We start from the raw sequence: 72,089 nt of genomic DNA on the forward strand, positions 1-72,089 counted from the left end.
ATTTTAACTAACTCCTCAAAATGACCGTTAACAACCTCAAAATGAAAATATTTAAGAATTAAGGGTAAATTACACCCATGGCTACTGAACTTTACCCATTTTCACATTATGGCCACTGAACTTCATTTTTTCCCGGTACGGTCACTGAACTTTACACTTTTTAACACCGGTGGCCATTCAATTTTAACTAACTTCTCAAAATGACCGTTAACGATTGTTAAAGACCTTAAAATGAAAATATTCAAGAATTAAAGTTGTTCATAACGAAATTTACCATGAAACCACATTTTTTATTTTCAAAAATCACATTTTTGGGAGCTTTCTCTCTCTAAAAATTCACTTTGTCTCTCCTAACCAAACAACACCTAAATGACTTCAAAACAAAATTTTTCAAGAATTAAAGTTCCTTAGAATATCATTAACGCTTTGAAATTTTTATTTTTAGCCGTCAATGGTCGTTTTGAGGCGTTTAGTGGCCACCGGTGTTAAAAAATGTAAAGTTCAGTGGTCATACCAGGAAGAAATGAAGTTCAGTGGCCATAATGTGAAAATTGGTAAAGTTCAGTGGTCATGGGTGCAATTTACCCAAGAATTAAAGTTGTTCCAAACGACCTTTACTATAAAACCACATTTTGTATTTTCCAAAATCACAAGTTTTTAAGCTTTTTTTTCTAAAAATTCATTATCTCTCCTAACAAAACAACATCTAAATGACCTAAAAACGAATTTTTTTTAATATACATATAAAATTGAAGAATGTGAATAGTAGAAATTGAGAATTTGCGCCACAAGTTTTACAATCTTACCCTTCTAATATATATTATAATATTAGCCCTCTAAATCCTCCAAATTAGTCAAAAAAATCTTTTCCTATCCTTTTAAATGACTTTAAACTTTTGTTCCTCCAATTACCTCAAATCAAATGCCTCATCTACCTAACACCAAAACGGCACCGTATACCTTTTCAATACCAACTATACTTTTTGTCCCATTTTTCCTAACTATCCTAGACATGAAAAGTTTTAGTATTTTGAAAAAAATAGAGATCAACACTTTCACAGCGTAGCTGCTAAAAATATATATATTTGTGAAAATTAATTTTATATAATTTTAAAAAATATTTTTTATTAGAATGTTTTAAAATTCACATAATATATCCCTAGCTCCCTTAAGTTGTTTAAAGTTGTAATTAACCCATCAACTTATTTACTTGAAATAAAAAACCTCTTAAATGTCACGTGATGGCAGTGTGTGATTGGCAACACGTGATATTAGAAGGTTAGTTGTAATTTTCTGAAATTCCAATCACGTGTTGCCATGTGATATTTGATAGGTTATTTGTTCTAAGTAAGCAACTTGAACATATTAGTTTTAAGATTTTAAAATTCAGAGGGTCAGTGAAGCTACATGACTCCTTAAATATATGAGGTCATCCTCAGCCTCTAAGGTATCTTTTTGGTGAATAAGCCATTTGTTTACATAGTATTAGAGTCATGGTTCAATGTTCGGCCCCAATGACATTAGCGTCACGCACCAAATGGATTGGACGCGATGAGGCATGTTAAATATCCCACATTACTAAATTGAAAAATTATATGACTCCTTATAATATGTGAAGCAGTCTTAACCATCTGATGTACCTTTTAGAGTGAATTAGACATTTTTTTTATAGTTAATTGCAATTTTTACCTCGAGTTCTATGATCTTATTAGAATTTTTCTACTCTAACAACCAAGAAAAAAAGTATTTACAAAATTTTATTTTTGAGTTGGCTGCTTATAATTTTTGGATTGTCATATTTTTAAGTTCGGCTATTGATTTCGTTAAGTAGGTATTTAGTGGAGAAAATCTTTATATTTTTAGTTTTTTTAAAGATATTTTAAGTTATTATATATATATTGTAAGTAGAAAATTAACTACCACCAATCACATGGTTAAAGTATAAATCAATTTAATAAAAATTATCAAGTCATTTTTTTTTCCCGAAGCGAAGCAAGGGTATCTTTCTAGTTGATATATAAACTTTAATATTTGGTTTAATGAATATTAATGTTAAAAGGAGCCATAATGTTAGTGGGCTCGGACCGGGATATGTCAAGGTAAGAAAACAGACTCCTAAACCCCGTCCGTCCAACTAATATATATATATATATATATATATATATATATATATATAATTAATTAAGAATTATATTAAACTATAAATATGAATAATAAAATATAAAAAATTAAAATTTTAGTTTTTTTTTTTGAAATTTTTAGTTAATTAATTCAATAGAACTCAAGAAAGATAATTTCATGTAACAAAAAAATATTTAACAAAGTAACAATAATAAAACAGATGTAATTCTTTGAGTCGGTTCGGTCTGAGCCGAATCAATTCTTAAATATACATGTTCAATCGAGACGGGTTTAGGCAGACTAGATTTGCTAGTTGGAAAGGGGATTCATGAACAAGTCTAGTGAAAATTGACTATAAAAATTATAGTAAGCACTCTCATGTTATATAATTTTTGCATATAACAATAAAAATGAGCATGAATTGAATATATTCAATTCATTAAGTTAACTAATATAAGATGTTTTTATATAGTATCCAATTTCACCGATATATTTTTTTTATTAACCTTTTTCATGTATTAGTTTGGAATGCATTCTCAATTCAAAATAATATTATTTAAAGTAAAAAAATGTTGGTTTTAAAAAAAAAGTAAAAAAATACAAAGTCATTTTCCTGAATCTTTTAATTTTTTTTTTTTTGATGGGGAATCTTTTAATTTCTTTAATCATTTTGGACATATGTATTCAAATTTTCTCAAAAAAAAAAAAAAAAAAACTGAACTTTTATTTATTTATTATCTTTGAAACATAATGATGAAGCATTTGGGCCCTAGCCCATTAAACCCTTTCATTTAGGTTCTCCTTGTAAGTACTTTATATAGACATGGTGGACTAAAATTTTTGTTGTCATTTTTCTTTTCTATTTTTAATAATCATTCTATTTAAATTTATTTTTATTTTCAAAATAAGGATTAATATTGCCGAATCTTACAGATAAAAATAGAGGAGCGACTGAATTATATTACTAAAGTGTATTTTTCTAAGAAAAGTAATTTGTGTTTTTTTTGTTTTTTAAAAGTTTAGGTAAGGGTAAGTCTACCCCGTAATTTATGTTTTTAACGGGTTGGTTAAGTGCGTTGGTTAAGTGCGTTAGGGGTGCCAACCTAGTTGGGATGTCTAACCTCTTAATCGCGTCCCAATCTTTCATTAAAAAATAAAAAAAGTAATTTATGTTTTTAATACATGTAAGCGGCGTATTAAGACCTTAATAAAAATAGACAATATCATAGCTAGATTATTACAACAAATAAGCCCAGCAATTACTACCATAAGGGTTTTTTTTTTTTTAAAGAAAAAGTATAATACATGTAAACATGATTTAAAACCATGAAACCTAAAAAAGAGGCTTTAACCAAAATAGACGATCTATATTATATTGAGCCAGATTATTACAACAAGTAAACCAAGCAGACTTGTTTAGAACACGAGAGATCATTACAAGCACTAGAACTACTTGTTTTTAGAATGCAAGAGATCATTGCAAGCACTAGATCTACTAGATTTAATCAACCTAAATCTGTGAATGATCAAATTCACGTGGTCATCAAGATCCATGTGAACATTACTGTTGTCATGGATAGGTGTGAGGGGACAATTTTTGTAATTGAGCGTTGCAATGGATAAAAGCATGAGCGTTGGACTCATTTCAATTGGATGATTTGGAAACGCACTGATGTTCAACTCGTAGGAGTCGCAGTTTCAAACGTAGTAAACTTCATTTAAACATAAACATATGAAAATGTCACATTTTATGGGAAAGAAGAAAATGCAAAAAAGGGTCCAATTACATTAGTAATACAACAGGTAGAGATGTAAGAAAAAGAAATCTTACAGTGAGCAAAAGAAACACCCAAAATTCTCATCTACAAGTAAGTAATTTAACACCATTTTTCTCATCTACTGCTTGCTATTTACAGACACAACACAACAGAATTGGACCACATCTTCCATCACTTGCTTTCTCCATTTTCATGACCTCTGCAAAACACACTTTCATTATGCTCCAATATATAACAAAACCTATATTCTTAGGATTAGGGCTGTAAATCGAGCTGAGCCGAGCTTTGGCCTGTTCAGGCTCGGGTCGTCAGAAAATTGACTAGCTCGAACTCAATATTTTGTTCATGAGCTCGTTAATTCAGTTTATGAACTTCGGTAGCGAACAACTCATTAATTATATTGATTTAAAATTTCTTTAACGCAAAAAAACTATATAGTTTTGAAACCTATAAAACTAAATTTTACACAAAACTATGATTGTTTTACATTTCCCCCTTTATAGAAATATTATTATTAAAAAAATAATCGAACCAAACGTGTTCATGAACAATATAATCGACATTGCTCATGAGCTTGTTCATAAACCTATAATCGAGCTTTCAGGCCAAGCTTCGCCGTGCTCAAGCTCGGCTCGTTTATAAATCGAGCTGAACACGACTGAGCTTTTATCGAGACGAACACTGAGCGGCTCGGCTCATTTACAGCCCTACTTAGGATCGTCACACTTAAAACAGTTGTAAACATGATACACGTGTTAACACCTCATGCTCGAATCGAACCATCCTCTATTCTAACAACGATTATTAGGTTCTGGAAAAAAAAAATCCATCAATAGCTCTCTAGTTCACGTCTTACGGTTTTTTTAGAAAATTGAGCTTTCATATGAACACTGAGCATAAATTTACACATAAACTGGAAATTAGGAGTTTGACTAGTAAAGAACTTATCTTTGATTCTCTGCAGAAAAACAAATTGAGGTTTGACATGAATTTTTTTACAACAAAACTGCTAAAAAAATTGAGTTTTGACATGAATACTGAGCTTAAATGTACGACTCTAATGGTGTCGTTCACGGATATATCTAAATTTGTTTCTAGATGTATGTTTTATGTCTAAAATCGAAGTTTTTATGAATTGGTTAATGTAAATTTCTCTACTTTTATGGTATTTTTCTCTACAATCATGTTTAAGTTTTCATTACTCTGTTTTCTTCCGTAATTTACGCTCAACGTTCATATCAAAGCTCGATCTTCTAACAGTTTCGACTTGAAAACTACGTCTATAAGTTCTTTAGTAGTCAAAGCTCCTAATTATCAACCTCCCAATAGCTCAAATTGACTCCTCTACTTCAATTCTGAGACATTTGGTCCATATACTTTTGGCACATTTGATCTGTACTATAACTTTTTGCAAAATTTTGCCGATTCCGTTACATGAATTGGTAAAGGAACTATCCGTCAATGGTATAATTTTGAAGAAATTAAAGCAAACAGGTCAAATGTGCCAAAATGAAAGTATAAGGGGTCAAAATAATAAATCTATCAAGTACAAGAGCAAATTTTAGCTTTTTCCCTACTTTATCTATCGTTACCCCGAAAAAATATAATGTCTAGATCAAAATAATGCAAATCCTAAAGAAAAAGAAAAAAGTGAAGAAAAATTTTGTCTTACTCAAGTCCGGAAGTCAGATTCTTTGCTGCACTTACAGCATTCCTTACGGAATATAGTGCCATCTTCTTCACCTAATAAAACGAACAAATTTGAGTTTAAAATACAAACACGTAATTTCAGAAACGACACGTAAACCATGCTGAATATTTATTACAAGATAATAAAACTGGAAAGCCGGGAAGCAAAAGGAACCTGAACATCCCGAATATGAGTTTAATGCACAATATGCATTTTTTTTCCCATGCATTTCACATGATTTAGCCGGTTTTGATTTTAAATTTGATACATAAAGCCTTCATCATATGAATTTGATTATTAAGAATGGGATTTATCAGCATCTTCCTTGCATATTTATGAATTTTGGCGTATTACATCCCTAGCCCTTATACTTGTTCAGAAAAGCCAACTGCCCCCTACACTTTGAAAAAGACCTATTTACCCTCCTGAATTTTAACCTATTGACCCCCTAAAATCCGCGTGGTGGAGCAAGGGGATATTTTGGACAGGTTGAAGTGCGTACAATTTAAGCAAGCTTAGGGGGCCAATAGATCACTGTAAACAAGTTCAGGGAGCAAATAGGTCATTTTCAGAAAGCCAAAGCAAGTTCATGGAGCTAGAGATATATTAAGCCATTATTTTTTCTTTATACGCTCATAGAATCAGATATCAATTCAATTTTGCGCAAGAAAAAGGTTCCGAATTGAAACTATTTTTAGTTAGGACAGAAACTTGTACATATTGCAGAATCTAAACTTTGGCCCCCTATACTTAACACAAAGTCACTTTGGCCCCCCTACTTCAAGTTTTGTAAATTTGGCCTCTATAACTTCAATATTTTACAAATTTTGACCTTTGACAAATGGTTTTGTTAGTCAAATTATCTTCTATAATTATATAACAGGGCACGTAATATATTGACAATCTGTCAAGTACTTTAAAAAAAAAAACGAAAGGAAAGAAAAACGAAAAACGAGTATAGTGGCTAGATGTGCCAAAACCAAATTACACCAAAGTGGCAAATTTTGTGCGAAGTACACGATTAATTTTTTAACTTTAAACCAGGAAATACTCTTCCAAATGAAAACTTCGAAACGAGAAAAAGATAAAATTTACACAACCTTGCTGCTAATTAAGCATACACAGTCATCAAAGATAAATAGAGCACCCAACCATCGAAAAATCTTATAAGCTCTTGAAATCACTAGTGCATTTAGATTAGCAACATAATGATATCAAATTCATGATAATTAGGGGGTTGTAGAAAATTAGATAGCACATACCTCTAATTTATCTTCTTTAGCTCTATGGGTTTTGGGAAGTATACGGAACTCTTCAGTCAACCGAATGCATTCTTGAACATTGTCCGGGGATACAAAATCAAGGGCCACTTTTATGCATGACTGAAAGGGAGAAAAAAGCAAAAAGGGTTCTCAGTTTCCACTCATAAAGAAATTAAATGAATTATAAATTTATAATCACTCAGACTACATGATAAAGGGCGGCCCGCTGCGCTACGCATCCCCGCTAAGCGAGGGTCCGGGGAGGGGTCCCACCAATAGGGTGTATTGGGTGCAAGCCTTCCCCTGCCAATTTTTTGGCAAGAGGCTGCTCCTAAGACTCGAACCCGTGACCTCTCGGCCACACGACAACAACGTTTACCGTTGCGCCAAGGCTCGCCCTCTACTAAATGACATTCCTACTAAATTGTCTGGAAATTGTCAAGAATAGAGAGCAAACGGTAAATCTTAAATAGAAAATTTACCTGTCTGTTTCTCACTTGATGTGGACAACCAGCAGGGATGAAGACTGCCTCACCGAGATGTTGGTCAAAAGTCCATGGTTCAACATCTAAAAAAGCGAATTTGATTAGAAAAATCTTATGAAAACGCATATTATTGGACTGATCAATTCAGAGAAAAGTACATACTGAACTCCTCCTTCAGCTGCCGTTTATGTCTCTCGTTTAGATAAAAGGTCTGATCATGAATAGGATGCATAACCTGAAGCAAATGCAGCATATGAGCATAAAATGATGGAACTTAAAAGTAATGCTATAATAATTTTTACGCCTACTACGCACAGAATTCACAGGAAGACTACTGATATGGCGAAATTCATTCTGATGCTTCTTCAAATATTCAATTAACTTGGGTACATCCTGCCTACGGAAAATGTCCCAAACTGCACCACCATACTGAAGTTTTGCAGCATCATTGTCTTGAGATTTCCTCGTCGAGCTATTTTTTAAATCAGCATCATTATGTTGATGATAGAGAGAACATGAGTTATCTTTTTCCACTGTCAAACCCGTATTATTTTCATCTATCCCATTATTACATATATCCGAGTCAAGCATATCTGAGTCAGAATATTGTGCTCTTGCATCTGTGTTTCCAACATGGGATTTATTTTGATCTTCGTCCGATTTCATTTCACCGATATATAGCCGTTCTAGTGAAGAGTCACTCTCAACAGCATCTACATTTTGAGATAATTCAGTATCCAAGTTCTCGGTTTTACGAGGTCTTTTCCGTGCCCTCCATCCAGATTTACTTGATTCTTTCTGCACCTCACCACCACAAATCAGTTCCAAATCTTCATTTTCATGCTTCTTCTGTAATTTGCTTATGACTTTACTTTGCCATTTCGGGATCTTTACTGCACTCATGTGAGTTAGTACATTAACCTGATTGGAAATTTAAAGAAAAGGAAAGAAGAATTAGTTTTTCATTATAACCTTTCGAGATTAACTTCAACTTACAAGAAGCAACTTCCTCTAGAGCTGTCATCAAGGCTATTTATGCATGCGTTCGTCTCATATTCGTGGTCCTTAACTACTAATTGGACTTGGACAATGTATTTCTCAGCAAGGAAAAGTATAAATAAAAACCGAAAAACCTTCATTTTTTCCGCAATTCAAGTAATAAGAAAAAACACTAACAAAATGCTGAACTTGTAGGCACCTAGAAGAGCTCCCGGAAAGAATTCTGATAGAGCATTCTAAAAAATGATACAAGTTTAATTGCATTTAACCCGTTGTGCTACTTGAGTTGTTACATGTGACCCTGATCAAAATCATGAACTTATATGATGAACTTTATTTTTAAGTAAATGTTTTATGAAGTGTTATTATGTTTTAACCAAAAAAAGCGCAACGGGTGATGAAGAATCAGAGAGAGTAGACAAAAGCAGTAAGAACTTAACATAAATAGAGTATAAGTTTATGTACGAAGTATGGCATACCGCATCAGAAATGTCACAATGCAGTTTCGTCACTGAATCCCCTCTACCAAGTTCTTCAATTGATCCATAAGCAATGTAGGTTTTGGGTCCCAAATCCGGCTTCAATGCATCAGGAAGCGACGTGGCAAGATTCAGAAGTCCGGACTTTGGATGGGTATACTCACTAAAAGGAAGCATAGCTACAAATTCAGCACCATGCCTAGGCAAACATTCTTCAAATGTATTTGATGGTGGCCAATCCTTCAGCTTCAGCATCTCGGGCCACCCGCTTCTATACCTACGACCCTGTAAGTAGCCTTTGAAGAACTTGAAAATAGTAATTTCAACCTGTAGCACCAAGAACAATTCTTAAGGTTGAACTTTTCCGGCATAAAGTTTGAAATTTAGTAGAGAAAGAAAGCACATTTACATGTGGGTATTATATATGAATTTCAATTGAGAAAACCAAATAAACCAAACTGAATAATCTAAATTAGGAATGGTGTGTATGCGGTTTTGAAAACAATTTTAGCTCATTTACTCAATCCCTTCAGAATTTGTTAACCGAACTGAAAAAACGAAATTTCCGATGGACTTTTATAGCTAAGCCCTAGAAGGAAACGTGAAAAGAGCGTGATTAAGAAAAGTTGTCTGCATTACCAGGCACAATCATAAAAAATATACCTGGAAATTCTCATTTGTGCTTGATAATTGAAATTATAGGAATGAGAGACAAAATTTATCTACGGAAAGATATGCAGTCCCCCAAGATCTGATCAAGCATGGTTCGATCAATCCCCCTACTAAAGCCATGACTATTTTAGTTGTTTAACTCATTCCTTTTTCACAACCATAGCTGTTAAAGGCACAAGGTGCACTAAGGCGCTAAGGGGTCCTGGAGCCTAGGCTCAAGGCGCAATGCAAGGGGCGCGCGTGAGGAACATGAGGCGGAGAGCCTTGATTCAGGCTCCGAGGCCCAGGCGAGAGCCTTTTAAAAAGGGCCTCAGCTTTCTGCAATCAAGGCTCACTACCTTGAGCCTTGAGGCGCGCCTTCAACAACTATGTTCACAACAATTGACAGATGCAGAACCTTCAAGGACAACAAAGCAACCAATTTTTCGACTAAGACGCTACAGGGTTTGTATTTAAAGATCCGGCATATGTTGCAAAATATTTCGTACAAGATTTGAATTTCGAAAGGCTGGAAGGGGCACCATGCCTAAAGAAGCAATTTCATTGATTGCCAATGCACAAAATGCAACAAGTAAACAGTGTACCGTACCTCACACCAATCGAGGCAATCAATTGCTTTCACCCTTTGTGCTTCCTCTTTTAACACCTTCTGTGCGCCTATGAGAGCCCTCCACATGACCATAGGTTCCCAGCTTAGACCAGAAGTCTTTTCGAGTACATTTCTAACTATAATAGGTTCACCCCTCATCCAATGCATTTGAAAATGCTGAATTTCATTTTCTCCCAGCCATCGAGAATCGGGACAGTACAGGAAGTTATCATCCTTTTTGTCTCTATGGGCTGCCTTCCTGACTTCAAAATCTTTCAATCTGCAATCAGTAGAACTGAAAGGATGACACAGATGACATCCTTGAAGAGAATCGATACCGGGGGGCTTATAATTGATTGTAAGTTCCTCTGCATTCTTGACAAGTTCTTCAACCATATTAGCTTCAAAGACACGTCTAAGTACAAGCGTTCCAGAACCACAACCTCCGCGTTCCTTAGGAGGGCAAGGAATCCTTCCATCAGCCATGGCATTCCAATCTGGAAAATCATGTGGTAAATCAAGCACATGATTATTTTCTGGACCAGATACTTGGGTCTCCCAACAAAATCTTTTTCTATTTGCACTTCTCTGGTCATCCATGTCATGTCCCCTTTCAACAAATTGACGGAGTGAAGATTCAGATGCACTGCCTCCAGGCTGAATTCCTTCTCTAATTTCCCGACAGCAAGTAAGACAAAGATCATAACCACAATCAGGATTGGAGCAGCTCCGGTGAAAATTGACAATGGATGTACTGCAATTGTCACTGTTGAAAACCAACATTTAAGTCATAAACTGTGCCATGTAGAATTTACAGGCTATTGATGCAGAATTGCATATGCTATAGTAAAAACACGTATACGCCATTCTGGAACATAGATAACATAGAATGCCAGAGAGAGAAGGAAAATGAACAACTTCTAGCCTCCAATATCTAATCACAAAGAAAGAACTATTAATGGATGACCTTCTCAACTTTCAAAACAGATAAGGAATCGCATGAGCTAAAACAGAAGTAACCAATTGTGTCCGCCTAGAAAGCAAAGACGTCTACTCCCCTAATTCCGAAAGAAGGCAGAGAAGATAATAAATGGGCCATCTAAAAACTTCCAATTGCTTGTTCATACTTCATACAACAAACTGTAATGTATACCCCAACAGAAATTTTCTAGATTTAGCTTGATATTACAAAAAAAATAAAAAATAAAGGCGGCCTAGTGCACTACGCATCCCCGCTAAGCGAGGGTCCGGGGAGGGGTCCCACCACAAGGGTGTATTGGTGGCAAGCCTTCCCCTGCCAATTTTTTGGCAAGAGGCTGCTCCTAAGACTCGAACCCGTGACCTCTCGGTCACACGATAACAACGTTTACCGTTGCGCCAAGGCTCACCCTCATAGCTTGATATTACAAAATTTGCATAAAAAAGAATAAGATATTTGGGTATGTAATTCAGACAAACTATTGAAATGTAATATGCACGCAAACACAGTGTTTGAAAGGGAGAAAAAAAAGGCACAGTTTTTTGCCAAAGAATTGGGAGAGACAATATACCAATAGAGCCGATCATCGTCATCAAGTATGGATTGAGTAACATTTTCTTCGGTCAGTTGAACACCTATTGGAGAACATGAACACATTTTCGGTTAAGCATTCATGTATTCTTAGATAATAAAAAAGAAAATAATAGAGATTTGCTAACTACATCAAATTATAATACCATGAACCCTTGACTCCGCATGCAACTCGGAGCTCTGCTCCTGATGAATATGTCTCATGAGAGGCAAAGTCTTATCAAGCAAGTAAAGAAGCTTTAGCAGTTTGCTATTCCTATCTGCTTCATTATTGTCAGCCTGTCAAAAACACTTAAGTACCTAGTATGGTATCATAGAACATACAAGCAGCCACACGAAAAAGAGAGAGAAGACGACATAAGAAAAGGTACACACCTTTGCAACTACGTCTTCCTTGAGACAAACTCTGCAATTACAATTACCACGACAATACGGACATGCAATCTCTAATTGCTCCAATGTTTTGTCAGGGTACCTAATGTTCGTATGAAAATGAAATTCAAATCAATAATTAGCAGAGTTTAACACAACTTAAGTCACATAAAAAATTTAGTGATTAAATTTTAGTACTAAGTCTTTCTAAACCAAGTCGCATCAAGAATCTACTCTTGACCAATGAACTATCCTTATAACTAGGGCTGTAAATGAGCCGAGCCGCTCATGAGCAACTCGATCGTGTTCGGCTCGATTTGTAAACGAGCCGAGTTTGAGCACGGCGAAACTTGGCTCGAAAGCTCGCGAGCAGGCTCGATTATAGGTTCATGAACAAGCTCATGAGCAAACTCGATATAATGTTCATGAACATGCTCGTGAGTATGCTTGGTTCGCTTATTTTTTCAATAATAATATTTCTATAAAGGGGAAAATGTAAAACAAGATAGTTTAAACTTTAGTTCTGTAGATTTCAAAACTATGTAGTTTTGTGTTAACTAAATTTCAAATCAATATAATTAATGAGTTGTTCGCGAGCATAATGAGTTGCTCGCGAGCAAAGCTCGTGAACAGGCTCGTTAACAAGCTCGCGAACAGCTCGTGAGCTGCTCACGAACACAATATTTAGCTTGGCTCAGCTTGATTACAGCCCTACTTATAACACCTGATTTCAAAAATTAATTTTTTCAACTTGAAATAGAGAGAAAAGTTTTTGAAGAATCTCATTACCACTTTGAAATGCAGTCGTAGCAATAACGTTTTTTAGTGCAGTTGGAACAGGTAACAACGCCGGTTCTGTTGCTCTTCAAACACTGGTGACACATTGAGCCTCTTGCCTTGTTGCTTTCGGTATCCTTGTAAATAAACACAGTTAAAATGAATAATTATTTCCCAATAGTAAGATAGAAAATCAACGAAAAACAATCTGCTAAAAGACTGACTGGGACAACAAGATCATAATAATCTATCTGATTTAGCAAAGTTTTATTAGTCATACTTTTTGTAGCTTTATTAAAGATTCACTCAACCTCGTTAGGAATTTCGAAGGAACTTACTGTTAATGTTGAAGTTTCAAATTGGTCGGTGTACTTCTTCGGCCTTCCTCTACTCCTCTTGCTTGCAGCTCCAGAATTATCTATTAATTCATTACTTTCTGTTTCTCTGGGAAGCAATAACTGCCCCTGTTCTTCAGAAACAGTAGTCGGCACCTTTCGCTTCCAACCTTTAGGTCGGCCTCGCTTACGCTTTGGTTGATCATTCATGTGACTTGCTTCATTACTACCAGCAGCAGCTTCAACAGGCATGACCTTTACTTCCTCAGCGACAACAGTACACTGCCCATTCTCAAAATCAGCCACGGCCATTCCGTTGCTGCAGCTGCCAAGTTTTCTGTTCAGTCCCTCGTCTTCACCACCGGGAATATTGTTCTGCTTAGTCTCCGGAGTAGTATCACCAGCCATTGATTTATCTTCCTGAAGTAAAATCGTTGGCACCCCGTTCTCTAAATTACTCACTTTGTTCATACAATGCACGATCTCACTAGGCGATTTTAGAGTATCAGCTGCAAGCTCTTTCTTCTTGTTCGTTGAACCCTTCGGTCGGCCAAACCTACCCTTAGGCTTCATGATATCGTTTCTCTCTCCGCTAACACCGATAGACTCTCCAAGCACTAATTTATCTTCCTCACCTGAAAGGGTAACATTCCCATTCTCTAGACCAGTTGCCAATATAGTATTCTCACTAGCATCATTTCTATGCGCAATTTCACCCGGAAAATCTTGACTATGACCTGTAAGGTGTATCATCTTGTCCATCAAAACCTTGGGTCTCCTTTGCTTCTTAGGCTTTATGGTTTCGTTTCCCCCTTCAATAGACACCGAATTCTGCCGTCCACGTCTGTGCTTCGTCTTTCCAATTTGACTTCCCTCTCCATCACCAAGCATTCTCCTGGCTGCACTTGAAAAAACAGCCATTCCATTCTCTGGACCCCTAAGCTCCACTTGATTATCAAAAGCATTCTTGCTATCCGTATATTTGCCGATCAATTCAACATTATCACCTCCAAGATTATTTTGCTCATTCTTCGTGCCATCTGGTTGGCTATGACTCTCCTGCGGTTTTAAGCTTTCGTTCCACTCTCCTCCAGTGCCGCCAGTGAGCTCGCCAGACATGGCCTTCATACCTGCACTAGAAAGAGCTGTTCCCCTAATCACAGCACCTATGGATAAATCCCTGTTGCTACCGTTATCATTGCCTCCCCAAACATCACCAGGCAGCTCCGGCCTATTTTCGAAACTTGTGTCCTTGTTATCTGTCTGCTTAGCAATCTCAGTTGCCTCTCCAATTACCGCAGTGGTTTCCCGTTGAATTGCTCCGTCTTGTTCAGTTAGATTAGCTATCTTCTCATCAGCCAACCCCGTAGCATTCGCGTCACAAGCAATTTCTGCATCACCACTTGCAAGACACTTCTTCATCTTATTCTTCGAACCTTTCGGTCTGCCACGCCTACCCTTTGACGTGACAACATCCTTTCTACTTCCATCCTCAGTAGGAGTTTCTTCGCTCAGCATACTCTCAACCACAGTCCTTCCATTATTCAATCCCGAAGAATTCGGAGTCTTAAGATCAGTATCAACGCTGGCCCCAACTCGTAATTCCGCCTTTTCTTCGCCTATAACACCTTTTCCCTTATCCTTTGAGCTCTTTAACAAGCTCTGCATATCCTTTTCCGGCACAAATTCATATACATCTGACCTTTCAACAAATTCAACCCCACAACCGTATTTGCTCTCGTTCTTCGCACTAGCCTCATCCTTTACGTAAACATCATTGTTTCCTTCTCTACTACCAACATTTTCATTTGGGCCGACTACAACAATCTTCTCATCCTCCAAACTCCTCGGCGAAACAGTCCCCAAATCAGAATCAGTTTTGACAGAAAAATCCTGATTAACTTCACAAGGAGGAGTTTTCTTCTTGTTCGTCGAACCCTTAGGTCGGCCTCGCTTCGGTTTAAAAAGAAGCGTATCATCTCCTTCTTTCTTATCAACATCAACTTGTTTCGAACCTTGATCTAAAACCAAGGATTCCACATCCTGATTTTTCTTCTTATTCTTAGATCCCTTAGGCCTGCCCATCTTTCTAGTAATCTGTTTCTTCTCCTCCTCATCTTGAACACAAGTTCCTGACCCTCCTCCTACCTTCTCAACATGCCTATTTTCGACCCCGTCCGCCCCATTAACAAACGCAATCTCACCAAACAAACCCTGAATTCCTTTACCATCAATACTTGCACAACCAGCTTCACCACACCAACATTGAACCCCTTCACCACCACCACCAAAACTCAAACCCTCATTTCCACCATATAAACCCGGAACCACCATGCCTCCGTTGCTAGAACTCGTTGGGGCATTTTCACAGTCACCAAATAGGCCTTTTAAAGCTTCACCATCAAGGCTCATATCACCAGGTCTCACACTAACCTCACCAAGTAGACTTTGCATTATTCCACCACTATTATCTAAACCCACATTTCTACCCCCAAAACCATGAACTTGTTGTTGACCACCAGAACATAAATTGACATTACTGGTACTAACTTCCCCAAATAGACCCATAACACCAGAATCTAAACCAGACTTATTACCCAATTTAATTGCTGAATTACTACTAGACTCTTTATTATCCCAAATTTTCAAATCTTTACCTTGAAGACCACCCAGGACTCCATTTGTAGCACATTCTCCACCATTTCCGCATGCAGCTTCACCAGGCCATAGCTGTAAACTTTCACCCCCATTTCCTCCCCCAACTTCGTCAAACCACCTGAAAACATCCGAATTGCCTTCACTAAACCATACTTGAACTCTTTCACTGTCCGAATTTCTCGGCACCATTGTTTCTGAATTTCTATTACCTTCTTGTTGTCTCTTCATTTGAGTACCCAAGTGGGTCCCACCTCCACTCTTCTCCATTTAATTTCCTCTCAGCTACCTTACTGACTCATCACCAAACCCCCACTCTGTAATCCACGACGATGAAGATGAAGAAGAAGAAGAAGCATAAGATCAAGAACCCTTCTTTTTAGTTAAAATCAGAAAATGAAAAGATAAAAGACAGATTCCTTCGGTTAAATATGAAAAGGGCATGAATTGGTAGTGAAAAATTTAATGGAGAAACTGAAAAAGCCAGTGGTTTTAATGAAATTGGTATCGCAATTATCTAGGTAGTAAGGAAATAAACTTCAGTTTGGGTTTTCTTTCCGAGTCAGTCAATAGACAAGGGTACTGTTTATTTGGGCTGAAACCAAAACCGTAGGAACTCCATTTCTCACTTTCTTTCCGTTTTTCTTTTAAAGATAATTTTGATTTGACTGAGATAATTATGTTCGGGATTTACTTTCGTTCGGTTTTATTATTATTATTCACTATTTGTTGTTGCTGATTACCATCGTTGTTACTGATAACTGCTACACAGTAGCTTATATACCTTCCAAAATGTTTTACTGTTTGATGTTGCTAATTACTGTTATGCTGATATTACTGTTGTTGTTGTTGATAACTGCTACAGAGTAGCTTATATACCTTCCAAAATGTTAGTTATGAGCTTAGACTTTGTTTGGGAGTTTGGAGAGGTGAGAGTTAAAGCAGGTTATGGAAATGTAATGGAAGTGATGAAAATGAAAGTTAAAAATTAACCTTGAGAGTTTGAGAGTTTAAATATCGAAGGGAATGAAAGTTAAATTTACTCGGCAGAGATAAGAAATTTAAAAAAACTTTACGTACTCTCATTAACCCCCAATTTGGAGGTTGGAATTTGGAGGTTAGAGGAAGTAAACATTTAACCCCATTAACCCCAATCTACTCTAAAAAAACAACTCCCAAACAAAATTAACTTAATATTTAACCTTTTATTATTCTCATTTACTTCCATTAACCTCCTCTCAAACCATGGCTTAGAGTAAATCAACTAAAGTAACTATAATAAGGAAAAACTAATAGTTGGATCATATCTCGAGTAAATTAAATCCATGGCCACTAAACTTTACTCATTTTAACATTGTGGCTACTGAACTTCAATTCTTAATGGCATGGTCACTAAACTTTATTATTTTTAACACCGATGATCATTGAATTTTAACTAATTCCTCACAAGGACCGGTAACGACCTCAAAATGATAATATTTAAGAATTAAAGTTGTTCAGAACGACATTTACTATGAAACCATACTTTTTTATTTTCCAAAATCATATTTTTTGGAGTTTTCTCTCTCTACAAATTCACTCTCTCTCCTAACTAAAAAACATCAAAATGACCTCAAAACTAAAATTTTCAAGAATTAAAGCTCCTTATAATATCATTAACTCTTCGATTTTTTTATTTTGAGGCCGTTAACGGTTGTTTTGATACGTTGAGTGGTCACCAGCGTTAAAAAGTGTAATGTTCAATAATCATACTGTTAAAAATTGAAATTCAGTAACTATAATATTAAATGGATAAAGTTCAGTGGCCATAAGTGTAATTTTCCCATCATATTTTTGTAAATTCTAACTCTAACTTTCCTATTGTTGTGAGTGCTACTCAATTTGTTTTTGGAAACATATCTATAATCTCGTTTCCTTTCCAAATAATACTTATAAATAATCTTGTCTTTCTTTCCAAAGTTTTTATTGCTTGTTTGATGGTGTATTAATTATTAATAAACTCTATTTTAAGGAGTTTTTATTATATTGTTGATAACAAACCAAATTATTCTTGAATAAAGAATAAGGGAAAATTAATATAAATAATGGCAAACCATTATTCCTTCTAAAAGAGATATTTATACATGATTAATGTGGCATTAATGATAATTAATGCAGGGGAGAATATGCAAATAATGAGGAAAAAGAAGGAGTTTCTAGCACTATGCCACGCCACGTGGACCATGGCGAGATACACCATAACGAGATACGTCCAATGAGAGCAAGTAGCAGAGACCCGCCATATCTCTCAAGGAGAGCGTACATATGCCTTGACGGATCAAAGAATATTATCCCAAGGACCAAAAGGGATATTCACCTTGAGAACGCCGCAAGAAGAACCAGATGGTGGATCTCCACGGTTCAGCTCAGTGAGATCCGCTGGCGAACCTATGAGGCGAATCTCCTCTTTCACCTGATTCATCACAGTAACGGCTAACCGCCAACTCAGTCATAAAGATCATTAAATGAATCATTAATAGTCTTAAACCACTAGGTTAAGAGTAACTTGTAACCGCCATTAAATGAGCATTAATGGAGACTTTCTAGTTACCTAGAGGTTACGAATTCCCTAACTATATATAGCCTACATCCCTAGGCTATAAGGTACACACATTCACTTATTCTTTGTCAATTCAGTTTGCTCTCTTGATCTTTCTTACTGATTTTGGCATCGGAGTGTCCCCGGCCGATCCCAACGGCGCTTCACAGGGACGTGCTCTGATCAAGGATTTTTCCCCGTGTTATCAATTGTCTATTTTTTTTACTTGTTGTTTACTGTTTGTTGTTTTTGTATTAACTATAGGTAAAAAAAATTAAAGCTATTAATAATAAGTAATTAATGTTAATTAAATTTTTTTTCCATAAAAGCCGTTGTTTCAAAATTTTATTAGATACTTTTTTAAATCTTATTTAAAATAAAAATAAAAAATAACTCTGGAAAATTGGAATCAATATTTACCTTTTTCCAAAAAAGTTTTATAATTGATCCTGTTTTCATCTCCATAGTAAAGGTATAAAAATCACATTTTTAACAGATTTGTTCATGAGCTCGTTAATTCACCTAAGCTCGCCTTTTTTAGATTGGGCTCAGACAACTATATAATCGACTCGGCCGACTTGAACCTGCTCAAGTTTGCACATAAAGTGGGTTGGAGCTTGATATTTGCTTCAAAAGTCTGAGCTCAACTCGATCCAATCTGCCCTTATTTTATAGGTGTATTTATTACGGATCATATAGATATTATTTCAACACAGCATAGGTCACTGAAAGGATCTTGGAGACCACCAAAGCACGGAAGTCTGGATCTTTCAAAAAATGGATTCATATTCAAAAAACCGCATGGATAAGTTCATATTAACTCGTCAATTTGCGATCCAATTCAGGATTTCCCGTATGAAGTGTTAGAAAGGAATTAAAATGTAATAATATCGACTCATACAATTATACTTTTTATTATTATTATTTTGTTAAATATTTTTTTTAGTAATGTAGAATCATCTTTGTTGAACTTTATTGAATTATTAACTAAGTTTTTAATTTGTTGCAAATATTTATAGTTTAATTAATTTTTTAATATAAATATATATACAAGTTGTGCAGTGTGGGTTGGGCTGGGTTTGAGAATCAGTTTTCTTATTTTGACTCTGCCCTGCACGAACCTAATATAAATATAATACGAGTTGAACTAAATTTGGTTCGAGACCGCCCAACCTAACCCATGGAGATATCTACTTTTTAATACCATTTATTTATTTGTTTATTTTGATAAACAACCACTTGCATTAAAAAGAAAAAACACAAGAATCAATCTTAATACAAGCCAAAATAAAAGGAACGAAATCTTCTATCAAAATTTCCATTTGTAAAAGAGAAACAACCCAAGCGGTTAAATTATATGCAACCGAATTCGCAACACATCGTCCGTGCACAAATTGAATATATGCAAATCATTGCTTTTGCTAAAATATCACAAACAAATGTTCCTAGCAAATTCGAACCCCTCAGATCACCACGACATAGACGAACCGTATAAATAGAATCTGACGCTACTAGAACCGAATGAAAACCACAACTCGAACGACATAGAAGATCTTCTGCAACTATATATGTAAATCAGACAATGCTGAACATAGTAGTCCATCACCCGAAAGCGCAACCAAACTATTACAATCCCGAACAACTAGTCCAAAAGCACTTTTATGTGTCCTTTAGAATCATTATATTTAAAACAATTAAATCAATTCATAAAATAAGCGTGTATTACAATAAATATGAGGCAAAGTACGAAACAAATGCTTGTGGTTTACCTTATTTGCAAATAGAGGTCCGTGGTTTAAAAGTTTGCAAATAGAGGTACGTGGTATGTTTTTTTTTTTTTACAAAACAAAGTATTTAAAATTAAACTTTTAAGTAATCGATGACAATAAGAGCATTTTTTAATTTTTTTTTCAATTATATTTATATATTAACAAAACATTGGTCCCAAAATCAAATTGCAACGGTGTAAAATGAACATAAATTGCCAGATTAGTAAAAAACGTAAAATTCCACCATACTATTCATTGTTTCGATTTAGAAAGTTATTTTTTTCGGGGGTTATATTTTATTGATACGTAAGTATAATTTTTGTTAAGATAAAAATGTCTTTGTTTGTAATTAGAAATTAAATGTGTAATTGTAATACTTTGTTTTGTAAATAAAACATACCATAAACCTTTATTTGTGAACTTTTAAACCACATGTCTCTGTTTACAAATTTGGTAAACCACAAGCATTTTTTCCGTACTTTTTCCATAAATATAATATAATTTATTGTTTTCAGGAAAAAAGAGTTATTTAGTAAGTTGCAGAAAGTAATAAAAATACAGATGAGTCATTGAATGATTATGAATAAAAAAAAATTGTTTTCTTTTTCAGAAATAGTAAGGAAATTACTTTTAGTTTTATTTTTACTTTTTATGTTTCTATAAAAGGATATTATTAATTAATTAGTGGATAAAGTGGATAAAATACACATTATTTATAGTGAAAAATTAAAGGACAGCATACAAACATACTTCTAAAAAGTAATTTTACGTCTAACGTTTAAAATTGTACAATTTTACCCTTAACGTTGATAAGTTGGATCAGTTTAAGAAATAATTCATCAAATTGTCTTCTCAATTATAAATCTTGTCATCTACATTTCATATATGCATCATTTTATTACTAATTACTAACAGATCACAAATATATGAATAAACGCGAAAAAAAATCAAAAAAATTTACAAAATGTTATTGTATTTTGTACAAGATGGGCAAAAACGTTTTAAATATTTCATCGAATTTAAAAATATTAATTTCTTATTTTATTATTAAATCGGAAAATATAATTTTTTTTGTTGGAAACAACGGATATGCAATTAGTGTAGAATAAGGAATAAAATGTCTGTGTTGTATAATGATATCTGAAATTGACCCAACTTGCCAATATTAAGGGTAAAATTGCTCTTGACTATCAACGTTAGGGGTAAGATTGCACCATTTTAGATGTTATAAATAAAACAGGGATAAAGTACCAAAACAGACCTATGATTTTTGGAGAAGTATCAATTTAGGCTATATGTATAGAATAACATAAATATAGGTTTAACGTTTAAAAAATTGTATCAATTTAGGCATCAAGAACGGATTGGACATGTCATTCCTATTACTTTGTTAAGTTCTAATTTCTCCCTCTATGTACAATTGATAGAACTTAACGGAGTAATATCAATGACGTGTCTCGTTCCGTTATAGAAGCCTAAATTGGTACCATTTTTTAAACGTTAAGCCTATATCGGTGCTATTTTATATAAGGAGTCCAAATTGATAATTTCCCAAAAATCATTGGTCTATTTTAGTACTTTATATCCCAATAAAATAGCTCCTAAATGTAAACGTTAATGGTGTTATTGCAACTTATTATTTAATTTTGTGATAACATTAACATTAGTGTATTCTTTAATAAATAAAAAAAAAACATTAGTGTAATTTATGATTTATTATTAATATATTATGGTAGATTGGTGTAACATCAAGGTTCTATGGTCTAGTGGTCAGGACATTGGACTCTGAATCCAGTAACCCGAGTTCAAATCTCGGTAGAACCTTTTTATTTTATTTTATTTTTTTAACAACGTAAACTCCCTCTTAAAACCTTCTTCTTTTTTAATGTTAAGTATTTTAAAATCAGTAAACCACTAATCAATTAATATTTTATTTCAGATTTTTTTTTTTAAGCTAAATATCATTAATGAGCCAAAAGCCGGCAAAAGTTTAATACAGAATGAGGAAACCCACTAGGGATAATATCAAAGTAACTCTGACTAGCAAATTGAGAGGTCGCTCTAGCAAAAGCATGAGCTAAACCGTTTGCTTGTCTTCTAATAAAACGGATAGTGTAACCGCTTTGAGATGATAAAAGTGTGCGACACTGCCCAATAATATCACCAAACTCAGACTGATCCAAACTTCCTGAAGTAATAGCTTCCACAGTGGTCAAGGAATCAGATTCAAATACAATTTTACTGTAACCTGCCTCCATGGTCCATTCGAGTGCATGTAAGACCGCCCAAGCTTCCGCCTTCCTAACTTCCATAATTCTTTCCACCAGATTTGTCCGGGCCGAGATAAAAGCACCCTGTGAATCTCTAAGTACTGCACTACCTCCTGTTTTTCCAAGAATTGTAAATATGCTTGCATCTGTGCAACAGGAAACAACATCAGTCGGTGGTCGGTGCCATAATTTCTGACATAAATCCTCTCTAGGTATCGCGGAAGGAATTATACTCCGCTCCCTAGCCGTTTTCCAGTCTGCTAGACAGCGCCTGCTCCTACCAACGACTCCAACGGCTGTTGTGGATTTTTGATTCCAAAAGTAGTCATTCCTCGCCTCCCACCATGACCACAGCAGCATCATAAAAATCTCAAAATTCCTTGCATCAGCTAACTGCAAAAATAGAAAAAGAAACCAGCAAAGTTATCTGCATCTAGGCTTGATTGTTCAATTAAATTAGCAAGGCCCGCCTCTCTCCAAACTTCCAATACTTTTGGACATAGCACAAATAAATGCCAATTATCCTCCAAGTTATGAGTACACATAACACAATCATCCTCCATGTTAATCCCCCGACTCCTAAGCCGATGACGAGTTGGGATACAGTCACGAACAAGCCTCCAACAAAAATGTCTGACTTTAAATGGCACATTAGCTCTCCATATGTTTTGCCAATCCCCCTCCATTCTATGATGTGTACTACTTGGAATTTCCTCCATTCCAAGACGGTATGCACTACGAACCGAATAACATCCATTACGGGAAGCATTCCATATAAATTGGTCTTTTCTTTCAGATACACGCGGAGTTGACCGGATGATGGCCATTACATCTTGTTCCGAGAATATTTCTTATAATAGTTCAACATCCCATTCAATTGTTCTAGGGATAAAAAGATCACTTACTTTTAAATTTTCCAACCCTTCAACCATTGTATTAGAGATCGTCATAGAAGGTGAATCTCTTAACCATGGATCTTTCCATACATTGATAGACGTACCATCTCCAATTTTCCATCGCCCCCCTTTTTGCAACAATAACTGAGAACCCCAAATACTTCGCCAAATATAGCTTGGTGAGTGACCCAACCTAGCTTTTAGAAAATCCTCATTTGGATAGTATGTTGCTTTAAAAAATTTACTGACCAAAACTCAGGGGCTGACTGTAACCGCCAACCTTGTTTTCCCAGCATTGCTAAATTAAAGGCAGTGAAATCTTTGAATCCCAATCCACCATCATCTTTATGAATACATAATTTATCCCAAGCCAACCAATTTATCCCTCTTGACCCATCCCTCTTATTACCCCACCAAAATGAATTCAACATCTTTTGAAGTTCTTTAGCAGTTGAAATAGGAAGCATAAAAACACTCATAAAATAAACCGGCAAAGCCTGACCTGCTGCTCTGATTAGAGTATCTTTACCAGCTTTAGATAAAGGCTTAGATCTCCAAGATTGAATTTTCTTCCATAGTTTATCTTTTAAGAATGCAAATATTACCTTCTTCTTTCTACCAACGAGTGAAGGTAGACCAAGATATCGACCTGTGTTGATAGGTTGGGAAACTTCCAAAATAGATGAGATCCCCTCTACCATCATTGGATGTACATTATTACTACACAATATGCCAGATTTAGAGAAATTGACGGCTTGTCCCGAAGCATGCTCATACAAATTTAGCAACTTTTTTAATTCCCTACACTCCTCAACATTAGCTTGAACAAACAGAAAAGCATCATCAGCAAACAATAAATGAGAGATTGAGGGTGCCCTTTTATTCACTTTAGCTCCATGAATAACCCCCCTACTCTCTGCATCCAACAACAAAGCAGAGCCCTTCAACACATAATAGAAATAAATAAGGTGATAGTGGGTCTCCTTGTCTCAAACCTCTCCGGGGGGAAAAAGGACCAACAATTTGATCATTAACTTTAATAGAATATTTAACTGATTTAACACAGAGCATTATATATCCAATCCACACCTCTGAGAATCCCAGCTTCATGAGAACTTTTGACAAATAATCCCAACTCACTCTATCATATGCTTTGCTTATATCTATCTTAAGTGCAACCTCCCCCTTTTTCCTTCCAATATTTCTTTTCATACTATGAATTATTTCAAAAGCAATCAAAATATTATCATGGATAGATCTACCTTTAATGAAGGCAGATTGAGATTCTGATATGAGATTAGGAAGCACTTCTTTTAATCGATTTGAAAGGACTTTTGAGATGATTTTATAAATCACATTGCATAAAGCAATGGGTCTTAAGTCCTTCATAGACAAAGGTTGATCACATTTTGGGATGAGGGTAATAATTGAATCATTTAAAGTAGGAGGGAACTTACCCATCTCCAACCAAGACTTACCTTCTTGAAAAATCGCGGGACCTATCAACAGCCAAAATCGTTGAAAGAAGCCAGCATTAAAACCATCCGAGTCGGGGGCCTTATCCGGGTGCATGTCAAAAAGCGCCACTCGAAACTCATCAAGGGTAAATGGTTCAGATAACTTATTATTATCCAGAGGAGTGACCTTTGTTTTGATTAAACTGCAAACAGATGACAAATCACTACGCCTACCTGCATCATCAAACAAATTATTATTTTATTTCAGGTTTTAATTAATAAGTTTCAAGGAAAACATTCATAATAGGTATGCAAAAAAAATCAATTTCTTTTAAGAAAAAATGGATATATTAATGCTAATAAAGTATACGGGGTGGACAAAATAACCGATTACCGGTTACCGAATCAGAATTTTAGTTTAGTTCGGTTATTTTAACATTATGGTTCGATTTTAATTTTGGATTAATTTGGTTATTAGTTATCGGTTCAGTTACGAAAAATATCAATGTAACCAATAACCGAACCGACTTTAATATATAAATATAAAAAATATAATTGCATCATATATAAATAACTTATAAAATATAGAGCCCAACCTCTAAAAGATATAATTTTATCTTTACATATATAAATTTTGGCTTTCTTCCATTATATTTTTTGTACATATGCTTTGTTTGAAAACCAATAGAACAAAAATATTATGAGTTTTCAGTTATTCGGTCTGCAACCGAACCAAAAAATTTCGGATTGGTCATATTCGTTATCAATATTATTCGGTTCGGTTTTGAAAACATGACATATTTTGGTTCGGTTTGATTAGTAACCGAACTTATGCTCATCCCTAAAAGTACAAAGCATGACAAATAAAATTTGGTGGTGTATCTAATTATTCCATACATCCTAACATAAAATAAGCAGCTCTAGCGAGTCATACCATTTGCGGAACAACCAACAAACTGACACTAACGTCGTTAGAAGAATAAAGTAAAGATTTACAATCCTCTAAAATAAGACCACATGTTGACCGAAAAGAAGCTTGTCTAAGATGTTCAACCACTATTGTTGTATCAGTCTCAACCAAACAATTATATTGAAGTCGTGATTTTTTAGCCAATTAAGACTCTCTCTATCTCTAACCAATAATTACCTAATAATAACTTCGAAAAAGCCTTACAGAAAGCACAGTTACTATCACGCACACAACCCCTAAACCAAGTAAACATGATCCTCAAATAACTGATGCGTCAATGTTAAGCTTTAGGAACTCGCATGAGGCTTAGTCTAACACAAAATAGAATCAGGCCTGTAATCAGTCCATTGTTGACATAAATTGTGAGATTTGAGTTGAACGTCTTGCCACTCTTTTATACCCGAACAAACAAGACGGAATCGTTTTCAAACAAAACAATTTCTTCCCGACCAGATGCCCCACACAACCATGACCCAGACACAAGATTGATCAGAACTTAAGGAAGAAAAACACGACACATCTAATAAAAAAAATTAGTTGCATTCCTATCCAGCATCCCTCCCAAACTTGCATTCTGTCAAACGCTAATAAAATGTATACACCCACAAACTATATGCAAAAGAATTTCAACTTCCACACTATAAAAACACACATAGGATTAATATTGACATACCTTATTGTTGAAACACCTTTCCACATAATTTTGATTTGACAAAATTGTTTAAGTAAAATTGAAATACATATTCTAAACACACTAAGTTTAAATGCTTTGATTTATTCTACTAATGTGTTTGTTCAATGTTGAGTTAAATTGTTTATAAAAAGGCCCAAGCCCAATACAAGTGTTAAAGCCCAAGTCAAACAACTCAGTACAACTCGGCCCGCGTTTGTCAAAACGTTGCCATTTTGGACAAAACGCAACTCAACAAGAGAAGGATCTAGAAGACCTTCCGGAACAACTTCAAGATGAAGCTGCTGAGTAGTCTCGATAAAGCGTACAAGACAGCAGCTGGCTAATGAAAACTTCCAGACAAAGTATTTCTACTTTGGGTAAAGTTCAGACGACACAGTATGCTGTCCAGTTGACTTTACCATAAAAGGAGAGACAGTCTGCTGAGTTGACCGAGGACAGAAGATACACAATTCTGATTGGCCGAGAGCTCTGAGCAAGTCAGGATGACAACGACAAGTAGCCGTTTCCCTCCAACGGTTATTTCGAAATTCGAAATGACCGATGCCCAGACGTCTCTATAAATAGTGCTATCAGAAGCTTCATTCAACACAGAACTTGATCAAGTCATTACGCTGACCAAATTTCTACACAAGTTCTGCAAGCAAAGAAGCAAAGCAAATCTTACACTACAATTCTTATATCTGTGTAAAAGTCTAGAGTGATTATTTCAATCGTCTAAAGTGTCTTAGCAAATCTTTGTATAGGACAAACACTTATCATTTCTAGAAGATAGAAAGGAGAGGCTGAGTACTCGGTTATAGTACTCAGCGAGAGATTAGGATTGAGTAGAGATATAGAGGAAGGTACTCTTGTTATACTCAGTTGCTAAGATTGTAAAAGGTTTGAGGCTCTACCTTTAAAGAGCTCAGTAGAGGATTCGAAATCTCAGAACGTGTTCCGGGGACAGGACGTAGGCTTAGAAGAAGCCGAACCTGGATAAATCTGTTGAGTAAAGTATTTCTTACCTTTAACTCCTTATTTATATTGCTTGCTTAAAATAACCAAAAACTGACCAAGTAAAGAGGTCAAGTTGAGTTGTGCGCGTTAAACGTCTGAGCTCAGGAATAGACTCTAAGTGCTATCTCCTGACTCAAGCTAAGAAACTGACCTAGTCACCAGTTGACTAAGCCAGTATCTTGCTGTTTACTCAGTGCCGCTGTTAAAACCTTTTTCCTTAGAAAAATGAGTCTGCCCTAATTGCGAAAAAAATTTAAATAGTTCCTAACCCCCCCTTGGAACTATACTTGCAACCTTATAAGGGACCAACAAGTGGTATCAGAGCTTAAAAGCTCACTGTAAAAGGTCTAACAACCTTGAGCTGATCCCTACCATCGGCGAAAACAGCACTCGGTTTCTCCCTGGAAACCAAACAACTCAGATATTGCCTGAGGGGCTGTCCATTACTAGGCCTCCCCTATTCTTCGGGTCAAACTATACCTTCTGGAAGAATAGGATGAAAAATTTCATTCAGGCTACAAACATGAGTGCCTGGCTATCTATAGTCCAAGGCCCATTTGTACCTGTCGAAGTTGTGGCTGGCCAAACAGTTGTAAAAGCTGAGGCCAAATGGACAGAGGATGATCTTAAGAAGCTCCAAAACCATGCTTCGGCTATCAATATGCTTCACTGTGCGCTCGATGCTGCAGAATATAATAAAATCTCAGGTTGTGAGTCGGCACAAGAGATCTGGAAAAAGCTGGAAGTCATCTACGAGGGAACAAATAAAGTAAAGGAGTCTAAGGTGAATCAGCAGATGAGACTGTACGAGCTGTTCGAGATGAACAATGATGAGGGCATTTCAGACATGAATGCAAGGTTCACCAACATCATTAATGAGCTCAAGAGACTTGGAAAAATCTTCACTGAGGAAGAACAAGTCAAAAAGATACTCAGGAGTCTTCCTAAAGATTGGCAAGCAAAGAAGACAGCAGTTGAGGAAGCTCAGGATTTAACCACCTACAAATATGACGAACTCATCGGTTCATTGCTGACCCATGAGATATCTATGAAGAACTTCGAGGTGAAGGAAAAATATGAAGACAAGAAGCAGAAATCCCTTGTCATGAAAGCTGACTCCACTGACGGGAGCTCAACTGATGATGAGGAGATGGCTATGTTCACAAGGAAGATGAAAAGGCTATTTAGGAAAAATGACAAATACTCTAAGAAGCCTTACAGAAAGTTTAATAAGTATAAAGCTGACTCAAGCGACAACAAATACAAAAAGGACAGCTCAAAGCCCATTACATGCTTTGAGTGCCATCAAACCGGCCATATTAAGTCAAGCTGCCCCACACTGAGGAAAGACAAAAAGAGTGGCAGAAAGGCAATGGTGGCTACATGGAGTGACAGTGATGAGTCTTCATCCACAGAAACTGAGGCCACCGAGTCAGCGAAGATATGCTTCATGGCTGACGAACTTGCTGAGCCATGCGTCTCTGAGCAGGCTGACCTATCCGTCGCATCAGATGACGAGGAGCAATCAAATGAGGTAATTTCTCTTCCCCAGCTCAGAAACGATATGGTTAATGCCCTGAGTGATCTCTACACACTTGTCAAGAAGTGTAATAAGAAAGTTAGAGCACTCAGCAGGCGCTGTGACGAAGTGGAAGAGGTCAAACTGAGTGACCTCAGATTCCTTCTTCAGGACAATACAACTCTGCATGATAACATGAAGATCATACATGAGTCTGTCTCTAAAGTCCAATCAGTTTCAAAGAAACTGAGAAAGGACGTCACAACTATCCAGAACCAACTAAAGGTTCCAAATAAAAGAAACAGTCCTCTGAGAACTCAGTACCAAGGTACTCAGCAGAGATGGAATCCCCAGCGAAAAGTCCAGTGTGACTTTTGTGGGAAGTTAGGACACACCACTAAGGTGTGCTGGCACGCTCAGCACTGGGGTGCTGACAAGTCAGTGAAACATCCTAAACAAAAGGTCAGATGTGACTTCTGTGGAAAGAATGGCCATACTGTTCATGTATGTCGCCATAAAATGAAATATGATGCTTTACCTGTTGCACCTAACAAGCAAGGACCCAAAAAGAATTGGGTACCTAAAAGTAACTAGTTACAATGCAGGTAAGCCTGAGATGTGCCGAGAAGTCAAAGATGTGGTATATTGACAGCGCATGCTCAAGGCATATGACGGGTGATGAAACTCAGTTCATCATGTTTGAGCGTAAACGAGGAGGGAGCGTAAGTTTTGGAGACAACAAGAAGGGTAAGATAGTAGGGTTAGGAACCATCGGAGGTAATCCTACTATTGAATCTGTCTCCCTAGTCAGCGGACTCAAATATAACTTACTCAGCGTAGCTCAGCTATGTGACAATGGGAGAAAAGTTATATTTGATGCTACTGGATGTAAAATATACGAGGGTAAAACAAATGAGTTAATATTAACTGCCCCTCGAATAGATAATGTCTTTATGCTAGACTTAGAGAAAAAGTTTTCAAAAACTGTGTGCTTAGTATCAAAGGAAGAAAATTCATGGCTATGGCACATGTGACTTGGTCATGTAAGCATGGACCTCCTGGCCAAACTAGCAAGAAAGCAATTGGTTGAGGGACTGCCTGAACTTAAATTTGAAAAAGATCAATTATGCCACGCTTGCCAAGCTGGAAAACAAACCAAACAATCTTTTCATAGCAAAAATATTGTCTCAACTAAGCGTCCGTTAGAGTTACTACACTTGGATCTCTTCGGTCCAGTCCAGCCGCTGAGTCTGGGTGGAAGAAGATTTTCCTTGGTCATTGTAGATGACTTCTCTCGGTATACGTGGGTCATCTTGCTGTCCAGCAAGGATGAAACGTTTGAGACATTTTCAAATTTGGTTAGAAAAATTGAAAATGAAAAAGACCTAAAGTTAGTTCACATCCGTAGCGATAATGGTGGAGAATTCAAAAACCAAAAGTTTGTTGAATTCTGTGAAGCCATCGGCATTGACCACAATTTTTCTGCTCCTAGAACACCTCAGCAAAATGGGGTTGTAGAAAGAAAGAACAGAACTCTGGTTAAAATAGCCAGGACAATGCTGGATGAGCATAGGCTTCCAAAGTATTTTTGGGGAGAGGCTGTTAACACAGCGTGCTATATTCTTAATAGGGCTCTAGTTAGACCTATACTCAAGAAAACCCCCTATGAACTTTGGAAAGGACGAAAGCCCAATATTGGATACTTTCGTGCCTTTGGCTGTAGATGTTTTATTTTAAATACCAAAAATAGCTTAGCAAAGTTTGATTCAAAAGCTGATGAGGCTATCTTTTTGGGCTACTCAACAAACAGCAAAGCATACAGAGTTTTTAATAATCGAACTCAAGTTTTAGAAGAGTCAGTACATGTAGAGTTCGACGAAACTAACCCTGCAGGTAGATACCAGCCGCTGACCGAAGATGATCCACACTCAGTAACCACTGCTGACCAAGAACCAGCTACTGAGTCATTCACGAAAAGGTTGACCAAGAGTAAGAGTGAACCTAAGATTACTTTTACTGACCCATCTACTTCTGCAGAGATTATTGAAGCACAAGACATGAATCTACCTAAAGAGATAAGGATCCCAAGAGGGCACTCAGAGAGGAGGAATCAACTTCTGCTGGGAATACCCTGATGACGAGGAATCAACTCAGGGAGTACCTCAGCAATGTTGCTTTCGTCTCAGTTCAAGAATCGAAGAATTTTGCTGAAGCTGAGTACGATGAATTCTGGATGAACGCAATGCAAGAGGAGCTCGATCAATTCAGAAGAAATGATGTATGGGAGCTAGTGCCTCATCCAAAGAGTCAAAAGACCATTGGAACAAGATGGGTCTTCAGGAACAAGATGGATGAACAAGGAAATGTAGTCAGGAACAAAGCAAGGCTTGTAGCTCAGGGCTACAGTCAGCAAGAAGGTATTGACTACGGTGAGACCTTTGCCCCAGTGGCAAGGCTAGAGGCAATTAGAATTCTATGTGCATATGCATCTTACATGAACTTTAAATTATTCCAAATGGATGTCAAAAGTGCATTTCTTAATGGAGTTATAAACGAGGAGGTTTATGTTAATCAACCTCCAGGTTTTGAGGACCCTAAATTCCCTAACCACGTTTATAAACTCAAAAAGGCTATGTACGGCCTCAAGCAAGCACCACATGCTTGGTATGAGAGGCTGACCAGTTTCCTGCTGACTAGAAATTACATTAGGGGCAAAGCTGATACAACCTTATTCATTAAGAAAAAGGGTAAAGATACCCTGCTGGCCCAAATTTATGTTGATGATATAATATTTGGTGCAACTAACGAATCAATGTGCAAGGAGTTTAGCAAACAAATGCAGACTGAGTTTGAAATGTCCATGATGGGAGAACTCAACTTCTTCCTCGGTCTTCAAATTAAACAAGGAAAGAATGACATCTTCATCAGTCAAGCCAAATATGCCAAGGAGATATTAAAGAAATATGACTTGGAAAATTGCAAGCCAATATCCACTCCTATGGGCACTGACACTGTCCTCTGTGCTGACGAGAATGGTAAGTCAGTAGACAGCAAATTATATCGAGGTATGATAGGCTCTCTACTTTACTTAATAGCCAGTAGACCGGACATTCAGTTTTCAGTATGCTATTGTGCTAGATATCAATCTAACCCTAAGGAATCTCATTACATTGCTGTAAAAAGAATCCTTAGATATTTGCAAAGCTCAGTGAACGCAGGTTTATGGTATCCCAATACTCACGATTTCACACTTATTGGATACACTGACGCTGACTATGGACGGGATAAGCTGGAACGTAAAAGCACCTCTAGAGGATGTCACTTCTTAGGAAGCTGTCTTGTATCTCGGTTCAGCAAAAAGCAGGCGTCAGTAGCCTTGTCCACCACTGAAGCTGAGTACATTGCTGCTGGTCATTATGTTGCTAAAGTCCTATGGATTAAGCAACAGCTCGAAGACTATGGTGTTCAAACAAAGACAATTGAAGTCAAATGTGACAACAAAAGTGCAATTGATCTTTCAAAGAACCCAATTCAACACAGCAGAATGAAGCATGTCAGCATCAGACATCACTTCATTAGAGACCATGTACTCAAAGGTGAGATCAAGCTGACCTTTGTCCCAACGGACGAACAGCTTGCGGATATCTTCACGAAGCCACTGGCTCGTGAGCAGTTCAACATACTGAGAGAAGCTATTGGTATGTTTAATCCTCTTCAGTAAATTCCTGAACTAAATGAATATGCATGCTAAGTGAATTACTATGCTGAATGATTGTTTTTGCTGTGTACTCATTTGAACAGCAAATACTGAGTAAACTTGCACACTGAGTAAGTTAGTTTAAACTTAAACTTAGAAATCATCCCATTATGCAATACTAACCACTCAGAATATCAAACGATTAGTATTCTAAACGCTGAGTGTTATATCCGTTAGAATCATTGCAAAAGCACGCGTATAGCCACCTAGGATGACGTACGCGCCGAATGTGTCATAAATGCCATGATTATTGTCGGTTCACAATCCCGAGGCAAAACTGACACATGGATTCGATAAGATCCATTTCTCACCTCTATAAATAATGGGTAATTCCCCATTTTTATTCTTTACGCTTATCGAATACTCTGGCCAAGAAATTCTTTCTCTCTAAAAATCCCTCTAAGCTTTCCCATCCTCAACAATGACTAAGGTTACCTACAACATCTCCGGTGCTGGCCACTCTAAGCCCAGCTCCGATGACACTTCCAGGCAAACCTCTGTGCCGGAACCTACCAAAGTAACCTCGCCGAGCAAAGGACAAGCTGGCCAAACCTCTGGTCAGGGAAAGCCTGTAAAAGTCAGGACCTACTCCAAGGTCTTTGAGAACGTCCGCAAATGGAAAGTTGAGCCCTCAAGATGGATATCAGAAAACTTCGTACAAAACGAACAACCCTTCTGCGAGTGGATTTCACAAAATGGCTGGACGGAGCTGTTTTCGGTTAGGGATGACACCTACCCTGACCTGGTAAGGGAATTTTACCACAACCTCCGAGTTGCAAATGACAACACTGACTACCTGTGCACAGTGGTGAAAAAGAAAACCATCTTCATCAACCCTCTCTACTTAGGAAATCTGCTCAAGTTGAAAACTGAGGGAGCAAGGCTGAGAAGATCTGGAGATCAGGATGGCATTGGGTATGCACACAACTTCTGCAAACCTGAGGGCCACTCAGGAGAAGTCTCAGCTTCATCGATGGGTCAGCACCAGAAGATGGCTCATTACTTGCTGACCTACTTTATCTACCCGAAGATCAACTGCACTACATCAGCAACAAACTTCGAGCAATGCTTTATATGGCATATGCTGACGTACACTCCAATCAATATGCCAGTCTTTCTTGTCGCTGGCTTCCTACGTAGCACTGGTACGCTGAGGCTAGGATCAATCATCACAAGAATCCTCATCGACCATAAAGTTGATCTCGAAGGTGAGGACAAGACTCGAGGATCTGACATCACAGCGGCCTCGCTGAGAGCACTAAAATTTGGACAGCCTTTGAAGAAAGGTAAAGCTGCTGCTGGACAAGCTGAGGGAACTGCTGAGCCAAAGAAAGGGCGAAGGACTAAGGCCCCAGCTTCCCGCAAAAGAAAAACTACTGAGACTCCTTCCAAAAATGTTGAGTCTCCAGCAAAAAGACAGAAGTCAGCTGGTAAGTCAGCTGAGAAACGAAGCAGGCAAGGTGAGCCTGGAACTGAGGAAACTGCTGAGCAACCTCAGAAAAAGCAGAAGCCCTCTACACTGACTCCCCTCAATGCCATACCTACAGACTTTGTAGTACCGGGTGACTCTCACTTCACCCAGTGTCAAGGTACAATAGCTGAGTCCGAAGAACATGAGGTACAACTGGATGATCATTTCATCTCCCAGGTTGAGGAAGAACTTGATGGTGACAATACCGAAGAAGAAGAAGAAGAGGCCAGCGGTCAGGATGACGCTGAGGACTCTGAAGAGACAGCCAGTGAACATGAGACTGAGCATGCCAATGCTGGGTTTGCTGCTGGAGATGAGCAAGTACTTGATCAACACAATGTTGATCTAGTCCAAGAACAAGCTGACCAGCCTCATGATGAGCAACACGAATCTTCTCCTTCTCACTCAGGAGATCCTAGTGAAACTGTCACTCCACCTCGTAGAAGAAGAAACTTGGTTAAGGCAAGTGAGAAGCCTGTCAGTGAAGATTTTGTGCCACCACCAACTCTTCCTGACTTTGTCATCTCAAAGACAACTAAGGACCCCTCTACATTCAAGCTGACATTTTTCAAACGCCAACAACCCTCTACTGCTTCAGCGTCCTTAGAAAAGCAAGCCTCTGTTTCTTCTCAACAGGAACATGCCGACCAAAATGCTTCCGCCACCTCAACCAGTCAGGTTGAGCCGATTACTGTGAATGCTATTTCTTCAAGCATGGTGCTGACTACACACACTTCTGCCGTCAGCACAGACAGTATTCGGATTACCACTTCTCCAACTCAACTCTCTGTCGATCACTCAACTCTACCTAAAACTCAAGTGCAGATTGAAAATGCTATTCTAGTCACTGACCAGGTCACTCCTTTCACTCCTCTTCCTTCCGGTCACACTGATGTCCTTGAAGGCTCACAAAGCTATCTGAATGTCACTGAGTCCGGCAAAAAGATCATTGACTCAGTGCAAGCATTGATCAGAGACCTTCAACAGTCCACTCCTCCTGCTGCTGGGTCTTCAACTTTTGAGAATACTCAGCTTTCCCAGGTCACTCAACTTCTCAATGAGGTTAAGGGACTCAAGGACTTGCTGAATGTAATCATTACCTTCCAAGCACAGCAACCTAAGCAGGATTCAATCGCCAAACTGGCTGAGATCCAGCTGACAACCGTGCAGTACTTGACCTCCTTACAACAACAGATCCAGAACTTGTCAGATGTGAACCCCGACCATGCCACTTCATCTGAAGTCAAGATGCTCTTTGCTCAGCTTCACACTGAGCAACTCAAGACCAACGAGCAAATGGTTTCTTACAATCAGTGCTCAGTAGAGCAAATTGGTAAGGCTATTCACTTGCTTAATCTGAATAAGCAAGAGATGGATACTGATTCAATGAAACAGAATGAGATGCAGTCTATCATGCAACAAACCTTCAACCACATTCGTCATAACAATATTCAACGTCAGTATTACGACACAGCCCTTTTAAAGACCTTTCACCAAATCTTTGCTGGTCTTACTGAAGCTCTCATCTGGCACGGCAAAGCTCAAGTGTTTAGCGTCAATATGCTCAGTGCTGCTGAACTCAAAGTACCCGAAGAGGTATCAGCTGATGGAGTTGCAATTTTTGACGGCGTCAACGAAAGCGCTGAGAAACTTAAGGAGCTGTCTAAAGAACTGACTCGAGTTGTCTTAACTGATGCTTTCAGACTTCCTCCTCCTGATGTTGACAAAACGGGGGAGAAAGAACAAGCAGCTAGAGCTCAGCATGAGCGAAGTCAGTCTCAACACAAGAAAAAGAAATAGATAGGCTAGCTCAGTATAGACTAAGTCAGATGTAATCTATATGCCTTATCTATAAGTTTTGTTGTGTAACCACTGACTACTATCAATATATCATATCTGCATCTTTTATTCCTATTCCTGAGTTATGATATATGTTAATATATGTTACTGTGTACTGAGTCATTACGTATCTTCAATTAAATCAGCTATGTTTTATATTTATAAATCTTATTGACTGAATCAAATGCTGATAACATGTTTGACATTGACTTATGTGATAAAACATTGTCTGTTAAGAACTCATTGAACAACAAATTACTCAGCGCACTCTATATGATTATACCTTCCGCTTAATACTGAGTAAATAGAATATGTTTAATAAGCTGACATATATCTGAAAAACTGACCTTAGACTTACTCGAATTAAACCTTTAAATGTTTATAGTAAAACTAAGTCAGTAGCTCAACCCTTACGGGGGAGTTTGGTAAGTTGAAATAGGTCGACTATCATGGGGGAGCTCAATACTGAGTTCTTCGCTGAATAGTTTTGTCAACATCAAAATGGGAGAGTTTGTTGAAACACCTTTCCACGTAATTTTGATTTGAGAAAATTGTTTAAGTAAAATTGAAATACATATTCTAAACACACTAAGTTTAAATGCTTTGATTTATTCTACTAATGTGTTTGTTCAATGTTGAGTTAAATTGTTTATAAGACACAAGAATTAAAAGGCCCAAGCCCAATACAAGTGTTAAAGCCCAAGTCAAACAACTCAGTACAACTCGGCCCGCGTTTGTCAAAACGTTGCCGTTTTGGACAAAACGCAACTCAGCAAGAGAAGGATCTAGAAGACCTTCCGGAACAACTTCAAGATGAAGCTGCTGAGTAGTCTCGACAAAGCGTACAAGACAGCAGCTGGCTAATGAAAACTTCCAGACAAAGTATTTCTACTTGGGTAAAGTTCAGACGACACAGTATGCTGTCCAGTTGACTTTACCATAAAAGGAGAGACAGTATGCTGAGCTGACCGAGGACAGAAGATACACAATTCTGATTGGCCGAGAGCTCTGAACAAGTCAGGATGACAACGACAGGTAGCCGTTTCCCTCCAATGGTTATTTCGAAATTCGAAATGACCGATGCCCAGACGTCTCTATAAATAGTGCCATCAGAAGCTTCATTCAACATAGAACTTGATCAAGCCATTACGCTGACCAAATTTCTACACAAATTCTGCAAGCAAAGAAGCAAAGCAAATCTTACACTACAATTCTTATATCTGTGTAAAAGTCTAGAGTGATTATTTCAATCGTCTAAAGTGTCTTAGCAAATCTTTGTATAGGACAAACACTTATCATTTCTAGAAGATAGAAAGGAGAGGCTGAGTACTCGATTATAGTACTCAGCGAGAGATTAGGATTGAGTAGAGGTATAGAGGAAGGTACTCTTGTTATACTCAGTTGCTAAGATTGTAAAAGGTTTGAGGCTCTACCTTTAAAGAGCTCAGTAGAGGATTCGAAATCTCGGAACGTGTTCCGAGGATAGGACGTAGGCTTAGAAGAAGCCGAACCTGGATAAATCTGCTGAGTAAAGTATTTCTTACCTTTAACTCCTTATTTATATTGCTTGCTTAAAAGAACCAAAAATTGACCAAGTAAAGAGGTCAAGTTGAGTTGTGCGCGTTAAACGTCTGAGCTCAGGAATAGACTCTAAGTGCTATCTCCTGACTCAAGCTAAGAAACTGACCTAGTCACCAGTTGACTAAGCCAGTATCTTGCTGTTTACTCAGCGCCGCTGTTAAAACCTTTTTCCTTAGAAAAAGGAGTCTGCCCTAATTGCGAAAAAAGTTTAAATAGTTCCTAACCCCCCCTTGGAACTATACTTGCAACCTTACAAGGGACCAACACTTATAACAAAAGATTCAGGTGTAGGAATAACTTCATTGGAGGCCCTCCAAATCAAATTTCAAACTTTAGCATGAACTTTTAATGCTCATAACTGCTTCCAAGCCCAACTAGTTGCATCAGATTGTAAGTTGTAAAGTCATCTATACGCGCCACGCACTGAATAATTAATGGCATGCTCAATCTAAGTTCGTATGAGAGAGTTATGATCCAAATACGAAAACATGTCAAATGATAAAAAAAAATACTGACAGTCAACACAACGTGTTGGACTTGATATCCTTAAAAAAATTGTTTTCGGCTTGCCATTTCACGTCCCGGCTTACCCGTACTTCAATATTTTCACCAAAATCACTATAGAAACACCTAGAAACAATAAAAGCATACACATAAGTACTAAAAACATCAAAACATAAATAAAACATAACTAAAAAGATACAATAATGAAATAATTAAAATAAAAATAATTCTAAATTAAACTAAAAATAACGATAAAAATACCAATCATATTTAAAACCAAAACCCCTAAGATGGGGATCGTAATACCAGGTACTTCCATCTGTCTACTATGATCAAGCGGCAGAGGAATAGAATTGAGGCTATCAAAGATTCTGATGGAGAGTGGGTGTATGAAGATGAGGTGATTCGGAATTTGGCTCTAGAGTTCTATAAGGAGCTTTTCAAAGAGGATCCTGTTCAGCTGGAGAGGGCTCACTCTATTGCTACCTTTCCTTTGATCAGTGAGGATATCAGTCAGAGTGCCTTTCTTCCTATTTCCCGAAAAGAGATTGACCATGCCATCTTCAGCATTGGGGCGTCTAAAGCGCCTGGTATTGATGGTCTTCCAGCTAGCTTCTACCACAAGCACTGGGGTGTTGTGAAGGAGGGTATCTATGAGTTTATCATAGGTGTGTTCAATGGGTCTAAGGATATTGAGCTGGTTAATAGAACTCTCCTGGTCCTTATTCCTAAAATTGATAAGCCTTCTTCCTTTTTGCATATGAGACCCATCAGTCTTTGTAATATTCTTTACAAGACGATTACATGGCTAATAGAATCTGTGGCATTCTTCCGGAGATCATTTGTCAGAATCAGGGTAGTTTTGTACTCGATAGACAAATGATGGATAATGTGGTGATTGCCCAAGAAATGGTGCACACTATAAAGATTAGGAAAGGGAAGAAAGGCATTGTGGCTCTTAAGCTGGATTTGGAGAAGGCCTATGATCGCATCAACTGGAACTTCCTGATGGAGAGTCTGGAGAGCTAGGATCCCGGATAGTTGGAGAAATCTTATTAAGGTTTGTATTACTTCTCCTATGTTTCAGGTTATGGTGAATGGGGATATGTCGGAGGAGTTCTCTCCGGGTCGGGGCATCCGTCAGGGTGATCCTATGAGTCCCTTCCTTTTCGTTATTGCTATGGAGAGGCTGTCCCACCTTATTCAAGATGCCATTGATATTGGGAGTTTCCACCCGGTGGCCATCAACAGTTTCTGTCCCCAGGTGACCCACTTATTCTTTGCGGACGATGTCCTTATCTTTCTTGAAGGTAATGAGGAGTAGTTGAGTGTCATTATGGATATTCTGGATTGTTTTTGTTCGGCCTCTGGTCAGAGACTTAATATCCAGAAATCTAGGATGATGTGCTCTAAGAATATGAATCCGAGAATTTGTAAAAGATTAAGTGATTTGTCTGGTATTCCTCTTACTAATTCTCTTGGGAAGTATCTGGGGATTCCTCTTCATAGTGAGAGAGTGTCTAAAGTTTCTTTTAAAGATACTTTGGACAAAGCCAATACGAGGTGTGCCACGTGAAAAGCCAAGACTCTCTCCCTCGTTGGCCGTCTGACTTTAATTCAATCTGTGAATTCCGCTGCTCCCAATCACATCATGCAGGCTTGTCAGCTTCCGAATCATGTGCTTAATGATCTTGATAAGATTGACCGAAGGTTCCTATGGGGGGAAGCTGCGGAGGGAAGAAAGATCCACCTGGTGCCTTGGAGTGAGGTTTTTCAGCCCAAAGATTTAGGGGGTTTAGGCATTAGGAGAGCTAAGGATAATAATAAAGTTTTATTAATGAAACTCCTTTGGCGTATGTGGCAATGCCCCTCCTCTCTCTGGGTTCACCTTCTTTGTGGTAAGTATCGAAAAGATAAGATCTTTGGGGGCCCGAAAGAGAGAGTTATCAATTGTTCCTTCCTTTGGAAAGGGCTTAGCGCCGTTTTTGCTGAGTTTTGCTCGGGGGTTGGTCTGGATGTGGGTAATGGTAAGTCCATAAGCTTCTGGTTTGATACCTAGATTGGGGATAAACCTTTAGTGGATGTGTGCACTTCCCCCCCCGCCTAGTGATATCCAAAACTGGAGGTTAGCCGATGTGGTGGACTCTGAAGGGGACTGGGTTTGGCCTAAATTTGATTCTTTCTTTAGCCTTGAGACTCTCCTTAGAATTAGAGGAGTGAAGGTGAGTAATCAAGAGGAAGACATGGATAAGCATTGCTGGGCGCTGACTAACAATGGAGTCTATTCTTGCAAATCTGCCTTTGAAGCTTTTTCCCTTAACAGGACTGATAATCCCTCGGATATTTGGAAGACCATTTGGTCCCTTAAAATCCCCTACCGCATGAGGAGCTTCCTGTGGCTGGGCGTTAAAGACAGATTACTTACTAACTCAGATAGATACAGAAGGCATTTGGCGACCTCTGGAGCTTGCGGTAGATGTAGAGGCTATGTTGAATCGTTGTGCCACGCTCTTAGGGATTGCCCTAAGAGTGAAGAGGTTTGGAAGAAAATTCTCCCTCATCATACTTTTTCTTCCTTCATGTCCCATTATGTGAACGACTGGTTCTCAGATGGTATTAGGGGAAAGTTATTGTCTTATATGGAGCATGGGGACATTTTCTTTGCCATTATCTGTCATCAAGTGTGGAAATGGAGGAACGAGGAGATTTTTGATAATAAACATGTGCTTTTGCCTAACTTAGCTGAGTTCTTCTTGAAGAAACTCTCCTCTATTATTGATAGTTTCAAAGGTGAGTCCCTTGCCAGATCTTCCCCGAGTAGTGATGTCCACCTCGTGAGCTGGAGCAGGCCGAGAGAGGGGGTTGTGAAGCTGAATACTGATGGTTCCTGCCTCAGTAATGGTAAGATTGCTGCCGGAGGTGTTCTTAGGGATGTGGGAGGCGCCTGGCTTTCTGGGTTTACCCAGAATTTGGGTTTGGGTTCTTCCTTCTCTGCGGAGCTCTGGGACATTCTCTCTGGGATCCAGCTGGCGATTAGGCTGGGTGTTAAGAGGCTTTCTGTGGAGTCAGATAACTTGGAGGCCATCAATATGATTTTGGGTAGTCATGCCATGGGTCTTCATAGCCGCAACCTTATTAAAGCTATTAAGAGGCTTAGCCCCTCATTTGATATCCTGGAGTTCAGCCACATTTTCCGGGAGCAGAACCGTGTTGCAGATCACTTGGCGGCGGCTGGCCATGAGGGGGTGTTAGGTGTTTCTACCCTTACCGTTCCCCCTATCGCTCTTTCTCCTCTTCTTTTAGAGGATAGGATTGGGGTTAGCTTTCCTAGGCTAATCCCGGTGTAGTTGCTTGTTTTGCTTTGCTTTCCTTTCCTTTTCTACAAAAAAAAAAAACAAAACCCCTAAAATTTATCTCTCCGTCCCAACGTATGATGTAATTAATATATTATGTCATTCTAAAATATCTATGTTTTATTAATGACAAAATTGAAAATAATGGCCCTGTTTGGGAATTAGCTGTTAGCTGTTAGCTGATTACATTAGCTGTTAGCTGTTAGCTGATTACATTAGCTGATTTGACTAGCTATTTGTGTAGACCTATTTGGTAAAAATTAGCTGATTGATAATAGCGGTTTGTGCAAAAAGACGAATAAGGGCATTAATTTTGGCGCATGAGAAGAGAGAGTCTATCCATTAGGGTTAAAGAAGTCCATTAATTTTAATATTCCAAAACGCTAATTGAAAAAGCTCCTTTTAAGAGCTTTTTCTAAATTAACGTTTTCATCACAAAACTCTCTCTCAAACCTCTCTCCACTAGACACTCCAATCAGCGGTTTCAGTGGTCAAACCTCTAAAATTGGTCAAAACCGCTCTTTTTATTCCAAAACGCTCTTTACCAAACAGGGCCGATATAAAAAATGAACAAATATTATAAAATGTAACAAAATCCACGGGTAAATTACATATATGGCATTGAACTTTACTCATGATAACATTAGGATATTATCATGAGGACCAAAAGAGATAATTACCTTAAGATATGCCACGTAGCAAAGGAAGCCGTCTGGCGGATCACCCTAGATCAGCTCTAAGAGATCCGCTGGCGGATCTCTTAGACGAATCTCTCCATTTACCTAGATAACGGCTGGCCGTCGTCTCGACCATAAATGATTATTAAATGAATCATTAATAGTCTCAAATCGCCAAATTGAGAGTAACTTGTAACCGCCATTAAATGAGCATTAATGGAGGCTTTCTAGTTACCTAGGGGTTACGAATTCCTCAACTATATATAGCCTACCTTTCTAGGCTATTAAGGTACACTTACTTTTACATTCTCTAAGCTTTGTCAATACGATTTACTCTCCATATATTCTATTGACTTTGGCATCGGAGTGTCCCCGACCGATCCCAGTGGCGCCTCACAGGGACGGGATCCGATCGAGAAGTTTCTCCAGTGTTATCAATTGGTGCGGTGAGCGTGGAGAGAGTTGGGTGCCTCCCCTTCTTTTTAAGACTGGAATATTGATATTGCAGCAGTAAACTATAAAAAGAACATGAATAATAAAACCAACGATATTTATTAATGGGATGAACACCTTATTACAGCGGACAGGTCTTTATAGATGAGCCTCATCAAAACCTTTAACAAGAAAAACCCCATGGGAAAAAGCTTGTTAAAGGAAAAAGAGTACTCAAGACCGTACTTTATTTTCTAACAAAGTATTTGCGGAGATTTTGGAGATTCCACGTGCGTGGCAGCGTGTTGCCCTCCGTATCTTGTATTTTGAATGTGGCTGGTCCCACCTTCTCCACTATCTGGTATGGACCTATCCAATTGATCCCCAACTTGCCTTTGCCTTCTCGAGATTGGACTTTATCAGCCTTGCGAAGCACAAGATCTCCCATCTTTAGATCCACAATCTTGGCATTTTTATCATGATAGGATGCAATCCGCTGTTTATATGCTGCCATGCGTACATAGGATTGATCCCTGCGATCCTCGACCTGATCCAGACGTTCCCTCAGTCGTTTATCGTTGTCTTCTTCACAATAAAAGGCCACTCGATCACTGGGGACTCGTATTTCCACGGGGATTACGGCCTCCACTCCATGAGAAAGGGCGAACGGCGTTTCTCCCGTAGCGGTTCTTGGGGTTGTGCGATAAGCCCATAAAACACTTGTAAGTTGATCCGCCCATTTTTTGTCATGTTCTCCCAACCTCTTTTTATCCCCTTTACAATCGTCCGATTGGTCACTTCGGTCATTCCATTGGACTGAGGATAATAAACTCTCCTTAGAATTAGACATGGATAAGCATTAAGAAAAAAAAACGTCCGTTAAATTTCGGTCTGGGACCTGGGGCTCGTAACTCTTCATTCCTTCAAGCTCACAACGTTGACTCTACGGTAACTACCACGACGCCGGGAGGAGCGCGACCGGTTATCAAGGAGCTGTTTCCTGGTGAAGGAAGCCACGGGAACAATACGGTCCCTCCTGGCGGATCAAAAGTTCCAAGGTTTAATCGTGATGGGCCGAATGTACCCAGGCGCCCACGGACGAATTCGTCCCATGGCGGATTTAAAGAGCCCATTCGTAAAAAGCGTAAAAAGAACAAAGATAAGCAGGCAAGATCTCATTCTCCAAGGCGAACAAAATCTCCACGCCGTGGCAGATCAGCTCCATCTACTGGTCGTAAAGGGAGCAAGAGACCGGAAAAAACGTCTCATATAGGTGGACCACCACCCCATCCATCTTCAGGAACTGTTGGACACACTCTGCCAGAAGGCCAGCAAGGAGGAAACGGTCCAATTCCTCCAAATAGAGGAAGTGGAGGGGGAGGCGACGGAGGAAGAAGGGGAGGCGGACGAGGCAGACATTCGCCATCGGATTCATCGTCAGAATCAAGTTCTTCTTCCTCTCCAAGCAGATCGCCACGAACAGATCATCCTAGGGTGGATCCGGAGAATTTTGATGATAGAGTAAGGGCCCTAGTGCTCCAAATGAATGAGGAAAATGCTAGGCATAATCCATTCGCCAATAGAGATTCGCCTTTTGCGGCCTGGATCGAAGCAGAGGAAACTGAAAGGGCGTTTAAAATCCCTAATCTTGCAATTTACACAGGCAAAGACAATCCGGAGGCTCATGTTCGAAAATATAGAATCTTGGCCAGACTCAATCGAGCCACCGAACCTGTACTTTGCAAGATGTTTGTCACCACTTTGGGAGGTCCAGCCTATTTATGGTTCCAATCTCTATCTCCAGGCTCTATAAATAGCTTCGATCAATTAAGCAGGGAATTTTGTGCAAAATTTGCTGGCTGCATCCCTGCAGTGGTGAAATCTGGAAAACTTTTTGAGCTAAAACAGAAGGCGAATGAACCACTTCAAGATTATGTGGACACTTTCAACCAGTTGTGTATACAAATCGTTGATGTAGATATCTCCGTAGCTGTGGAGTGCTTTGTAAGAAACACTACTTGTAAAAGTTTGCAAGAAGACCTCATTCGTAAAAAGCCCACCAGCATGGCAGAGTTGATGGAGCGCTGTAAAGACTTTATAGAGGTTGATGATATCCGCCGAGGTACACCATCATCGCCAAAGAAGGATAGAGGCGAGTCCCGCCCTCGGGACCGGGACAGAGACAAACGTCAAGATTCTTCTTCTCGAAACAAACGAAAGGATTCTAGGAACAAATCAACGTTTGTCACCTCCTTCACACCTCTTCATCACTGTGTGTTAAGATTCGCATGTCACCCGCCATATGTAGCGGACGAGAGTTCCAGACGGAAGGAAAACCTAACGGTTCATCCTCCTTTATCTTCACGTAGAAGAAACTCTCATCCCAGCTATGAACGTTGGACATTTTGTCGTAAAAGGGCGAATAGACACCAAATTTGGCGAATGTAAGATAAGACTCCGACTTCCTCTTGGAGGGTTTGTGAAAGGCTCTAAAGATTCGGCCATTATACACTACGCCTAAATTTGACGCAAGATAACAATCTAACGCCATGTCAAGCCAGCCGTTGGGGTGTAGCTGGCTGATGGCGATGTCAAAGTACGAGAGGATATCCGCCAACATTTGGGGAAGAGGAAGGCAAAACCCTCTCTCAATATGACTACAAAATACAGTAAAAAAGCCCTTCGGCGGATTGGAGGGGCGTTGATGAGAAGCTGGGAGTTGGGTTTCATAATTTTTGATCCACGGAAAGCGATCCGATAGACTCGCCAAATCCGCGGCACTCATACGAGACGAAGTAGACTCCGCTCGAGGATTCTTTTTTCTAACAGGAACAGAAGAAGAAGCCATTAAACCCAGAAACCGGTTACGGGCACCGGCCGGAGTAAAACCGGAAAAGAAAGAAGGGTTTCCGGTGGAACGAGTCTGGTAAGGGTTACGCGCCGAGTTATTGAACTCAGTTGGACCAGAATTAATCTCGCCAACAGAAGATTGGGAGTTTTCTGACGAGGATGTGGTCCAACTAAAATCTACTTCAATCTTAGGGGAAGACGTCGAATTAAAGAGTTCGGAAGTTGACCCGGAGGATGAAGATGAACTTCTAAACATTCAGAGTAAAATAAAAAGCACTTACATGGAAATGCAGAAGCCTGAGTAGGATCGTTGAAGTTTCTGAGGAAAGGCTTCGAAAACGGGAGAAGATAGAAAATGAGAAGAAAGAGAAACTCCGAAAGATGAAGATGGTTTTTAAAACGTTTCTAGGGCAGTGTGCTATTACACGTGTCGGCCATCAAAGGACGTTGAACAGAGTGCACATTAAATGCGGAAGCATAAGACGGCGCGCAGAAGTCCAAAAGCCCTAAAGGACTTTAAAGGCATTTTGGGGGGGCTTCTGATAATATTAGGATATTATCATGAGGACCAAAAGAGATAATTACCTTAAGATATGCCACGTAGCAAAGGAAGCCGTCTGGCGGATCACCCTAGATCAGCTCTAAGAGATCCGCTGGCGGATCTCTTAAGCGAATCTCTCCATTTACCTAGATAACGGCTGGCCGCCGTCTCGACCATAAATGATTATTAAATGAATCATTAATAGTCTCAAATCGCCAAATTGAGAGTAACTTGTAACCGCCATTAAATGAGCATTAATGGAGGCTTTCTAGTTATCTAGGGGTTACGAATTCCTCAACTATATATAGCCTACCTTTCTAGGCTATCAAGGTACACTTATTTTTACATTCTCTAAGCTTTGTCAATACGATTTACTCTCCATATATTCTACTGACTTTGGCATCGGAGTGTCCCCGGCCGATCCCAGTGGCGCCTCACAGGGACGGGATCCGATCGAGAAGTTTCTCCAGTGTTATCAACTCATTTTAATATTGTAGCCACTGAACTTCAATTCTTAATGGTATAGTCACTAAACTTTATACTTTTTAATACCGGTAGCCACTCAACGCCTCAAAACATCTGTTGATGACCTTAAAATAAAAAAATTCGAATTATATTTTAAAGAACTTTAATTCTTGAATTTTTTTTTTGTTTTGGTGTCATTTAGGTGTTGTTTGGTTAGGAGAGAGAGTGAATTTTTAAAGAGAGAAAAAAAATCATTTTGAAAATAAAAAATGTGGTTTCGTGGTAAATGTCGTTCTGAATTTTTTTTAATTCTTGAATATTTTCATTTTGACATTGTTAACGGTCACTTTGAGGAGTTAGTTAAAGTTGAGTGGCCACTGGTATTAAAAAAAGTGTAAAGTTTAGTGGTTATACCGTTAAGTATTGAAGTTCAATGGCTACAACGTTAAAATTGGTAAAGTTCAGTGACCATGGATGTAATTTACCACCTTATCGTCTCTGATAGAGAACAATTGATATTACTCTTCTAACCCTACAATTTAGACTTTAACACTTGCAAAATCCTAATCCAAAATACATTGAAGATTAGGGTAAATTACACCTATGGCCACTGAACTTTACCCATTTTCACATTATGGCCACTGAACTTTACACTTTTTAACACCGGTGGCCACTTAGTGTCTCAAAACGACCATTGACGGCTAAAAATAAAAAATCCAAAGCGTTAATGATATTCTAAGGAACTTTAATTCTTGAAAATTTTCGTTTTGAGGTCATTCAGGTGTTGTTTGGTTAGGAGAGAGAAAGCGAATTTTTAGAGAGAGAAAGCTCCAAAAAATGTTATTTTAGAAAATAAAAAATGTGGTTTCATGGCAAATGTCGTTCTGAACAACTTTAATTCTTGAATATTTTCATTTTGAGGTCGTTAATGATCGTTAACGGCTATTTTGAGAAGTTAGTTAAAATTGAGTGGCTACCGGTGTTAAAAGTGTAAAGTTCAGTGACCTTACCGGGAAGAAATGAAGTTGAGTGGCCATAATGTGAAAATGGATAAAGTTCAGTGGCCATGGGTGTAATTTACCCTTGATTAACAATCTTCATCAATTTTTACCCACTGCAAATAGTATGAATGCCAAGTAAACTAAGTTATGGAATAAAATAAGAATTATAGACAGCGACTTAGTTTCGAAATTGGTAATACTTGATAAATTAATCTAAATTTAATAACAATTGATTATTTTTGGATCAATTTGTCAATTTTTGTCAAACTTTATAACTGAATTGATATTTAAACTTCAATTTTTAAATATGGCAAACGTCATGACTGAATTGATATTTAAATCTATTGTAAATTTTTTTCAATATTATGTAATTATTTAATAAATTATTATTTCAGGTATTATTATTTGAAGTATTAACATGTAAACATGATTAAGTTTGAGTATTAAAAATATATTATATTTTCAGGATTAATTTGATTATAAGTTAATTAACCGAGTTGATAAATAAATTGAATTTGACCATTTATTAAAAGAAAACTACCTCACACTTCCCTCGTCACTTATATAATATAGGATAGATAATTTATTAGTCTCTACTTTTTTTTATCTAACATACGGTTTAGTCTTACTATTTTAAAAAACACATAATAAGATCTATTTCTTTTGTCAATATTAACCTTTTGGTCCTTCTGTCCATTTTTTTTTTTAGATTTTTAACAGAAAATAACAGAGTAACATTTCATTTTGTATTGTATTATAGCTATCCTAAAAACTAAGAAATGTTCGGTTAAAAATCTAAAAAAATAGATAGGAGGACCAAATGGTTTTTTTTTTTTTTGAAGAATAATAACCACTTTATTAATGAATAGTCGAGCCATCTTCAAGTAAGATGTCTCGGATGATATTGACAAAAGATAAAAATATTGTAATGTGTTTTTAAAAATAATGACTTAAATTAAAATATTAAGCACTTATTTAATTTAAGTGTGTTTGATAACAAAGGGAATCCCGGGTATGCCTCAGCAGGAGGCCTGATCCGTGACCATCAGGGAGATTGGAAAGGTGGTTTCTTGGTTAATCTTGGTGTCTGTACGGCCACGCTTGCTGAACTTTGAGGCATTTACTTAGGCATGAAGCTGGCTTGGAATAAGGGGTATAGGAAAGTTATTATGAAAATGGACTCAAAAGCCCTCCTTGATGTCATACTAGGGTTGAGCGGAGTGCACCATCCATACGTCTGGTTAATTAAGAAGTGTCAGGAGCTTCGTTTGAGGTGTTGGGAGGTTAGGTTGGTTCATGTGTTTAGAGAAGGTAATAAGGCTGTTGACTTGATGGCGAACTTCGCAGGATCTTGTTCTTTGGGTCGTCACGAGTGTGATGTGCCTCTTGTAGGCCTCCAGGATATTCTGAGTGCGGATCAGTTTGGACGTTCCACACGCCGGAATATCAACTTTTAGTTTTCTTTCTGTTTGCTCTGGGCTCGGCCCTCCTTTGTTACCAAAAAAATATATTTAACTTAACATTTTAAGTTAAACATTATCAACTAATATTTTTATAATAATTATATCACTTAATATTTTCAGCACTTATAATATTTAACACTTAAAATTCAGTACTTATTTTTCCAGTATTTAATTTTCAGTTTTATCAAACAGCACCTAATAGTGTGTAAAGTAAAAATGAGAGACTATAAATTACTTTTTCCAAAACAAAAAAAAAAAACTATAAATTATTTACCTTATAATATATAACAAAATTTTGTGGTAGCTCATCCAGGCTGACCACTAACTTTTTCCAAGGATAACTAATTCTCCAGATTACTCTCCTGCCTGCACATGCCCTTTATATTTCTTACGCTTATAAACATATTGCTGACCATGGGGTTTGAGTTCCCACGTGAAATTTCATCTAGAAACATATTGATGACGATCGGGTTTCAGTTTAAGATAAACCCAAGGTAAGGCATGGGAGATAGATAGCTTCTATTTAGAGACTGGGCAGGCCGGTTCTGACAGTTTATGGACTCTTGATTAGGGCTGTAAATGAACAGAGCCGCTCATGAGCGGCTCGGTGATCGGCTCGATAAAAGATTGGTTCGACTCGGTTCGATTTGTAAACGAACCGCTCGTGAACACGATTTACTGGCTCGGTTCGTAAACGAGCCAAGTTTGAGCAGATCAAAGCTCGGCTCGAAAGCTCGCGAGCAGGCTCGATTAGAACATTTATGAATAAATTTTAGTTTTGTAGAAAATTATATAGATTTGTGTTAGTTCACAAATATCTAAACTTAATATTATTTCATTTGCTATTAGATGAGTTCGTTCACAAACATAATAAATGAGTAATAAACGAACTATTTGTAAGCATCTTGTTTATTTATTCATGAACTTTGCTTGTTAGCTTGTTTATGTACACAATTAAAGAGTTATTTGCGAGCAAACTTCACAAATATAATTAACAATTTACTCACAAACAATTCATGGTTAGATAATTTTCTTAATGAATTAAGTCCAAAAGAGGATTTTAGGCTCGAAACAAGCTCGAAGCTCGGTTCAAGCTCGTTGAGCAAGCCAAAGCTCGGCTCAAGCTCGACTGGTTAATTTTATAGCAAGCTCGGCTCGGGCTTGAGCTCGTTAATTTTATAGCGACCCGAGCTTGAACAGGTCAAAGCTCGGCTCGGCTCGGCTCGATTACAGCCCTACTCTTGACGAAATAAAAAATAGCTCTCGAGGAAATAAAAAATAAAAGACCTTTTTAATAAAAAAAATTATACATAAAAATTTAAAATATATTCTAATAAATTAATAATTATACGGTACGTATTATTACGTTCGTTAAAATATATTTCTATTTATCTAAAATCACAAAGATGTTTCATAATGTTTTTAAATTAACTGTTAATCTATATTTAAAAAATCAATTAGACCCTTAATGTCCATATATTTATAGGCCTAAAAATATGTTTTGGGCCCCCTATAGCCCTAGACCCTAGACCGCCGCACTTCCGGTCTAGGTCTAGGATCGACCCTGAGACCGAGTTTGTTATTTGATGGTGATAAGGATAAGAGATTGATATAAGATAAAAATATGATAATCGGGAATTTTTATTTCATATTTGTTTTGTGGACATAGATAAGAATAAAATAATTTATTTTACTATATTAACTCTATTTTTATTTTTATGAAAAACTATATTAATTCTATTTAAGTTATATAATATTAATTTAAGAGATAAAATAGACTTAACCATTTTATTAAAATTGTAGCAACTTATCCTACCTTCTTATACCACCCCTTAAATATAAGATTTGAGAGATGCATTTATATCATATAATATAATATTTCACTACTTCATTCTCTATCATTTTTTTAAAATTTTGATTTTTATTTTGTTTTTTGATCAAATTAATAATTAATTAAATTAGATTTATTAAATTTAGATTTAAAAAAATGGAGCATAGGATACTTTTAAAATACTAGACCCGCCCTTAGATGTGACCATGTGATAGCACTGTCAAGAAAAATATAGGAAAAATAAATGTAATATCAGAGTACTGTTTTACAATAAAACCATTGAGGTTATTATGCTTAAGTCCTAAGTCGGGGCCTAACTATATAAATAAACCTATATATTTTAGGATTGATTTCAAATGAAATCTTATGGTTTCATATTTTTTTCATATTGGTGCTTGTGGTGACAAAATTTTCATTTTTTCAAATTTGACCGATAACGATTTCAAAATGAAAATTTCCAAAAATCAAAATTGTTTAGTATTATATGTATTATGGAACCCAATTTTTTTTTTCTAAAATCATCAATTTTCTCTCTCTAAACATTACTTTTTTCTCTCATAAAAAAACACCACCTAAATGACGTTAAACCTAAAAAGTTGACGAATTAAAATTGCTTAAAATATCATTAATTTTTTTAAAATTTTAATTTTGAAGTCGTTATCAGCCAAATTTAAAAAAATAAAAATGTTACCAACCATAAATACTGATTTAAAAAAATATAAAACCACCGGGCTTTTTTCTTTTTTCTTTTTTTATAGAAATTGGGACGAGACAGAACTTGGGTGGGTGAGCACCCGAGGCCCAAGAACTGACAAACCCAAAAATATATTAAAAAAGAAAAAGTGAGTGTATGAACAAGAGAATAGGAAGGAGAACAAACAAGAAGAAAGGGGAAAGAGAAAAGTTTAGAAAAGGTCAAGAAAACCGCAAGTGAGAAATATTACAAATGTCGTCATTGATAAACCTGTGGCAAAAAGCAGGAGCTGAAGGCCACCAATTGATCACTGAAGAAGAGACTCCAAACTTTGCCAATGCATTAGCAACTCTATTTCCTTCCCTGAAGATGTGTGTAAAAAGAATGTTCATCCTAGAGCAAATGTTGAGACAATGCAACCACTCTTGTCGAATACTCCAAGGAACATCCATGGAACGATGTCGAAGCAGATTAACTACGTACATGGAGTCTGACTCAACCCAAAGCTGATGCCAATTTTTCTTCCAAGCAAGTTCAATTGCGAAAATAGCGGCTCTCAATTCAGCCAAATAAGCAAAATAAGGAGGCGTAGAAAAAGCAAAACAACCTTTAGAAAAGCCACGATAGTTGCGAAAAATGCCTCCCGCTCCTGCCTCACCAGGAGTGCCAAAAGCAGAGCCGTCCACATTGACTTTAACCCAGCCCGGAGGAGGTTTAAGCCAATGGACCGAAAAAATATTGGGAGCAGGAGGCGGCCTAGGAGAAGCCAGAAGGCGGGATAAGATAGCAGCATCTCTCCGAGAAGAGGCAAAACCTTTAGAAGTGGCCAAGGACTCTCGAATCATTCGAAAGAGGGTGACTTTATTTGAAATTAACTCTTATTCTTATATGCGCATAAATATAAGTGTTGTGATTTAGTAAATAGGTAACTCATGACTATTTCAGATTGAAGTTTGGATCGCCGGCTTTGATTTAGGTTGGCCACCCATTTCAGACATTTATAAAAATTGATTTACCCTAACAACAAATATCCTCTCAAGAGATCATTCATCACTTTGCCTGAAAAATGTAATTATGTCTACCAAAAAAAAACATTAATCAGCCTAAAGTAGTTATAGACTTTAGCACTTGCAAAATCCTAATCCAAAAATCCAAAATACATTGAAGTTCAGAGTAACAATCTTCATCAATTTAGGGAAGTTGGGAGGCAGGATCAGGCCAAAATAGAAATTGAGGTATCAACTTAGTCTCCACGTTGACAAAACTTGACAAATTAGTCCAAATTTGACAATTTTTTAATATTAAAATTGATCGCTTTTGGACCAATTTGTCAATTTTTGTCAAACTTCATGACTCAGTTGATACTTATACTTCGAGTTGGACTAAACTGACTGCAACTTCATGATCATTTTGACCCTTAATTTGATAAAATAAGCAACTGTGGTTCTGTGAGAAAAGGGAAGAAAGGAAGAAGTATTTATTTTCTCCTAATCCTTTATTCTCTTATCCTCTTCCTTCATTTTCTTCTCCCACCTTCTCTTCTTGTAGGCTTGCAACATCTGTGGCATTTTCTGCATCAATTTCGCAGTTTTCTCGCGTTTCTCTGCAGATATCCGATCACATTTGTGTCCTTTCATCTTGGTTCTCATTTCTTTCCTCTCGGGATCATATGGCCAATCTTCTCCGGCAAGGAGTACTTCTTTACGAAGTCTTGCTCGTCTGCGACCGCTAATGTGGAGCGGTGTCCATGCCCCGAGATTCCAGTAACCCCACGCACCCTTGGCTAGCTCATCTTTATGTTTTACTAACTTCTCTCTCCATGGGTACTGGAATTCGGAGACCGCCTTTGCCACAGTTTTCACAGCTTTGCTTGCCATTAGCTTGTTTCGGATTCTTCAAACTACTGAAAATATTAAGAGTAAGCCGGAATATTACTTCCATTGCAATAAGTAAGGTAAAGAAGAACAATTATATATGTAAAATTTAAAAGACAACCCGGGTAAAAAATAAACAACAAGACAGGATAAACGATTAACGACTTTGTCTTTGATCTTTCGTTCAATCTTTGTAATCTCGCACAAAGCTCAAAGACGACTACGACTATATGATAAAAATAACATTCAAATCAGTAAACAAGAATTCCACATTATAATTAGAATTTAATCAAGAGTTCTACATTATAACAACAAACTTCTAATCCTAAAAAATTATATGCTTGTGTAAAATACATCAAGTGATTTCCATCCGATCTCTGATAAGACTTTTATTCACAAAGAATCACACAGAAGATGAGACCATGAACCTATAAATCACGATCAGATACCTGAAATGCAAAGCTCAGTTACTTTGAAACTTCAACCTACCATTCAAGTAAGCAAGATCAAGAACTATGACAGAAAAGATGGAGAAGGCAATTCGGCTAGACAAGGAGGTGAGGATGGGAAATGTGATGTTGCGGATTAATGGGCTAGATGATACAGGAATAAATGCAGGCCGCCACAATGAAGAAAGGAAGAATGACAGTGGATCAGTAGTTGCATATACACACATATATATATATAGAGAGAGAGAGAGAGAGAAAGAGAGAGAGGATAGTGTAGTGTGTGCACACACACGCATTTCTTAATAGTGTTAGATACAGCAGCCAGAGACATTCTACTAAAACGAAAAAAGAAGTCCGAAACTACCGAATGGGAAACAGACTTAGGGACTACCAAACGAACTAACCAATGGTTGGTTCCTCTCAGTTATTTAAATTTTTAACTCAGAACCGAACCCAACTGAGATAATCAAAACTAGATATAAAATATATCCAAATTAAACCATATAACCGACAAACTGAATAGGTTTGTTCTTAAGTTAAAGCCAAATGCTACCCCCTAGAATAATACAGGCAGCATTTGACCTTTAGTTTAAAAAGGATGATCAACGTAAACCCACTGGAATTAGGTGTACAAATTATAGCACTATTTATCCGCCTGGTTTTGGTAAGAGATAGGCACCGTTGACTAGAAGATCCAATGCAGAGGTTGTCAACATTGTACAAATTACAAAAGAAAAAAAAATCATACTAAAACTTGAACGAGTTCAAATTCATCACTTTGGTATATCACAGAAAATCATCCATCTACCTTTTTTTTACAATGAACTGAAGTTGAGCTTGAAAAATCAAGCTGGGCTCGAGCTTAGCTCTTTAAGCAATTATAAATCAAGCATGCCAGGAAATGAAAAATACATAGAAAATGCAAAGGACCTACCGATACCATATTCTAGCATTTCCTAAGATATCTAATATTGAGCTTGGAAAATCAAGCTGTGCTTGGGCTTCGCTTTATAAAAAATAAACAAATCAAGCTAGCCTCATTTCCATGATACAGAAAATGCGCAATACTTAGAAAATGTAATCCTGACCTAAACAAAATCGCACGTACAGACAATAATTAGAGCATAAAAGCAATAAATGGTTTTTTAAAATTGAAATGCAAGATCTACTTCACCCTTTAATTCTTCAAAACCTAAAACACAGTAGCAGAATACTGTCCTCATTTAAAGGAGAAAAAAATATTATTGAAACAAACACAATAAAGAAAACTCTTGTCCTTCTAAAGATAGGGACGTGTATATGCCAAAACCGAACTTGTTCAGTTAGGTTCAGTTTGTTTTGGAGAAAACAAAAAAAAAAAATCTTCTTTCTTTTAGTTTTTTATTTAATCTTTTGCCATTCTTTATTGAGGAAAGTACAAAAATAAACCATGTGGTTTTGCCATTTTCAAACACAGTCCCATGTTTCAAAACGTGACAAACAGGGTCTTTGAGGTTCATTCCATTAGCAAAGACAGTCCAAACGTTGTTAAAGAAGGTCAAAGGGGTATTTTTGTCCTTTCATTTATTATAACTCTTTCTCTTCCAAAAACTAATTTCAGTAGAGAGAGAAAGTTTGTCACTCTCATCCTAACAACAATGGTATCCCACTAAAACATGACCTTAATGATCCAAATAAGAAACTGGTTTCTCTGGAAAGTAGGAAGCGAGATGCTGATCCTCGGGAGAACCTGGTCCCAGGTTGTGACAGTGATACTAAAGTGGATTTTATACAAAAAGAGCTGAGACCTGGAAATTCATCATTGGTTGGTTCCACATGCCGAATTGGAATCTAAACATTAGAGTCATATTCACCAATCAGCATGAGTTTCTCAACAGGAAAGAGCATCTGATGGGCATTTTGCTCATGCCCCTGGATGATGATGTGTCAAAGGCATCAATACAACAACAACATCAAAGCCTTAGTCCCGAAATGATTCGGGGTCGGCTAACATGAACCATCAAAGGCATCAATATTGTGAGAAAATTAATGGAGTTCAAATCATGCTTGATGCAAAAGATATTAATGCTCCAATTCCTGCCTCCAGCCAAACTGCTACCTATATTCTTGAAAAGGCCAAACATTTGAGAGTTTATGCAAACCGTCTTAAGGTTTCTTATTTTTTCTATTGAATTTTGGAATCTTAATTTAATGATTTGTTATGCATATGTTGTACTTTCAATTGGAGAATAATTTAGTGCAAAAATTCTAGCGTAAGTAGAGATCAGGCTGAGTTGCAAGCATGTTTACAAACTTTCTCCCAACGTAATAAAATGAACAGCATGAATCATACAATTATCCGTTAATTTTATTACTTGGGAGAAAGTTTGTAACATGCTTGCAACTCAGTCTGATCTCTACTTAATCTAGAATTTTTGCACTAAATTATCCTCCAATTGAAAGTATAACATATGCATAACAAATCATTAAAATAAGATTCCAAAATTTAGTAGAAAAGATAAGAAACCTTAAGAAGGTCCACACAAACTCTCTATTGTTTGGGCTTTTCAAGAATATAGGTAGCAGTTTAGCTCGAGGCAGGAATTGGAGCGTTAATAACTTTGACACTTTTTGCATCAAGCATGATTTGAACTCATTTTCTCACAACTTTCAGGGCGTACTGATACCTTTGACACATCAACATTCCTAGGGGCATGAGTAAAATGCTCATCAGGTCCTCTTTCCTCTTTCCTGTTGATAACCTCGTGCTGATTGATGAATATGACTCTCATGTTTAGATTCCAATTTGGCAAGTGGAACTAATGATGAAGTTTCGGATCTCAACTCTTTTTTGTACAGAATCCACTTTAGTATCATTGTCACAAACTGGGACTAGGTTCCGCCGAGGAACAGTCTCCCGCTTCCTGCTTTCCAGAGAAACCAGTTTCTTATTAGGATCATTAAGGTCACGTTTTGAAACACAAGACTGTTTGAAAATTACCAAAACCACAACATTTATTTTTGTATTTTGCTCTTTTTTATTCATCAGCACACTGGTAAAATTGCTGTAGCAGTGGTGTATTTACAGATGTTATTGCTAACTGCAACTTCATAGATCATCATAGTTGTGAAAGACGGACGCCTGGGTCGCCTGAGGCGAGAGGCGACCCAAGCATCCTTCCGCCGCCTTCTACACTGGAAGGCAGGTGTTATGCAGAAGGCGACCGCCTGACCGCCGCAGGCGACGCGCGGTTGCCTTTTGCACTTCAGGCGGTATGTTACAGTTAAGACAACAGAAACTTCACGATTGAAAGAATAAAAAAAAAAAGCAAAAGAAGCCACAACAGCACAGATCGAGAAGGCCGGCGACCACCCACCACCGATTACAGGTACTGTCTGTGACCCTTGCTTAGCGGGGAAGCGTAGTGCACCGGGCCACCCTTTTTACTCTTTTCCTTTCTTCTATTTTTCTTTTCTTCATCTTCATCCTACTGTCATGCTACCCAAATTTCTACTCTTTATTATGACTTATGCAAGTGTTATGCTGCCCAAATTTTGTGATTTCTGTTATTGTTATGAAGTTATGGAAGTTTATGAAAGTATGTGAAGTGAAAGTGTGTGAAAGTTTATGCTAATGCTACTATTATGAAAGTGTGAAATTTTATGCAAGTTTATGCTACTGTTATGAAAGTTTATGAAAGCGTGTGAAGTGAAAATGTGTGAAAGTGTCTGAAACTGTATGAAAGTTTGTGAAAGTGTATAAAATAGTAGCTTACAATTGTCTAATTTTCCAAATTTTGGAGGCTTTTGGACATGAGTATTAGTAATTTTAATACATCAAAAGCGACAACAAGAACGGACCCTTGTTGGAAGTATGTGCAAGAGGTCAAGGCAGGGAATTCAAATGATCTCAGAAGTTAAACTAGTCAATTTGGGTTATGGTTTTATTTTTTGTATTTTCCTAATTTGTTTGTCACCACTACCTCGACTCGAGGCGATATTTTTCTCTTATCGCCTCGGCTCACCTTTCGACTTTCACAACTATGGATAGGATTCTAAAGCCACTTTAGATATTTAATAAAGGAATAGTTTCATAATTCATACTAAAAAAACAAACACTATTGTGGCTAATTTCCATATGAATTCATAACAGCTATGTATGAATTACAGATTTTACAAGATCACAGGACTTTCATCAACCTCTCAGCTTATAAAAGATACCATCAGTATAATCAAGACCAAGTACACTGCCTGAACAAAACGCAGAATCAATAGAAGATAATCTCAAGAACTTCTGGAAAAATTAGATTCACAATCAAGGAGAAAATACAGCAACGGTGACTTTTAGCAAGGGTTTCTCCCATCAAAGCTAGTAGAATCAACGCTAAGTACAGGTTTAACAAACAAGAAAAAGAAAAATCAACAACAAATTTTGGTAGCAACAAAAACAGAGTGCCCTAACAGATGCCATAAAATACAAACTATATGTCCATGTCTAGATCAATATAAAGAGAATATAGCTTACCTGCACCAGAGATGAAACTGGCAGTGGAGTCGCGATTTGGGGGAAAGAGGACTCGAGTTAATTTGGAGGAATTGAGTGAGAGAAAGAGAGGAGAAGGAGCCCCAAGTCTCAATTCGAATCGGAATTAGGAATCAAAGAGGACTGAACTCTGAAGTGAAGGGAATGAGGCCAAGGTCCAAGCCGTCTGACCTTAGATGGGTCTTGATCAATTTGGCATTCCGAATTAGGTTAGGAAAACTAAAACTAGACAAGGCAAAATTTGGATTTTTCCTAAAAATAATGCCTATTTTGGCATTATTGTCCATAGTACACCCGGGTTAAACTTATTGCATACTGTAATGCTAAAAAGTTTAACCCGGGTTAGTTGAAACCGGTGAATGGATCACCGGTTTCAGAAATTGTTAAGACCCCGGTATTTCATTTACCGGGGTCGCTGCCATGCAGTCTGGAAACCGGTGAATGATTCACCGGTCTCCTGAAACCGGTGAATCATTCACCGGTTTCAGTGGCGTGCGTGCTTCCACAGAGGAAGCAGAGTCAAATTTCGAATTATGAATGGGCAAAAATGCTGTTTTGCCCCTTCAATTTTGAAATATAAACAATTACGTATTCATTTCAAAACATTTCTTCTTCTCTTCACAAATACTCTTAAATTCCAAAACTTTCTTCTCTTCACAATCCTCTCTTCCTCATACTTCTATTCTTCAAATAATCTAAATACTTCTCTTCTACAAGTTAATTAATACCTCTTAATTTACTTTTCTAATTAATTATATTATTAATATTTGCATGATAATGTTTTTTTTTTAGGAAAACTTGCATGATAATGTTAATACTTGTATAATTTATAGTACCAAGTAATTAAAATGTTTATATTAGATAGTAAAATGTTAATACTTGTATAATTTACTTTTCAAATATATTTTTAGTTAGTAAATTAGTGTTTTTAGTTAGTAAATTAGTGTTTTTAGTTAAATAAATATCTTTTAGTTAGTATATATAAAAAAGAGTGTAAATTAAATTAGTATAATTAAATTGTTAGTTAGTAAATAAGTGTTTTTAGTTAGTAAATGAGTGTTTTTAGTTAACTAAATATCTTTTAGTTAGTAAAAGAGTGTATATCTTTTAGTTAGTGTATATAAAATAGTGTAAATTAAATTAGTGTATATAATTAAATAGTTTAGATTTGTTAGTAAATATATTTTTAGTTAGCAAATGTGTGTTTTTAGCTAACTAAATATGTTTTAGGTAGTGAGAAAGTATATATTGTAGTAAATTTAGTTAACTAGTATATTCTAGTATATTTAGTAGATGAATATATTTAGTCAACTAAGTATATTTAGTAGTTAATAATGTATGAAAATATTTTGCTTTGTTAGTAAAATTATTTTTAGTTAGCTCATAATGTACAACTATGCATAGGTTGTTGGCTTTTATGTATTTATCATTTCAATTATTCAAAATATTATACTAATCAAATTTTACTATCATCTATTATGTATGTGAACTCTTAAGAGACAATGGCATATGGAAGAAGAGCTGAACAAGTTATACAATCTCATCCACAGAATGCAGATTTATTGCATCTACAATCCGCTCACCGTTCACAAAATATATGGATGAATCCGGTAAAATTTCAACCTTAACATATTAGTCTTACTAAATGTTTTCAAACATATTCTAACATATTACGTTTATAAATATATAGGATGATGGTGTTGTTTTGCGATGTCAAAGAGCATTGGGGTTCAAGGCATTCCGCAACATAGATCCAAGGATTGAGGCATATCTAAAATCATCTGGATTTAGTTGTATTACTAGTGTTGGTGGTATGTCAGTTGACCAATCTTTAATCACTGCACTAGTTGAAAGATGGCGTCCAGAAACGCACACTTTTCACCTCACTATCGGGGAGGCATCTCCGACATTACAAGACGTGGAAGTTATAACCAGATTAAAAGTTGATGGTGAGGTTGTTATTTGTGGTGAAGCCAATCTAGATTGGAAACAATATTGCCTAGATTTTTTAGGACGAGTGCCTCCTGCCGGTGAGCTAACTAGTGCAAATATAAAACTTAGTTGGTTGAAAGAAAACTTTGAAAAGCTTCCCGAGCATGCTACTGAATTTGAAATCCAGTGCCATACCCGTGCTTTGATAATGCGGATATGTGGTGGTATGTTGTTTGCTAGTAAGAGTGGTGATGTAGTGTATATGACGATGTTGCCACTATTAATCGACCTAGTCACAGACGAAGGGGCCAAAAAATATGCATGGGGGGCTGCCATGCTAGCATTTTTATATCGAGAGTTGTGCAAAGCTACTAAGCCACCCACTAAACAAATTAGTGGATGCCTACAATTTCTGCAAATATGGGCATACGAGCGAATTCCAATGGTTCGTCCACGGTTACTGAATGTGTCTTCACAAATTCACACAGATCGGCCACTTGCTGCCAAGTAAATAAATTTGTTTTAATTTTTAATACGATTATTGAGTACTATATATATCTATGAAATAACATGTACGAATGATGTTGCTATATTTGTAGGTGGAAATATCCCAAAAATATGGCACAAACAACACATCATAATCTCAGGCAAATTAGATATGCATTAGATCACCAGAGAGACGATGAGGTAAATACATATTTTAAAATCACACCATATGTATGTAGTTAATTAATGTAACTCACTAATTATTTTGTATGTGGTTTTTGTTAGTTTATTTGGGAGCCATATACTAATGTGTTACAACTGTTGCCTCCATATTGTCGTGCTGGAGAGAGCGTATGGCGATCCGTTGTTCCTTTAATATTCAATTCCACTGTGGAATTCCATCAACCGGATAGATGTCTTCGTCAATTTGGTATGAACCAACCTATTCCCCAACACCCTTTCCAAATTGAATCATACCACACACTTGACATGCGAGGGTATCACGGAATAAATTGGGAACACCGACATCAACCTTCACTTGTTTTGTGGAATGAAAGACACTCTAGGTTAGCAGAGTCAGTTCCATTAGGAGTTGGATTGCATTCCCAAGCACAATATATGTAATGGTACTTACAACACACAAAAAGGTGGATTGATCCTACAAGCGCTGCTAGGCCGGCAATTGTAAGTAGTATTAAATTAAGGTTAATTTGTTGCATATTAAATAAAAAGTAATGTTTGTAAAAATTTATGTGTGTAGGGAGACGGATTGCAACATCTGTATCATATGCAACCTGATGATTTGCAAAATGTAAGAGAAATGACGGCCAACATGTTAGGTGGATTGAATGAAGAGCATCGTATGGCAAATACATATGAACCACAACCTGCTCCAGCTTCATTGTCAATTCCACATATGGAAGAGCCAGAGGTCGAAACAAGGAGGCGGCGACGGACTTTATTGTCACGACGTCAGAAATTGCAATACCCCCCGGCACCGGTGGGTTTTCAACAAATACCTACGCAAAGGATTTATGATCTTTATTCCCATGCTGCGGAGGAAGAAATGCCCCAAGTACCGTCAGAAGTACCACAATTAATTCCACAACCCACAACCGAGTCAGGTCCATAGTCTGCATGGGATAGTGGTCCCCAACCGACACAATCACATTTCGGTTTGTCTGTTGAACAATTTTCACCAATAGTGTTACCATCACCACAACACTTTTCACCATTCCACTATACATCACCACATCAATTTGAAGGAACTGATATAGGAGAACAATCAAGTATGTTCTACACTCCGCAACAAAATATTGTTCCTTCTTTTGAAAATCCAAATTATGGTATGAGTCAGTGGAGTGCACAAGACAATTTGGTGGGGAATTCAACAATGGACTCTACCCAATGGTTATTTGGTGGTAGTGCTTCTATTGCATGTAATATGATGTGTCAACCACCTATACCGTATAATTCCCACACAGGTCTGGACCTAAACATGCCAAGTTATGATCATTTTTCACTCACTCAACAAGATGTAGGATCATGGGTCCAAGCTGTGGATGCAACTCAATATGTGGGCGGGTCTAGTAATCCTGAAATGGCAACTGTGGATGAAAACCAACCTGTGGTTGGGTCTAATAATCCTGAAGTGGATGAAGATGAACAAGGTCGTAGACCTATTACTGCTAGAAGCTGTTATACAGGAAGTTGTCAACCATATGTACCACGTAGATAAGTTTTATATATTATTTCTAGCAAACTTCAATATGTATTATTTCTAAAATACTTTAATATATATTATTTTTAGTGTACTTCCATATTATGATACTTGAAATTATCGTTATCACAATTCCATACTACTATTAGCATGCTAAAATTTATGATAATTCAAATTAATTCATCATACTTAAAATTATCTCTCCATACTTCAAACAACATAAGTACATATTGAGAAACAGAAACAAATAACATAAATAACATATTCATTCAAACAACATAAACATAAACAACATAAGTACATATTGAGAAACAGAAGTACATATTGAAAAAACATTTGAAAAAAATGCGGACATGACATGGCCTACATGCGAAAAGTTGTAAAACAACAACGAGGTAAAAATGTTTGAAAAGCATCATCGTCACTACCAGACGATAAATCAGATGTTGATGTGGTCGGTTCTTCTTTTGTGATTTCCTCATCATGGACCTTAGCTAGCCGAACCTCCATTATATCTATTTCCCGTTGCAATTGTTCTTTCACAATGCATTTTTCTGCTGTTGTTCGTCTTGGCAACATGGATGATATGATCTTCGGCCTTTTTATACAATGGCAAACACAGTATGCTTCAAGCTCACATCGAACTTCCCATAACCTCATCCATTCAGGTGGATTATACTCATTAACTATGCAATTATCAGGTAGGTTTTTGGTGTGGTATCCTTCAAAAATATGTCCTGCATCTGTCCGCACCAAATGGTAGTGGGTTCTAGCATTGGCAAATTTTCTTTTTTTTCCGTACCATGTTTCACAATCTGGATCAATGTAGATGTCTAGTATATCTACGTTAGTGAAATTATTTGTACTCCAAATATCCATATCCTATTAATCAAAGCATATAAACATGAATTAACCAAAATATTTGAGGAAGTTTTAACGTAAGTTGCAATCCATACAACATAAACATAAAACAACATAAATAATATATCCATACAAATAATGTATCCATACAAATAACATAAGTAACATATCCTAAACGTTCTACATATTCAAAAACATAACTACATATTGGAAAACAAATACATAATCAATTTCTTCCCCGTTGTCTAGACGAAGAGCCTGCATTTCTACCGGTAGAACTGGGCATCCTATTTTGGCCTCCAACGTTGCCTGCTCTTTCTGGGCATGACTTCTTATTATGACCGCTTTATTTGCAAATGCTGCAGGTATAACTAGTCGTACCCGTCTCGATCAAGTCCATCTCATTCCTAATTCTTGTTGACTTAGGTCGTCCTTGCTTACGCTTCAACCTTGGATCAACATGCACTTTCGGTGAACTAAATTCGGGCCAATATTCTTGATGAGCTAACAGTTGGAATGGATAGTTATATACACACAAAGTCTCAGCCAATGTATGTGTCACGTCAACATATTGCCATAAATTTATGTGTAGGTGCATGCACACTGCAATTGCATGAGAACAAGGTAGTTTATAATTTTGGAATTTGTAGCATGTACACTCATGAGTCTGGAATTTAACATTATGGATGTTGTTCCCTTTTTGTTTGATGGGATCATAAGCTGTCCGAACCTGATAAAACCCAGTTCGAGTGTCGTATTCAATGACAGTGTGACCATTCGCCTTTTGTCCATACCTTTTCAACAAATCCTTGCAAACTGGTGTGTATGTCTCACCTTTATCCTTCAAATTACTAAACACTTATCTGCGTGAGTCGAAGTAATGCACCATTTTTGCAAATGTATGCTCCACAATGCTTTGTATATGCATTTGTCTGATGCCTTTTAGACCACTGTTTACACATTCTGCAATGTTTGTTGTCATATTCCCGCACCGTGCACTATTATCATGTGACAAACTCCATCAATCCATCGGTCTCTCCATTGCCCAATTGTACGATGCTACATCCATTGCCTTGATTGCATCCATTATCTTCTGAAACTTCCTTGGTTGTGCTTGTGCACCTAAATAAGTTAATTCAACATTTTGTGAAAACATATACTACATATTGAGATGGAATCATTTGAAACATATATACTAACACTTACCAGCCCGGTATAGAAGTTTTTTAATTCCATTCTTATGGAAACTGTGGTTGTAATTGCTGACAAAGTGTCGGAGGCAAAACCTATGAAATGCCATCGGTTCAGCCCAACCCAAGTTTGGTTGGGACATTGCATACAAAATTCCAGCATGTCGATCTGAGATGACGCTTAAACCAATGCGTTGAGTGACATACCTCCAAATGCAATCCATGAACTATGACCAACTGGACTGATTCTCGCTTTCTACAATTGCAAATGCAATAGGAAGTATATGGTTGTTGCCATCAAATGACGTTGCCACCAACAATGTATGTTTATACTTACCGTACAAAAATGTCCCATCTATCAATATCACGGGTCGACAATGTTTGAAACCCTCGATGCACAGTTTGAAACTCCAAAAAACTCGTTTGAATATTTGATGTTGTTGATTATGTGTTTCATCAGTCACTAGACAACTAACACATCCAGGATTATAGTGTTTCAGGGCATTCAAGTATCGAGGCAACATGTTGTACGACTCTTCCCAATTGCCAAAAATCTTTTCTAACGCCTTCTTTTTCCCAAACCACGCCTTTTTATAGGACACACAAAACTTGAATTGAGTCTTGATGTTTGCTTGTATAACTCCGACACTCAACCTTGGATCTTTTGCAACCATATCCATAATGCAGTTTGAAATCATTTTACTATCAAGCTTATTATGATCTTGCGTCAACATTGAACCAAAGCATGTGTGAGGACCATGATACACACTTATTACCCAGTAGCCTAATTTTTTCTTCAAAAGTGCCTTTAACCACCAATCGCAATTTTGTTCTGATTTCCAGCACTTCAAGACTAATTTGTGTGGTTGGGACTCAACTGTTGAGTACGAAACATTTCTACTCATTGAATATTTCTTCACAGCTGATTGAACGTCCTCTTTGTCAGCAGACACTAATCCTTTTCTCAACTCTGAAACTCCATCCCATACACATATCTCTTCGGTATCATTTGAAGCCCCATATGCACGGTCTTCCTCTATCATTGAATATGCAGGAGCTAGAAATGTAAATGATGATAAAGGAGCAATTGCTGGGATACCATAGTACTCAGGCACATCAGTTGGAGCTACATTCAAATCCATCATCCATGAAGATACAATGGGAATTGAAGGTATTGTGCTATAATCACCCCTACCATTCCTTCATGATCCACAATCACATCTTCCTCCGCCTCTTCGTCTTCATCGGCATATTCTTCATAATCAAAATCCTCCTCCACATCCAATCCGTCATCACTCTCACTTTCAACTAGATCATCGAGACCATATTCAATTACTGGATCAGGTTCAGCATAATCTCCGCTTGTGCCCACTTCATGTCGATTTATTTCAACATCGTAATTAGGGAATGCAGTCACATTGGGTTGGTAACCAATATAAGTATGTCTGTCGTCTTGGAAATCGCCACTTGGAATAGCATAAGATGGTCCGGCTTGGTCCCACTCTCTCGTGACTAGTGATAAGAAAGATGATGTTGGCCGATAGCTAGATCCAGCAGTTGTAGACCCATAACCGATATTAGTATTCACACACTCATTGGTTATAGGAAACATACTTGACATGGGTCTGTCATTGGTTACTCTCTCAAACTGAACAAATAACTCAACAGTATTATATGTTGGTACGTTGCTCAAATTATCGTAAATGAATTCAACATCGTCGTCGCTCGAAATAAGCATATGAGAAAACGATAGTGAAGCTTGGCCAAAGATAGGATACTTGTACAAGATTCGGGTTATTCTGTCACCACTGTTCAGTTCAATAGCTGCTCGTATCCTAGATACAAGATTGATATATGATGGTCTCCTTCTCAACTTCAGTCGTTTATTCTTAGCCAATGCACTAGACCAATCATATTCAAAACTGGCGCCAATAAAACTCATCTCCCCTCCCCAACTTATGATGTAATTAGTATATTCAGTCATTCTAAAATACCTACATAGTATACAAATTAAAATAATATAAAAAAATGATCAAATATTGTAAAATATTCTTATAAGTTTAAAAAATCCACTCTATATTTTTATTTTATTATATCATTACAATTTTATGGGTAAGATTCTTATTTTATGGTTATTATGTATAGTATATTTTATGGATAGTATTATTTTAATTTAATGGGTAGTAATATTTTATGGATAGTATTATTTTAATTTTATGGATAGTATTTTTTTATGATTATTATGTATAGTCATATTTTATGGATAGTATTATTTTAATTATATGGGTAGTAATATTTTATTTTTATACAATTATATTAAATTAAATAATATATTGAATAGTAGTACAAATAATACATACAAAATAACATTTTATGGATGAGATATTATATACACTTTATGTGTATTTTGTGCAGTATTATTTTATGGTTATTATGTATAGTATATTTTATGGATAGTATTATTTTAATTTTATGGGTGGTATTACTTTAATTTTATACAATTATATTAAATTAAATAATATATTGACTAGTAATATAAATAATACATACAAAATAATAACAATATGAATAATTTTATTGACTACCTACATTTATTAATTTTATGGATGGTATTACTTTAATTTTATACAATTATATTAAATTAAATAATATATTGACTAGTAATATAAATAATACATACAAAATAATAACAATATAAATAATTTTATTGACTACCTACATTTATTAATTTTATGGATAATTTTATTAGTAGTTATCTAGTTATATACTACTTGAATGAAGAACAAATTCAATTATACAAATAATATATACAAAATAATAGCACTAATACCATCTAATTACATAAAAAAAATTAATACTATCTAACTTTATAAAATACTGATTTAATCTAACAATAGTGTAACAACATAACTAAATATAAATTAACCGTAAATATACATACCTGTTTTTAGAGCAACACAGAAAATATTTAAACTGCAAAAATAATAACACAAGTACATCAATTAAATCAATAACAACATTTTATACGAAATCAAATAAATTAAAATACACACCTTTAATATTTTTACGAAAATAATTCTTCAAGATGGTGGAACGAAAAGTGGAGAATTTAGTTGTGTATAAGATAATGGAATAAGAAAAGGAATGAAGAGGGAAGAGTTTTTTTGAAGAAAAGAGAGAAGAGTAAGCTATGAAAATTGAGGAGTTTTGAAGAGTGTAGAGTAGAAATTGAAGAGTAAGAAAGAGTGAAGAGTGAAAATGAAGTGTATATATAAATTGAATGAAAAAAGGGTAAGTTTTTTATAATTTTCGGAATTGAAGGGGCAAAACATCATTTTGCCCCTTCACGGACTCTGCTTCCCCAAAGGAGGAAGCAGAGTTGGCGTGCGAATCTCACTAAAGTGAGATTCGCACGCCTATGAAACCGGTGAATGATTCACCGGTTTCCAGATTGTCATGTCTGCTTTTGGTAGACATGGCAGTGACCCCGGTAAATGAAATACCGGGGTCTTAACAATTTCTGAAACCGGTGATCCATTCACCGGTTTCAACTAACCCGGGTTAAACTTTTTAGCATTACAGTGTGCAATAAGTTTAACCCGGCTTTACATTGGACAATAATGCCAAAATAGGCATTATTTTTAGGAAAAATCCGCAAAATTTAGGGGTGAAAATTTATGGCAATGAATTTACAAATATAAAAATAATCATTAATATATATATATATATATATTTTTTATTATTATTATTAATTTGGAGAGCGGATCCCCCATAGAGTGGGAGGACTTTCTTCATTCCGTCCTCATTTATATTTCGGAGATAAAAAGTTTTTCCATCCCTACCTTTTAAGGAATATTTTTCGAAGATTTTCCATATCCCTATTCAGGTGTACCCTAATGGAAATGTGGAATTGGGGTGTCCCTGTTTATAACCCTATATATTTGGCGTTGGACATTCTATAACCGATTAAAACGTCTGAAAAACATTTTAGCACAGAAAACATCTAAGATCTAGCATGTAATTGAAGCAAGTTTAAAAGACATACTATTCTTCGTGACTTGAATTTGATCAATTGAATCTTTGATTTGAGTTAGAAGGGTTGAAATGTGAACTCTCTCTACCATCACACATGGCCGAATGAATTGTGTACTAGCACCTTGAAATCCCTATAAGGAATTCGGTCACTTTACTCTATTGTGCAGGAGGAGGCTAGGATAATCACGAATCAATTTAGTGTTCTAAAAAATATAATAAAAAATTCATCATTTTCGTTTTTATAGTTGATTTTTTTAGTTAATTTCAAATTAATTGTATCCTAATTAATTAAAATAATAACTATGGAATTAAATCCAATCCAATTTAATTCATATTAATATTTTAATTTTCATAATAAAATATCATAATCCGTAATTATTGGAGAAGTTTTGGAATGATAAAGAGATGACTCATTTCCTTTTTTTAATTATCTTATTTCCTTATTTGATTTAAATCAAGTATTTATTTATTCCTTAATTGAAAAAATAATCCTTAATTTCTTTAATAAATAAAATATCCATTTCTTTATAGATATTATTTTCTACCTTATCAGTTTAAAATATCTAATAAAATTATAATATTATATATATATATATATATATATATATATATATAGTTTTATCTAATTTATATCTCAATATAATTTTTATCAGATAATTCTCGTTTATTGTTTTGTAGGGTTGGACCAAATTAGATTACTCTAATTAAAAGTTCAATTCACAAGCCATGTTTTATTGACCTATATTTGCTTAAATGTATATAACTATTATAGACATTCTAAGCTACCTTGAATGTGCATAGTATGCGATCCTATAGACCTACTTGATACTAGTATGGGCTTGAAAGATGTTTTCAGTCCGCAAGTCATTATGACTCTCCAAATCAGATAGAAATCTCATTGAAAACCTAATTTCAATAGATCTTTTGCTCTTTTGATATTATGTCGTAACATGAGGCACACAACTGTCGCCCTCATCTAGTGTTTGGAAATTTCTTAATCCGTTAGTGAACTCATAAGTTTGAATAGGGACTTCATGACCCATAATACCCGATAAAGGAGACTCGGATCCTGAACCTTTAGCTCCCAAATTCTCACCACCTCCTCGAGTAGATTTTTCTGTAATAAAAAAGGAAAAACAGGATGACAAGGACCTCACAAAGAAAATAAACACGACAGAAAGGACTATTACCTATTGAAGACCGAAAAGGCTCAACACGAGCCTCCGATTCTACAAACTCAAAATTCTCCTCTTGAGATTCCACCATATCCCCGCCATATCCCATAGACACTCCTCAGGGATAGGATTTGAACCTAAATTAGTAGTCTATACTATGTGACTCTGCTTAGTAGGCTATAAAGAGGTCGGGGAAATACATTCATCCGCAGTAGGTAAGCTTCGACCTCAGTCAAATCAAGGTCCAAGCACCCGTCGTCTCACTCTTGATCACTCATGATACCTGCAAAAGCAAACTATTAGTCTTAAGCCATAAGTAGCATGGGAAGAAGACGATAGCTCACATAACAAAATATGAAAAATGGAGAAGGCGGACAATAATAAAAAACAGGGAAAAGGCCATACTCCATTGCACAAGGTTATATCTCTTCAAGTTAACCTGCAGAAGTTCAAGTAGCCACACCCTTTCCACGAGGAACCCTCGCTTTCATTGAATAACGCCACATTCAAGCTCTCGATTTATAGGAACCTCCACCCCTTCTATAGCAAGTTTAACTCTGCAATGACTTTTTGGACCAATTCGGTCACAATACTAGTGGCAGGCCCCAGCCTCCCCAAAGAGCCCACCATCCAATTATAAATACACATGTCCGAATTTAGCGAGCATCGCCCAGGATGGAGACCAGTAACGTTATTTTAGGTTAAGATTCCAACAGGTCGGAAAAGGAAATGGAGAGTCTTTACGCACCATAAAAAATGGTTATATCTCTATTCGGGCACACTCCCTATGTCATTATGAAGGAAACCCTCGGTCGCCCTTTGCGTCTTCCAACAAACGTAATAGGACTTTGGAACATGTGAGGGATATATCAAAACTGCCTAAAGGTGGTTGCACTCATCCTATGCCCACTCCACCATAGAAGGCGACTAACTGCGCCTAGGCGGTAAGTGTAAGATGTGAAGGGGCTAGTTGCAGTTCTCGGAGGACTTCACTATTGAAGGGAAACATGGGAACTCGTAGGCCCTGATGAATGTGCTCCTCATATATCACACAGGCATTGGGAGGCACGGGGTCGATGGTGCACACCTCAAAGCCAGGGGCCTCCAAGTAATACGCTCCACCAACTAGATAAGTTATGGCAATTAGGGCCATATCCTTAAGAGTGAGCCTACTCGCCACCTCCTCCACAAGAGGCAATGTGTCATTAATAGATGGGTGCTCTTGTTGGTAGAAACGACTCCTAGTAGAGAACCTTGATACACTAGTGGACCACACATTTTTTTTGCGATCTCCTCATACAACTTATGAAAGGTCACCCATGCCTCTCTACCAAAGAACTCCCTACAATAACGATCTATTGAAGAAAAATAGGTGCAATCATAGTTGGTAACAACCGTGAGTTCCTCAGACTCCCTATTAAAAGAACTTGCACCTTTAGACCTCTGTCAAGTCTACCCATGCTTTTGGACCGTGGTGTACTCAAATTTGAATCCAATCTAGACATTTCGAAGCAATTACAAACCAAAAATCTTCACTTACAACCCATGGGGTATAAGAAAGAGAAGTATGAACATAATTACTAGAGGAAGGAAAGGGAAAAGAAACCTAAAAATGCACGGCCTTACAAAAAGAGGAAATAGTAAGTTATTTGAAAGACGATCCACTTAGGTTTTATAAGAATGTGAAAGAGTTTCGCGCTAAACAGTTGGCTTATATGACCCTTCACCACTGCATAAATTTATAGCAAGGTAAAAGGCAACGACTATTAACTACCCTTATATGCAAACAAATATTAAGCACGTTTGCCATCAGACGACACACATTATAACATCATCTCACATCACATGCAATGATTCGAAACACAACATTAAATACTAGTAAGATGGTACTACTTTATAAGTTTAATAAAAATATAATTTTCATATGATTATTTGAACCCCACTTCAACACCGATTGAACCTCGGTTAAACCTCTAACTTTTTTCGATTCTTTGACCAGTCCGGTTTGACAACTATGCCCAAATGTTGATGGAATCACAAATACATAGGGATGAAAATAGTAGGGGTATTATGGATATCTGGTACTATCTGATCTTAATAGGACTATCCCAACCACGTATACAAAAAGGTTTAGGAAGGGGACGAGGTTTACAAAAATATTGCAACGAGTATTGAATGGGAATGGAAATACCCTCAGCGTACCCGCTACCTGTTTCCCGTTGTGTATGCGGTTAAAAAACATTGATGAATACGAATTAAAAAGTGGGTTGCTAAATACCACCTCCCATTTGGACTTTTTTACCCTTTTCATAAGTTTGATCAAAAACTGAAAATTCTCTTTCCAAAATCACAAACCCGAACAACAATAATTGAAATTATGAAAATAATTGATGTGTGACAACCCGAACCCCGGGAATGGATTATTACAAATCGGAAACATTAAAATTTACGTT

The 72,089-nt window shown here is 36.9% G+C and overlaps 2 protein-coding genes and 1 non-coding gene across 5 annotated transcripts; 1 reads left to right on the forward strand and 2 right to left on the reverse strand.

The window, feature by feature from the left end:
* Positions 1-3,852: 3,852 nt before the first annotated feature.
* LOC136233052 (uncharacterized) lies at positions 3,853-16,377 on the reverse strand. Of its 2 annotated transcripts, none has more exons than XM_066022592.1 (13): positions 13,133-16,377; positions 12,807-12,931; positions 12,021-12,120; positions 11,792-11,924; positions 11,626-11,689; positions 10,076-10,841; positions 8,815-9,141; positions 7,652-8,257; positions 7,499-7,571; positions 7,334-7,419; positions 6,852-6,971; positions 5,572-5,642; positions 3,853-4,110 (listed from the first exon to the last, which is right to left on the reverse strand). In XM_066022592.1, the coding sequence occupies exons 1-13, from the start codon at positions 16,052-16,054 to the stop codon at positions 4,071-4,073; spliced, it is 5,433 nt and encodes a 1,810-aa protein (XP_065878664.1). In that variant the 5' UTR covers positions 16,055-16,377; the 3' UTR covers positions 3,853-4,070. The 2 variants fall into 2 exon arrangements, with proteins under 2 accessions (XP_065878664.1, XP_065878665.1); XM_066022593.1 differs by having other exon boundaries at positions 3,853-4,098; positions 13,133-16,376.
* A 5,506-nt stretch (positions 16,378-21,883) lies between these two features.
* On the forward strand, positions 21,884-21,955 carry TRNAQ-CUG (transfer RNA glutamine (anticodon CUG)). The gene has a single exon. It is a non-coding gene; the product is annotated as a tRNA-Gln (tRNA).
* A 30,467-nt stretch (positions 21,956-52,422) lies between these two features.
* On the reverse strand, positions 52,423-58,439 carry LOC136233141 (uncharacterized). Of its 2 annotated transcripts, none has more exons than XM_066022728.1 (2): positions 58,220-58,439; positions 52,423-53,292 (listed from the first exon to the last, which is right to left on the reverse strand). In XM_066022728.1, the coding sequence occupies exon 2, from the start codon at positions 53,267-53,269 to the stop codon at positions 52,880-52,882; it is 390 nt and encodes a 129-aa protein (XP_065878800.1). In that variant the 5' UTR covers positions 53,270-53,292; positions 58,220-58,439; the 3' UTR covers positions 52,423-52,879. The 2 variants fall into 2 exon arrangements, with proteins under 2 accessions (XP_065878800.1, XP_065878799.1); XM_066022727.1 differs by having other exon boundaries at positions 52,423-53,295; positions 58,220-58,437.
* Positions 58,440-72,089: the final 13,650 nt, after the last annotated feature.

This window comes from Euphorbia lathyris, chromosome 6 (genome assembly GCF_963576675.1).
Source record: "Euphorbia lathyris chromosome 6, ddEupLath1.1, whole genome shotgun sequence".
NCBI classification, from domain to species: Eukaryota; Viridiplantae; Streptophyta; class Magnoliopsida; order Malpighiales; family Euphorbiaceae; genus Euphorbia; species Euphorbia lathyris.

What these genes read in the sequence shown, in the direction of transcription:
- LOC136233052 (XM_066022592.1), bottom strand. Translation starts at nt 16,054, where the DNA reads ATGGAGAAGAGTGGAGGTGGGACCCACTTGGGTACTCAAATGAAGAGA. An exon ending in TACGACTGCATTTCAAAGTG is followed by an intron (nt 12,121 to 12,806) that starts GTAATGAGATTC and finishes TACGAACATTAG; the next exon opens with GTACCCTGACAAAACATTGG. An exon ending in ATTGTGACATTTCTGATGCG is followed by an intron (nt 8,258 to 8,814) that starts GTATGCCATACT and finishes ATTTCCAATCAG; the next exon opens with GTTAATGTACTAACTCACAT.
- LOC136233141 (XM_066022728.1), bottom strand. Translation starts at nt 53,269, where the DNA reads ATGGCAAGCAAAGCTGTGAAAACTGTGGCAAAGGCGGTCTCCGAATTC.